We start from the raw sequence: 63,920 nt of genomic DNA, 5'->3' as shown, positions 1-63,920 counted from the left end.
GGCCAAGGACTCTAGAAAAATACAAAATTTTAATCTTTATATATGACATAGTCATGTCAAGACCCCAAATTCTAAAAAATCTTTTTCAATCTGTAGAGCAGAGTAAGTCTTAGCCAACACTGACCTGATGTTAAAAATATCTTCCTCTGTGCACTTTTCCCTTCAGCCTGAGGCTTTGTTGATCTGCTCACAACAGAAGCTGCTCAACTTTCCTCCGGGAGCAACCACTTAAAAGCCAGCCCACCCAGCTTGCAAACCTGAGGTATACTCTGTACTCCTAGGTCACAGAATTGCATTCTTCCCTGCTCTGTAACCCAAGAATCCTGCAGCCTCTGAAGCCCAAGTCCAGGCATCTGCAAGGAGGAGCTGAGGTGCAAAAGAGACCATCTGCAGAGTTGTAGTGAGCCCCTGGGGTTTGTTGATCTCCCACAAGGCTTTTTCCAACCATCTAGCCATTTTGTAATGTGTGTCTTTAAGGCACCAAGTGAGCTTAAGAATTGGCTCTGCTTCTAACATAAGGACTTCCTTTTACACACCAGTTGTATGCTGGTAATCGCTGGATGCCAGTCTGCCCCTCCCACACCTTACAGTCCCAAGCAGTGCTCTCACAGGTCCCCGGGTCCCATTAGTGTAAGAAAGTAGCTCCAAGAAGTCTTTATCTAGCCTTCATGGCAGGAAGTAGGTAATTCTCTGGGAAATAGATTTGCAGCCCTGAGAAGAGAAGAGTTGTTCCTCCCTGGGGACATACACCATCATCCTGGCGATTTCATCCAGTGCCTCTTCAGTGTACTGCAGCTCCTGGCTCAGGAAAGCATCACGTACACACAGCCTCACATGACGGTACTCCAGCGGCAGGAAGGGGACAAAGTAGTCAATCAGGTTGTCCTTCACAAGACAGCTGTGGCCAAAGCCACTGTCTGAAATCAAGAGCAAAGTTACATGGAGTCTGACCTGGTGCTGAACCCAGCTGGAGTTTTAAGGTGTCCCCAGGCCTAAGGCCTGGGCAAGGTTAGATCTTGATCTCATATGCCAACAACTCCATGAGGGCTATCTGCAGCATGTGTCTCTACAGCTATGTGTCCTTTAGGTAAGGAGAGCCAGGGTTAACTATGGAAATAGCCACAGGTAGAGCAGGGCGATTGGGAGCCTGACTGCCAGGTTCACAGTTTGGTTCGATGACGGAAAGCAGAAGCTAGAGCAGTCAGACCTCCGGCTGGAGGCTGAACCATCGAGGTTCTCACAGTCTCTGCGGGCTTCGGAGACCACTGCCTGCGCTTCCAGGGCCAGTGCGAACAATTCTCTTTCAAAGCAAACACAAACCCAACATAAAAATACAAATACGGCTCTCACCAGAGGCTTATTTTCTGTGTGGCTGGAAATGTTACTTACCTGTGGACTCCACAAGCTCAGCGTGGAGGTGAGGTTCCAAGTGTTCCATTGTAATTTCTTCCCGGGACCATCCAGCCTTAAGCAAATTCAGAACCACCTCACTGACGATGTTGCCCCTAAGGTTACTGAAAGAGATAAGAGCTTGTTAACAGATTTCTCTATTTTTATATTTAGTTTCTGAATGGGCTGCTTGACCACTGAAGCCCATGCATCGGTGCCTGGAAGGATGCAGCTTGAGGATCTTGGGCCTTCTCTCTCCCAGGAGATCTTGTTAACCCAAAGGTCTGTGCAGAAAAGACACTGTCCTGCTTTGCCACCCAACCTCCTTCTCTTGCTCCCTTTGGAAAACACTTACTGAGACTGTGCTAGGTGCAAGGAGCATGGAGATGGTAAGACATGGTCTCTCCCTTGACTTCTGTGTTGTCAGAGGGACAGGCATGTGTGTGATTCCAGGCAGTGGCAAGTGCTAACGTTGGAGTGAGTAAGGTCTAGGGAGAAGGCTTCAGAGGAGGATGAGGCTTCTGAACAGACACAGACGGAGTAGTCACCATCAGACATGAGGGGTGTGTGCCAGGCACGGATGCACCAGAGGCTTGCAGGGCTCAGCAGCTTAGGGGCTACAGGAGCACAGGCGAGGCCGGGTGAGGAGGCCTTTGTCTGCCATGTACATGGATTCTAGCTTATGGGCCATGGGGAACCATGGGAGGGTTCTGAGCTTGGAAGTATGGGGTGACCTGATCAGCTTTATGTCCTAAGAAGATCATTCCAGGGCTACAGAGGTTGAAGAGGCACAGGATGGCTGCAGAAAGCTAGTCACAGAGCTTTTTGCCAACAGTCCGTGTTTAGTGGTGGTGTGGTAATGGAGAAAGGATGGAAAGGAGGATTTAAGAATTAGTTTTGGAGGTACAGTTGAGAGGACCCTGTAATTGATGAGTGTGAGACTTGAGGGAAAGGAGGTCAAAGAGAACAGGTGTTTGCTTGCCTTGGGCTGCTTGCTGTCCCCTTAACACAGGTGGAAGGTAGGAGAAGGGCAGAGATGAAAGCTTGGTTTTATGCTTGCCTGTGCTCTGTCTAGAGATTGTAGTATCATTAGGCAACTGGAATTATGGTTCCGAAGCACAGGAAAGATGACTGGGTTAGAGATAAAGAGAGAAGAGGAAATCATAGAGCCACCAACAGAGGAGCAGGGAGGGAGGTGGTAGAGACCTGCAGCTGGGAGCTCTTCCTCCTCTGGCCCTCGCCAGCCCGTGCAAACTTCTCCCCTACCTCCTGGCACTCATCTCCCTTCCTGGGCTCTGGCCTCACGGCTCGGCCAGCTCCTTCAGAAACTGAGGCCTTGCCCACCTCCACATTCCTGTACTCCCTCCCCTGCTTCGTCCTCAGATCCAGCAGAATGAGGGAGGGAGGGGGAAAGAGGGGAAAGGTGGTGGCACGTTAGGGCTGGGGATCCAGTATCTCCCTTTCTTTCGCTCACCAAGCTCTGAAAGTCCCCCCGACACTCACAGATACACTAACTCACGTCTTTGCTCGTTTAGCATGTGCCTGCATCCTGTGTGCTGGAGGCCCCCAGTACAGGGGAAGAGCTGAGTGGGTTCTCTCCCTGCCTCCCTCCACAGTCTAGAGGCCAAGCAGGTAAGGCAAGAACGCAAGGTTGTCTATCCAAGTGGTCCCATGGCTCCTTCCTGGAGGGGAAGGAGCCAGTGTGTCCCTCACAGCCAGAATCTACCAGTGGCCATGAGCCCCCAGCTGGAGAAGCCCTGCAAGGACAAGAGCAGTCCTCACCCCTTGCCAAGGGCAGCTGCTCAGCCAGATTCCCTTTGACACGTGCACTTAGGAAAGCTGCTTACAAAACACTTCTGCTTCCTGCGGCTGCCACCCGACTCCGCACTGCTGCAGGAAGGCCTGCCAAGCCACACAGGAGTGGCCAAAACTGCATCAGCCGAGGCAAGACCTGACTGCCATCTTTTTTGCGGGTCCACATTGAAACAAGATCTGCCTTCCACAGCTCACCCCTTCACACACTCCAAGCTTGGATGAAAATCAGCAACCCTTCCCCAACCACATACTTCCCTATCCTCACAGTGTGCGCTCTGCAGCCTGGGGAACCCTCCAGCAAGCAAGTGCTGGCTGAATGGGGGAAGAAATTGACTTCCACTGAGTCTGCAAGAAGCTGTTGTGAAGCGTTCAAGTTGGACCAACAGGGGCCCCAGCCTGACTGCTGACCGATGTAGGGCTCTCCCAGGTGAAGCCTCCATTAAAAGATGGAGTTGGACAAGTTCAATTCCTGCAAAACCATTTAAACAAAAGCACAGAAAAAGCAGTGTGGTGAAGTGACTGGGTCTGCCGTGGTAGTGCTGCCAATCTCACTATGGTACTCAGAATGTGTTTCACTCAACACGTTATGCCCTGAATTTCAAGCCATTGACTTCCTCTCATGATCAGAGAAGCAGCAGACCATCTATGGCTGGAGGAAGAACCGGCTGTGTTGGACTTAGTGGGAGACCGTGCCTTCCTTGGGAATTTCCAACGATAGCTGGCACTTGATTTCAACTAATGGGCTGACTGGCAAACTGAATGTCCTTCGAAGGGGGTCTCTCAGTGTGTGAGCGGTCCCTCCCTGGGCAGTCTAGGGGAGCCTCCCAATCCTACAGAGAGCCACGCCCTAAGGGTGGAGGGCGAGAGGAGGGACACTGCTCTGGCTCCAGGCTGGCCTGTGAGTTAGTTAGCCAGCCTGTGCTCGGGGGCTCAGAGTCCCCCAGAAGTGCCTTGGGGGTAGAATCAGGCAGGAGCAGGGAGACCTTAGGCTTCCCACCCTGCTTCCACCCAAGCAGCTAGGCTTCCATTTTCTCTACCAGAGTTTGTGTTGGTTTGTCCTGAGGAAGAGCATCTGCAGCCTGGGAGAGCGTGGAAACCCTCCCCCGCCCACTAATACGCTCCCCTCATCCAGCCCTCCTAACTGCTGTTCCTCAGACCTCATCTCACCTGAGAAAAAGAAAGATGGTTCTTGGGGACTTGGCCCTGTGGCCCTCAGGGGCCCGGCGTTCCAAGTATGGCCTGAGGACCTCCAGTAGCCCCGGGTGCAGCTTCTCGGCCTCGTCGAAGATGAACAGGGTCTGGGGGCAGAGCTGCTGCGTCTCCTGCATCTGGCCCAGCAGCTGCTCCTGCAGGGGTTACAAGGAGCTGTTGGGAACTGGTGGACACAGTTCCACCCCTAGCCTGAGGGCGTGGCTTCTGCAGCAGATTGCTAGTGGCTGAGTTTCACCCCATCCCGCCAGAACTGCCAAATCCAAACCTCTGGGGACAGAGCTAGGCCCTTACATCTAACAAGTTTCACAGGTGATTTCTCATGCACTCTGAGGTTTGAAAGCCAAACGAGGTAGAGCTAGCCTGGGTGGAGGGAGAAGGCCTCTGGCCTTGGGAAAAGGTCTGAGCTACAGCCTGCTCTCTCCTCTCCAGGACTAGGTCCCATCTCGGAACTAACTGCCAACTCATCCGCCCCAGAGGGTAGGAGTCGGGCTTTAATCTAGGGGTGATGGGCAGAGGAGAGGCTCATGTGCCCAGAGGCAGCCACAGCCCCCTGGCCTGAACTCCCAGGAACAAAGTGCCCATTGGCACCGAGGCTGGGCTGAGATCTCAGGGGAGCAAGCCTGTTGAGGGCCTGTCTGGGGCCCAGCCAACCCACAACTTATGGGCTCCCACAGGGGGCTGTGCTGAGTCCCCCAGAAAAGACACTGAACTGTCTGTCAATTAAAAAGATGGTTATTTGCAGTGTTCATCAGAACTGGGCAATAATATATTACTTGGGGCCAACTCTCACCCCAGAGCCCACACTCCCTGTCCAGGGACTCTGACTTCAGCTCCCAGTCACCCAAGTGCGTGAGTGTGAGAGTGTGTATGTGTCACTTTTCACAGTAGAGATGCTTAGATTCACAGCAGTTTTGCCACCGTCAGAGCCAGACAGTTCTTCCTGCGAAGGCCCAGCTGACCGGCATCCTGACTTTAAGACAGCTGGGCTTCAGGACAGTTCCCCCCGCCCCTGCCCTCTAAGGCCATACTGAAACTGCCAGGAGACTCTGTCCTCAAAGGCTTGTATAATCTTCCCAAGTTAACACACTCCAAATACTAGACTGGAAAGCCAAAGAGGTGTGGTCATCTCTGTCATGCTGTAATGGGGGTTTGGTCATCTTCTGGAGAATTTTAAATACCGTGTGTCTGCATTGGAAGAAACCCAAAATAGGGGAACAGCAAAGGAAATTTCTGTCCATCTGCTTGCTGGTATATAATGAGCAGATATAGGAAGACATGGAAAATCACTTATGACATGAAGTACCTATTTTTTTTTAAAAAGCAGGATGTGCAACTTTCTGTCCATTATAATAATTACAGTGACATAAACAGCATGGGGGAAAGTTTGACAACAAAGGAAGTATACTAAAAATGCTGGTATTAGGTTTGTTCCAGGTGGGAACCTGAAAAGTATGTATAGGATGAAATACAGTTAATGTAAAACTTAGGCTTATAAAACAGCAGCAGGAGTCTGGAGAATCCCCAGATGTTGTAAATCTAGCAGCCAGCTCCAACCAGCACTCCTTCCCCTGCCCCTGTAGGAACAAGTTTACCCCTCCCTCTCTCTCCTGATGAGGACGACGCCAGAGCTGCAGGATGGATATCACTGGGGCAGGGGTCCTAGGAGCTGGTGGTTTGAAAAAGAATTAATCACAAGCGGCTGTTCTGGCCACTTACTCACTCCCCCCGAGAAACCCTCTATAAAACCCAAGGCTCTCCCCTTTTCTCTCGTAGACGCTTTTTCGCCTCTACCCATCTGTACCCAGATGCTCAAAATAAACAGTATTTTGCTATACATGAGGCGTCGTATGTGTCTTTCTCTGGGCTCCAGACCTAGCAGTTATTAGCTAACAAGACTGTGTCTGTGTGGGGAGATTATAATAAAGTTTTTGCTTTTCTCTGTTCCACGTTTCCTGCGATGTTTTGCTACTTCTCTAACAGGAAAATCACGCGGCTGCTCTGTTTGAGCCCAGCACCTGGCCTCATGTGTGGCTGTTAGGGAGGCAGAGCTGGGGATGGTGTCTGGAACATCAGCCTTTCCTCTGGATGCTCAGGGCCTCCTCTGTGAGGGGTGCATGGAGTGTGTCTCCGTCTGTGACAGTGTCTGTCGCAACAGCCGCTTGCCCCCGCCCCCAGCACAGAGGCCTCCCCCGAGTCCTGGTGGGGAGAGCTGCCCCGCACTGCCTGGCCTCACCTTGTACAGGTCCACATACTTGGAGTGAGGAAAGTGGAATGTGGCGATGAACATCTTGACACAGTCACTCTTCAGCCCATCCCGATACAGGTTCTCCGCCAGCATCCGTGCCACGAAGTTCTTGCCTGTGCCAGACCAGCCATGGAATGACAGAGCCAGGGCCTTGTCTGGCCGGGACAGCTCTAAGTAGTCCCTCACTGTTCTTAGGACCAGCTTCTGGACCAAATGCTGACCATGCAGTCGCACATTCAGGTCTGACTCCAAGCCTAGGGGCAGGAAAGAGGAAGTCACAGTGAGACTGTGACACACAGGTACATTCCCTGCCAACAGCCCAGAAACCAAAACTCTGAGTATCTCAGAGGTGGGATCAGTTATTCATCCTGTTTGGCCTTAGACCATGAAGCCAGAGGGCAGAACTTATAGCAGAACGAATTCAAGGACTATTTTCTGAAGAGTTTGAGAAATCAAGATTGGACTCGGAAAATTGGAATCACCCTTTCCAAAGACCCTGAAGCTATCCCAGAACAGCTGGCACAGACCTGTCTGGAGGAGGAACCCCACTCCCCCGCACCCTAGGTCGCTCCCACCCATTTCAGGGCTCTCTAAAAGCTTCATAGAGAAGCCTCAGTTCGTTCTTTCTAATTCCATTCAGCAAACACTTGAGAGCAGCTACTGTGTGCAAAACCCTCTGCTAGGCCTTATTTCCTGTCACCCATGAGGCTGCAGGATTTGGAGATTGGGGACGGGGGTGCGTGGTCCTTTATCAGAACAGCTTCAGTACTTGGGGCTAAAGATCACCCTCTGAGAGGCAACATGCAAATCAACTGCAATATGCTGAAGCAGCTGCAGGAACATGCAGCGGCAGAAGGCACAGCGAACTAGCATGCGGTTTTCAATCCCCAGGTGGTTAGTATGAGTTAGTTTATAACCAGGACCAGTCTCCGACTTCTCTCAGGGAATGGAGCCACGGAGGCATCCCCACTGACCCCAGATAAACCAGGAAGCCCATGTTGCATCACAAACACGTTTGTTGGCTAAAGTTTAGAAAGGGACACTTTTAATCACAACCTCTACAATATCTGATCAGTTCTCTCACTAGATGCTTCCAACTACCTTCTGAGAGGTTGCTGTTTCTGTTTAGAAAGAAAGGTGCTCTGGGCCTGATGATCCTAAAGGGTTGTAGATGTTGGATTAGGAATTAATCCCTGCAGAACTCTTAGCACAGGGCCTATTATATGGCAGGGACTCAACAGATTTGAGCTATTCTTTCCTCCTTGGGACGCACTCTCAGGGGTGGCAAGAGGACATGGTGAGGGGGTAGGTGGCAAATGAGCAGTGGAAGACCTCAGTGTAGATGAGGGACAGACAGTGACAATTAGGAGCCTGTCCTACATCTCTTAGCTGGGTGTAACACGGTCAAATGAGCAGTGGAAGACCTCAGTGTAGAGGAGGGACAGACAGTGACAATTAGGAGCCTGTCCTACATCTCTTAGCTGGGTGTAACACGGTCAAATGAGCAGTGGAAGACCTCAGTGTAGAGGAGGGACAGACAGTGACAATTAGGAGCCTGTCCTGCATCTCTTAGCTGGGTGTAACACGGTCATGACATTCCCATTGGATCCCCAAGATCCATGAAACAAGTTCAGTCTGCTGAGCCATTCAACTAGAGGCTAAAGGGGCTTCTCGACCCTGGTTCGAATATCTTGGTGCTCCTTCAAACACCAGGATGGGGGTGCTTTGGCTTCTGTTCCTAGGGGGAAGAATGCAGAATTAATGGCACCATTAATTTAATGTTGGTGTCACATTGTTCCCTTTGTTAGAGGGTGTTATTTCTGGAAAACCTAAAAGTTCCAAGTCTTGCCCAAAGAAGATTCTCAAATAATTGCAGAACAGACTTCAATCTTTTTGTGGCAGTTGCTGCTTGGTGTGAGGTTGGGCAGAATGATGAAAGGTCCCTCGCACTCTAGCCATTTCCCCCGAATGGCCTGCCGTCCCCACAGATTCCCCAGCCCCTTTTGACCTTGTGGGGTCCAACCTGTGAAGTTGTTGGAGATCCTGCAATCCCGGCTGTGGCAGCAGCCACGAAAGTTGCAGTACCATGTGGTCAGGACATCCAGGTACTGCTGGCCCAACAGGGGAAGGCTCCAGCCTGAAAAAGGAGGGGCTGTGAGACAGAGACCAGACCATCTGCTCCACAACAGTGATGTGACAACCCTGCTGCACAGTTTGTTAGGGACAGAGCCAGACCAGAACTCAAGTCCCAACTCCCAGCCCACGCTCCGCCCACGGCATGTCGTCAAGCACTGCCTCCATAAGCGACAGAGGAGAAGGCACTTGAGGGTGGGGGACAGTCACCAGGTGTGTCCACAGCGGAATTTCCTTCAAGACATCAAGGAGGTGGGAAAGAGCAGCATCCTAGAATAACGCCACAGTATGTCTGCAAGGAGTCGGGAAGCGGTGGGGGGGAGGGCAGCCGGGCCTATTGCTGACCCGCCCCGGCTGCCCCTGCCCAGCCGCGCGCTGGGGGCTGGAAAGGCTAGCTGCTGAGGTGGCCCCGGGTAGGAGCGCAGGCCTGACAGCCCCGCGCCGCTGGAGGGCCGGGCGGTCGCCCGCGGGGACGGGGTCTTACCCGGGGGCCCCGCGGCTCCCTCCCAGTCGTCCTCGCAGTCGTCCGGCCACACCTGGCAGCTGAGGAGCGCCCAGTACCGTTTGGAGAGGGCCCCGGCCGCCCGCAGCCGCTCCCGCAGGCCCTGGAAGCCGGGCCAGGCCCAGGCCGAGCCCGGTTCGTCGGTCCCTTCCCACGACTTCCCCGCGCCGCGGTGCCCAGGCGCGCCCGGGAGCGGCAGCAGCAGTAGGAGGAAACAGAGCCCGAGTGGGCGCCGCCGCCGGGCAAGCATGGCCGCCGCGCCCTCCTGCGCCGCGGAGGCGAGCGTTGCCGTGGCGACCGGCCGCCGGCCGAGCTCGCCAGGCACGTGACCGGGGCGGGGCTCGGCACTGTGGTGGAGTCTGGGAGCGCGTCCGGAGGCGGGCTCAGGTCCCGTCCACGCCGCTGGCCTCCGCGAAGCTGTCTCTTCTGAGTCTGGGGCGTGACTGTAGCTTCAAAGATGAAGCCAGGTCTTGAAATGGCCACTGTCGCTGTTACTCCGCTGTTACTTTCGGGCAGCTCTGGTGGCCCCTCTGAGGCTACCAAATAAGGACACCCTTTGTGGCACCTCACGCGTCTGCAAGTCAGCTTCCTGCCAACGTGTCCGACGACGCTGCGGAAGCCCGCGCTGCCGAGCCGGAGGGGCAGCCCCACGTGGGCGGGAGAGCAGCCGGCGGAGGCCAGCGCGGCGGGACACCTCGTGTGGCCGGTTGGTCCGGCTCTTCTGCTGAGGGAAATAAAACAGCAGCCAGTAACCAGCGGGTGCCATAGCTGGGAGTCCGCCAAAAGCAAGAGGAAGCTGATGGGCTCCAGTCTGGAAGTATTTGGAAATCCCCCAGTCATGAGTAAGTCATAAGGTCTCATGTCAATGTAATTATAGCTCATTAAAAAAAAAAAAGGCTAAATACTGTGTGACTTTCTTGGTTAGGTTTGTAACTTTCAAGTGCTTGTGACTGTAAGCAGCCCATGAGATGCCACTGGCAAGACTTGAGGGCCTCTTCGGACTCCCTTCTCTGTAACATAGAGCGTGGACAAGGCTGTTAAATTTCAGAAGAGCTTAAATGCATGTTTCCAAATCGTCTGGGCTACTGAAGCCAATGGTCAAAGAGCCATCTTGTCCTAGGAGGAAACTGCTGTCTAGAGAGATCAGAAAACTTCACTAATGTCCTCTTTAGTGGCTTCAAGGCTGGGCTTTTGAAGGAGCTCAGGAAATTCTACCCCAAAATATGACTCCTTGGTATAAAGAGTATTTTCAGTTGCAGGCCCCTAGAGATCAACAAAGCATTGGAGGGGGCTTTCCCTCTATCAGCATAAGCTGGATTGACTTACCCATCCAAAGATCAAAGGGGGCAATTGACTTCCCTTCTTCTCCCTGTTATTTCAATGTATTGCAGAAGGCACCCAGACTTGGCCCAAATCCTTTAAAACATAACACCTGTCTCTCAGGTTAATTTATAGGTCAATCAGTTTTCCCTATCCTTTCATCCTCCCTAGCAACCCTTTATACCCCTAAACAAAATTACCTACACTCATTTTCCTCCCTCCACTCTAAAAGGCATGTATAACAATATCTGAACTGCACTGGGATACTGAGGAATCTGATTTTCTCCCCATGCACGTGGTAAATGAAGCCTTCTCATTGATCTGTCTTAATTGTGAGTTGATGCTTCAGCGAACTTCAGAGGAAAGAGCAAGTTTCCCCTCCCCCCTACGCTTTCCAGACCGTGAGGAGAATGCTAGCACCCTGTCTCAGAGACCACAGGCAAACTGATGCACGTGCTCATCCCAGTCAATGCCAGGTCTGCGCCATCTTCAGCAGCTCAACAACTGCCCTGCCTTTCACTCAAACAGCTACAGAAACCAGATAAGCACCTTTCTTAAAACACCATGACAGTTAAGTTGAAAAGTAATGTGATGTTTGTATATTGTGTCTTGGCCACTCAAAGTGATGTAAAATGGAATCCAAACTTTTCGTAGAGCAGCGGCCATGGCCCCAGTACAGTGTTATATGCAGCCAAGCTCCTGTAATCCTCCAGAGGACAGTAAACAATGAATAAACCATTGTGCTTATTTGAAAACTGAGAACTCACTCAACAAATGTCTGAGCATGAATGGCAGTCTAGTACAGTGATTAGCTGAATGGGCCCTGCCGTGTTCTATCTGTAACCGGGGGTGTTACTTAACTGACCTATGCCTGTTTCCCTACCTATAAAGTAGTGTGAACTAAAATAAAATTTTAAGGCTCACCCCCTCAACAGCTGACTGAATTGCTTGCCAGGAGGAGGGAGGTCAGACATGCCTCATCATGCCCCCCTCCTTTGGGACATCCCCATTAGCAGGCCTAAGGGTATTCAAGACACACCTGCAGCTCCTCAATTTACACAACAAATCTAAGTCTGGTGGCTTATCTCCGACAAACAGCTCCTTATGTTAAAACATTCCAAGCCTTTAGACAAAGCTTCATGTCTTTAACAAATTACAAGTCAAAAAATCTTTAAACCCACCTATAACCTGCAAGCCCTCCCCCACTTCGAGATGGCCCACCTTTTCCAGCCAAGCCAATGTATCCCTCCCACGTATTGATTTATGAGTTTACCTGTAACCCCTGTCTGCCTGAAATGTATAAAACCAAACTATAACCCACCAGTTAGTCCACTTGCTCAAGGCCTCTTGGGTGTAGCTCTGGGTCATGATCCTCAAATTTGGCTCAGAATAAATCTCTTTAACATTATTCTACAGAGTTTGGTTTCTTTTCTGTTGACAAGATTGGGGCTCAGGGAAGACTCAGGACCTCCCAAGGAGCAGCCCTGAACTCGCCGCCAGGTACTGGCATGGCCCTTTTAGGCCCTCCGACTCCGAGCTTCTCCTCTGGCAGAACTGGTAAGTCCTCCTGAGCTCCAGACCTCCCGTTTTGGGTTGATGGTCTTGGTTTACTCTGAGCTAGTTCTTTTCTAGGAATTGTTGTTTGGCATCCTAACTTAGATTTGGAGGTGCATTCTAAAGGGTCTTCTCCATTGTCTTTCTATCCTACAATTAATCTTAGTTGGCTTTTCTGTGCATTTTTGAAAGAGGAAACTCTACTGTCTTGTTTGTAGATAAATGAGAAACTGAGTTCCTCAGCTCCGAAGAGAAGGGACATCTTACTCCTCCCAGCCTCGGCAGCCCTGGGTGACCGAGGTCCTGAGTGGGAGTTGCCTGGGACGATTCCCCGAGGCTCGAGTGGCCCTATAGGGAACCCCCCAACAAATTAATTAAAAGAAGGCTCCTCCAGGAAACGCATATAAGAGCTGATCACTCGGCGGTTTGAGCTCTCTCGGAGGTACTAGACCTCCAAGAGAGAAACTGAGACACGAAGAGGGTGGGACCGACTCAGTGGTGAGACACTGAGGAGTCCCACCCACAATCAGTACACTCTGATTGACGACACCAAACCCTGTATTACAGTTCAGTAGCTTCTTTTAAAGAAAAATGAGAAATCTTTTAAAATTGAGGAAAGACAAGGAGAATGACCCCCGTTGGGCACCCCAGTTGGTTTGTGGCACCTCTACTTGCAAGTATTTTTGTAAATGAAAAGATTCAAAGGCATGCCAGGTTTTCTAGGGCTCCAGGGCTGTAGGGTTTTTCTAGGGTTATAGCTAATTCTTGTGCACAAATTTTTACAAAAGGGCAAATTACATCAAACAAAATTCAGAGCTCAAATGGTTGACCTACCACTGTAGAGTTAAAATGTCTCAAGCTATTTCTCTCTCTCTCTTCTGGCTACTCTAAAACCTGCTAACTTTTTCTGTTGATGTTAAAATAACTCATTGTTTATGGTATTTACCATTGAAAGGCTACCTGGAGATCCTGATGCCAGTTCTAGCTAAAACGCAAACATTAAAAACTCATTTTAAACTGAAGAAAAAAAAAGGGTGAAGTTTTGTTTTTTTTTTTTTTTTTTTTTATCAAACTGCCATGGAAACTGCTTTACCCAAAACTTTGATCCACGGCCTAATTAGGTTACCTGTTAGGGCAACTAAAGTTTGCCATGTGAACAAGTTCAGTTTTGTCAGAAGAAATTTGGATCCAGCTGTCTTTTACAGACTGGTGAGTTTGTGTTACCATCTCATGGCTAGAGTTCTAGGGTAAAATCTGTCAGAACTTTGTGTGTGTGTGTGAGAGAGAGAGTGTTAATGTTTAGGTATCTTTTATGTATGTCCGTGTATTACATGTTTGTGCTCACATGGTTCCGGACTGGCTTAATAAGAGAGCACTCATAAATTAAACCCAAATGGTTCACATGAATTTAGTAATCTTTGGTAAATAAACTGGGTTATTATTTTAAAAAAATGTTATTAGTAAAGTAATAGTAAAAATGTTTTCAAATTGTCAGCATACATTTGTTTTTACCTGGGTTTTACTGGACATTTTATGTTCTTGAGGTGTCAAGATTTGACATAAAGGTCACAAAAATATAAACTCAGCCAAAGACGAAATAGTGTGTGATTTTTGATAAGGTAATTTTAATATTTGGTCTAATGGTAATCACGAAATCTGAGTTACCAACAAAAAATACCTATGTGTTTAACTTTAAGGTAAAAATGGAAATGTGCCTAAGTGTCAGCAAATTAGAATAAATAAAACACCAAGTAGAACACAATAACCAAACTTAGGGTCAAAGATTTATGAAAATATTTTGGTTTTGGTCTTTTAACCCTAACTGCAGATATAGTTTACTTCCACCGATTCAATGTCTGTAGAGAGGTACACAGAAAGTGTTTCTAACTCACTGTCATCTGATATTAACAGTACTGTTAGGGATTCAAAGTTGTCCTAGAAGTTGTAGTTAAGAACTTAAATCAGAAGCTTCAGTTTTCCCTTGGTCTTATCCATTTCTGTCTGACTCTTTACAAGCTAGCCAGTTATGTGTACATTATGTTGCTATAACAAAGTTTGTGCCTAGGGAAAAAAATTCTAAATTATTAATTTTTGTGTAGTAATTTAAGATAAAAAGTGAATAATGGTTAAAGTCCAAAGAGAATCTCCTTATAAATGTTGCATGTACTCAAGTTTACATCCAAGAAAAAAAATTATTTTGAGACTATTTGATTGTTTTTAATACAGCTTAATCTTGATCCTCATGTAAAAAGCATGTTACCACTGTGTATCATTGTTTGAGGTGCTAAGGTTTGGCACCGAAAGTTTTTTCCTCAGTCTACAGTCCGGTTGATGAGATTCAGAAAACTAACTTAAAATGAAGGCTTCAGGAGCAAAAATTTTCTGACCTTGCCTTGTCTGCCTACTTCTTGTACCAATCTTCCCTGAAACTGGCCATAAAAACAAGAATCCCTCTACCTAAAGCATGTCGTAAAGGCGAGAACCCCTTTTTCTGAAAGCTAGCCATAAAACCTAAAATTATTCTATGTAAAATGGCCATAAAGTAATTATCTGACCTACTTCATTTTTACTTTGTTTTACTGTAAAACCCTATTCCAGAAAGGGCCTTGCCCTGCACCCAGGAGGAATGCACACTCAGAGAGGCCAAGCAGAATCTAAATATAAAAGCCATGTAGGATTCTGCCACTCAGCCTGTTAGAATTAGCTCACACCCTTTTTGTCCACTCATATTTCTACATGGCTGTCCATGCTTTAAACATGAAAAAAAAAAAATGGACAATTTCCCCTGCATCTTTCAGTGTTCATTCTGAAGGTGTCCGTGTATAAGTTTTAATTCTTTCTCCTATTAATCCTATTAATTTTCATGTCAGTAAATTTTCAGCAAGTTTTTATAGGCCTTTCCTCCCAAACTTTTGCGGGTCAGAGACACTTTGATCCCTATGATGTCAATAGATTTTGTTTTGGGATGTGATGTTTTGGAAGGATCTAATTAACTAATATCTATAAACAGGGTATTCCAAAATGTGTACTATGTTTGTAAAATTTAGAAGTGAGGTTATATTTGTTTAAAATAACAAGTCTTATTGAAATATTTATTTTTTTCTTGGTAAGATTTATGAGTTTAAAATTAAAAAACCAGTGACTAAAACTGTATTTTGATCTCTGTTCTGTGTTACATATCTAATTTACAGGGTATAAAAATGTTCCAGGGTATAAATAAGTTACAGAAAAGTAACTTAAACTCATAGCTGGAATCTAAGTGAACTGCTAAGATAAATATGATAAATTAGTTAGATATAAATACAAATGAAAATTTTCATATAATTTAAAATCTTAAACTTGTTATGTTAAGTTAAAAGATAATCAAAATGTCTGAGTCATTTATAAGGTGAAACACTAGAACATTAGTTCTTAAGCATAAGTTTAAGCTTATACCTTGATATCTTATTTTTATATTTAGGAATGCTAATAAAGTTGGTGACTAACAGTTCAAAGTTACTTTAACTTCCTAGGTTTTTCTAAGAGTTGACATTATGAAACTTCTAGTTGAAAGGGAAACAATCATATACAAAATTTTTTTAATAATGTTATCAGTATTAGTTTTGTTAAAAGATAATTTTATCTAATTTATTGGTTTTTGAAACTACTTAAATTCAATATGTAAATGATCATTAAAAATTAAGTGGATGTAAAAGTTAAAGGTTATAAAAGGTTTATAAAAGTCTTAACTTACACTCAAATTGGTTACAATTAGATGGATTTGTTTATAAGATTTTATTAAAATTAACTTTATCATTAATACACTAATACAGTGAAATTTGGTTTTCTCTTTTGAACTAGATTTTCATATGATATTAATAGGAATAACAAAAGATTTTTTTATTCACCTTTTAATAAACTGCAAAATGGAAGGGAAGGAAAGAAAGAGGCAGATTCAGCCTCCTTATTAACTTGTACTTCAGTCTGTCTATTAGGTCTTATACTTGTTTGAGAAACTGAGTCTCCTCAAAGAGTAGGATTTTTAGTCAGGCACGGTGGCTCACACCTGTAATCCTAGCACTCTGGGAGGCCGAGGCAGGTGGATCATTTGAGCTCAGGAGTTCGAGACCAGCCTGAGCAAGAGCAAGACCCCCTCTCTACTAAAAATAATAGAAAGAAATTAGCTGGACAAATAAAAATATGTAGAAAAAAATTAGCTGGGCATGGTAGCACATGCCTGTAGTCCTAGCTACTCGGGAGGCTGAGGCAGGAGGATCGCTTGAGCCCAGGAGTTTGAGGTTGCTGTGAGCTAGGCTGACGCCACGGCACTCTAGCCTGGGCAACAGGCTAGAGACTCTGTCTCAAAAAGAAAAAAAAAAAAGAAAAATAGGATTTTTATGTTTTAAAAAATATTTGAATTATCAGTTTGGCTATAATTTTATAGTAACCTGCAATCTTATGTCTTATGATGAACAATTCATGACTTACTGCTCTTTAAGCTTTCAATAAAATTTAAAGTTAGTAAAAATAAGAATTCTAGGCCAGGCGCGGTGGCTCATGCCTGTAATCCTAGCACTCTGGGAGGCCGAGGCTGGCAGATTGCTTAAAGTCAGGAGTTCGAGACCAGCCTGAGCAAGAGCGAGACCCCGTCTCTACCAAAAATAGAAACAAATTATCTGGACAACTAAAAATATATACAGAAAAAATTAGCCGGGCATGGTGGCGCGTGCCTGTAGTCCCAGCTACTCAGGAGGCTGAGGCAGGAGGATTGCTTGAGCCCAGGAGTTTGATGTTGCTCAAATAAAAAAAAATAATATAAAAAATAAGAATTCTAGTCAATGCGTGTAATTCTATATATAAGGTGTACCAAAGAATAAGATAATGTCTTTAAAAAGAAAAATTATAAAAGGAACAGAATGTGTTCTTATTAAAATATACATATCTTCGTCTAATTCAAGGGTTAAAGATTAAATCAAAATAAATTTAGAAAAAAAATAAAATCAAAATTCCACTTGTGAGTAAGAAAAAGATGTAAAAAGGCAAGGAATATAGAAATATATTTTTGGTAAGAAAGGTTAAACAGAAAGAAAAATGTAAAGAAAGAATCTTGCATGGAATTTTTTATCCTAAAATGACTGGTTATTTAGGAAAAGGGAATGTTAGGACAAAACAGAAGTTTTAAGGCATGTTTGTAGATAGTGTATGGTACGTGTAAGTTGGGATAAAGTCTGAAAAGGAATTTATTAAGGAATTTTGTATGTGGTCCAGTTGGCTATAATTAAAAATATATATATATATATATATGCACACACACATATCTATATATTGGCTAAAACAGATTTCTGTAGATAATTTACTCTTAATGAAATGACATGATGTACTCATTTTGATTCTATAACACATTTCCTTTTTAATTTAAAAAATATCACTACTGAAGGTTTTTAATTTTGGTAACTGACCTAAAAGAAGCAAAGATTTTATACTTTATCAGATAATCTCTGTACTCTCTTTATTAGGTTTTGACTAAGTAGAAAAACTAAACTTTGAAAGGGTTAAGGTTTACACCCATGTAACTTTATCACCTTTAGAATCTTTTGATGACTATCTCTCTTGGTTAAATAAATGACCCTTATTCTATAGTGGTTTGTGATTGTATTTGAACAAATGTTTTAAGCCTTTGATATGTGACAAACTTTCCAAAACTTAAATTCTAAATCCAGACTTTGACCTTAAACTAGCTTTTTATACGTTAGGGCCACTGAAAGTCTAAGGCAGACATTAGATTTATTCAGTATGTCAAAACCATCCAGGGAACATTGTCAAATATGAAATGGCATTTAACTTTCTTTGGGCTATACTTGTATAAGTATGTTATTAATATAGTTCTAGTATTGTAAAATATTGACATGTCTTGGTGTTATCAGTAATAATTATGGTTATTATATAAATTACTGTATGTCACAAAATAACCAATTTGGTTTGTCAATTATCTCTGACCATGGCTAGTCCAAGTTTTATCATCTTTAGAAAATTATTTTACTTTGGGCCGGGCGTGGTGGCTCACGCCTGTAATCCTAGCACTCTGGGAGGCCGAGGTGGGCGGATCGTTTGAGCTCAGGAGTTCGAGACCAGCCTGAGCAAGAGCGAGACCCCATCTCTACTAAGAATAGAAAGAAATTATATGGACAGCTAAAAATATATATAGAAAAAATTAGCCGGGCATGGTGGTGCATGCCTGTAGTCCCAGCTACTCGGGAGGCTGAGACAGGAGGATCACTTAAGCTCAGGAGTTTGAGGTTGCTGTGAGCTAGGCTGACGCCATGGCACTCACTCTAGCCTGGGCAACAGAGTGAGACTCTGTCTCAAAAAAAAAAAAAAAAGAAAATTATTTTACTTTGATTCATCTCAGAAAGTGGTCCTTTCTGGCTAAGTCCAAAGTTGGCTTCTTCAAGTAAAGTCACAGAAAGGACTGACAAATCCACTTGAATACTGGTTTCTGATAACTTTGGAGATTATATACCATTGGACTAAAACAAAATAAACTTCTAGGACTTGAATTTTAATCAGAAAACTGACATGACCATCAGTATAGCTAACTCAACCTCATGCGACCGAACTAAATTTTCACAAAAAGACTCTTTATTTAAAACATTACTAATTCTTTTGTTGTGTTTTTCAGAGTCCTGACAAATTTTAAGTAAATAACAAGTTTCCCTGATCTCTGGGACCTAGAACCATGGAATCTGCCAAAGCTCTGTCCAAATATCCTCCCTCTAGGCCCCAGGACTATCGTGGAAGAGGGGGTGTGTGAGATTGTAAAGGATGGAATTAGTTTAGACCCTCCAGATCAACGAGGGGCACACAGCAGCGTAAAGGAATACTAACTGAGATGGCTTTGTCTTTTCAGGACACATGCTGCAGATATCCATCCCAATCATGAAATTTTTTTCCTGCTTCCTATAGACTTAGAACTTCCTAAGTATAATTTTTCTCAGTTATGGATTTATACAAAAGGAAATATAATGAGTAACTTATCAGCCACCTTAGTGTAAATTACTGAAGACACTAAAATATTTTGACACAGTAAGTCTCTAAATTCCTTTAGCTTAAATATTAATGACATTTATATTTGCTAGAAGTCTACCACTAAACCCAAAAATATAGTAGCTCAACACTTACAGGGAAATTAGTTTTGTAGCCTTGCCTTTGACATTTTGGATTTTACTCTTATGTCACCTAGAAGGTTTTAAAGTGTTGATGAGTGCCTGTCTGCCTCCAGTCCTGTTTGGCCTAAAGTATTTAATTAACTGCAAGCCCCCTCTGGGCTCTTCAGTCCTCTTGGCCACAAGGGACTGGATGGACCCAGGGCAGGTAGCCACACCACCCTGGCAATGGATGGGACAAAATAAGAGCTTGGCCATAGATGCTCCCTCTGACATATCTTGGCCAAAAGTGGGGAATTGTGAACTAAAATAAAATTTTAAGGCTCACCCCTACCAACAGCTGGCTGAATGGACCCCCCTCGTGGCCAAAGGAATATCTTAAAACTAAATTGCCTGCCAGAAGGAGGGAGGTCAGACATGCCTTATGATGCCCCCCTCCCTTTTGGGGGACATCGATTGTAAGCCATTAACAGGCCTAAGGGTATTACGGGTCCTCAATTTACACCACAAATATATGTCCAGTGGCTTGTCTCTGATAAACAGCTCCTTATGTTAAAACATTCCAAGCCTTTAGACAAAACTTCATGTCTTTAACCAATTACAAGTCAAAGAATCTTTAAACCCACCTATAACCTGTAAGTCCCCTCCCCCCCGCCCTTGAGCTGGCCCACCTTTTGGGGCCAAACCAATGTATGCCTCCCACATACTGATTCATGACTTTACCTGTAACCCCTGTCTCCCTGAAATGTATAAAACCAAACTTTAACCCAGCCACAGTGAGTCCACTTGCTCAAGGCTTCTTAGCTCCGGGTCATGGTCCTCAAATTTGGCTCAGAGTAAATCTCTTTAAAATTATTTTACAGTTTTTTTTTTTTTTTTTCTGTTGACAGTAGCAATAATAAAATAGTCCACCTCATGGGGATGCTGTGAAGATTAAATGAGATAATTCAATAAGTGCAACAATACACATTCACTTTTTTTTATTATTTTTCTGAGACAGAGCCTTGCTCTGTTGCCCTGGCTAGAGTGCAGTGACATCATCTTAGTTCATTGCAACCTCAAACTCCTGGGCTCATGAGATCCTCCTGCCCCAGCCTCTTTGTAGCTGAGATTATAGGCGTGTGCCACCAAGCCCGGCTAATTTTTCTATTTTTGTAGAGACAGGGTCTTGCTCTCACTGAGCTTGAACTCCTTGGCTCAAGCAGTCCATCCTCCCCAGCCTCCCAGAGTGCTAGGATTACACGGGTGAGCCACTGCACTTGCCCTTCCCACCCCGGTTCGCTTTTATTTTTGTATATGCCCAGCCCTGGAGGAGGCTCTGAGTGGTCTACACAGGAGGTTTGGATGGCTTTAGTTAATACTGGTGAAGTTTATAGGTGAATTTATGGTGATAAAATTACCAATAGTAACAATAGTTTATTAAAACAATCCAAGTTTTAAGACTTGGTGGAAAGAATTATCGCTTTACTTGTTCCCTTCATGTAGGACTAACTGCTAATTTCCGAGATGTTCTAATTTGGATTCAGCATTTCATGGTAAATCAAGTAGGTAGCTGGGAAGTTCTTAGACAACCAGCTTGATTTCAGAACTTTTCCTAAAAAAAAAAAATAAGTAAACATTTTTTTCACCAGTCAGTCCCACATAGAAGCATTGAATCCGAACACCAGCTTCTAGACGAGTCTTTTGAATATTTCAATAAATTGCTGGCGTTTCAGTCTCAGGGCTTGGAGGCTGCTAGCTGCAAAGTTCTAGGAGCAAGAGCTCATGGATAGCGGGGACATCTAGAGGCTGTTGGGAAACTACAGGCAGCTATGATTCCTTAGGAAACAGTTTCATTACGGTGTTACTCAAGTGTGGTCCAAGGACTCTGGGACTGGCGACGCCCAGGAGCTTGTTAGAAATACAGAGTATCAGGCCCCAGACCTACTGAATCAAAGCCTGCACTTTAAGAAGGCCTCTGTGAGGGACAATAGGCACATAACACCTTTATAGAGGTCATCTGAATGGGCCCTAGCTTTACAGTAGACATCTTCCCAACCCTGCTGAAGGCAAGCAATGTTTGAGTAAATAAATAAACCAGGCATGTAAAAACAAAAACTGTGCAAACAAAATAAATGTTTCACAGCTCAGCTATGTGCCAGTGGTTCCCTTTAACACCTATGCCATAGAGCATGTGAAGCATCACAGTGGACTGAGAATGTCCTCTCAAGAGACAGGGGACACCAAGGTTTCCTGATGAAGGCCATCAGAAAGCCCTGAAGGGACAGTTCTGGTGACCAGGTACTGAAAAAGAGGGCAGGCCCAGGAGGCGCTGCAGCTTCTAAGCATACAGCTCTCCCTTTCCAGAGTCAGGGTTCTCTACATACCACTTGTCGAGCCTGGGTCAAGGTCTTCTTCAGAGTAGGTCCTGTCTACCCTCCCTCCCAGTGATCCTTCCCTGCTCCTGAGTCCCACTTAGTGATGTAATTAATGTACCTCATTCCTGAGGCATTTGGGCCTCACAAGCGGTTCTGTCTCCCAGGACTACTATAGGCTCTTTAAGGGAAGAGACAGTCACTGTCATCTCAGTGGCATCCACAGCCTGCAGCACAATGCCCAAACATCTGCAGAAAAAGCAAACATCTCACAAATTGTGATTTGACACCATTCTTCCCTGGGATTTATGCTGGACTTACCTTACAAAACTCCACCTGTGGAAAACTAGTGATGATGACCATTCTTGTCTATTTTACAAAATGAAGGCTGCTAAAAATCAGTTTTATAGGCAAACACACTGGGCGAAACTACCCAGTAACTGACTCCCCTCCCCTTCCCACCCTCGCCACTCCAAGCTGCCTTTTTCGAGCTCAAATACCAGTGTGCTGAGAAGCAGAGGAGCCCTGCGATGTGGCCTGGAGCAGCGTCTGTACGTGCGAGTTGGTGAGCTGCACCAGCCAGCCTCCAGCCTCCCCCATGTGTGCAAGCACAAATATGCTGTAAATAAAACAAAAATCTCAAGAACTCTGCTCAGTTGTCTGGTTGAGGTTTATGATGCTGGATTTCCATTGCAAAAGTTAAAAACCTGGGTGTCCTAAGAATTATAATCAGGGCAACTGGCTTTCTCCTCCTGCCTTTATGGTACTGTGCTGACAAGTTCTTCAGGATTCATAATTCTTTATCTCTGAGAAAGCTGCAAGAATGGAGTTAACCATTAAATACAGAAAAAGCACCTAAGAATGATCCTATGGAAAATTTTGGTACAATTACAACCTGGTATGAGGGAAGTCAAAGGTCACGTCCATCAGATACTGTGAAATAATCCCTGCTGAAATTTAAGTGGGTGCAAAAGATGTAATCTGTCCCTTAACAAAACAGGTGGGAAATTGGTACAGGGAACGCTGGAAATATCCTGAAAGGGGGAAAAAAAGATTAAAAGGAAAAGATGATACAGCAACATTTATTAAAATCTTTATTAATTTTTCAGAATTGAAACCCATAGAACACATTAGAAATTTAGATGCACATCTGTCTTGTTTGGTGTCTTACCAAGCACAGCCTTTATTTGTGCAACAGTTCTGAGACAAAATCCTTGGCAGATCAAAACAGAGGGTTCCTACATCTCCTGTTTCAACAAATAAATTAGTTTCCCAGTAAGTTATTCCCAGTTTCCCCCAACATTTCATATTTGTGAGGAACACCTCAGTTCCTAAAAACCTGTGGCAATATAGTACCCATCCCCTATTTTTTCACCACCCAGAATTGAAGTGAGAAAAACTGGCCTTCCCCTGTAAAATGAGTTTCATGAAGTCAGGTGTACCTGGCTCACGGGTGTGCCCAGCCAGTGCTGGCAGACAGAGTGGCTCAGTAGGTGTCTGCAGAACGAATCATCTTTATGTCGCTTAGGTCCACTCCTAGAGACTGAGAACCTTTTACTAGCTTCAAGTCCCTCAGCAATGTAAGTCAGCGTTCCCCTGTGTCAAAATAAATATATTTTTCTTGCTAGAATACGCATATGGCTACATACATACATATACCTTTACTCATGTTTCCTGAAGCTCAGCTCACAGGATGACTCATAAGACAGCTCACTGCTGCGTGCCGCCTTCCCATCGACACGTGCTCAGCTACCGCACAAGAACATGCAGGTGACCGAGAAGGAAGGCTGAAGGAATATGGTGGATGGGAAGGGCTAGCCGAGGCATTTTTTTAAGAAAGGAAAAGATGAATTTCTTTGGGAGACAATGCTGACTTCAGGTGACAATGAAATTGCCATGTGAAGGATTCATCTTTCCCAAAATAGTATGCAATAGGTGGACCTGAATTCTTCCCTTTCCTTCTTAAATTTCACTTGATATATTAATCCTGAGTGTAAACAGGGAGAAATGTCTTAGTAATACATTATTGGACAATACTCTGAGCAAATCAGATCCTATTAATTTGTTTTGCACAGAAAATTATTTGTACCCCTTCCCTTCCCAAACCCAAAATACAGCCTCATATTAAAGAACAGTTTTAGAAATTTCTACATTCAAACTTTGGAATGAACATTTTTAGAAGTGGGAGGAAGGCAGGAAACGGCAATCAGTTCTGATTTTCCTAGTTTTATAATATAAAAATGTAACCACATCTACCTTTGGATGTTTGGTTGGGACACCTAACTTAGAGCTACCAAAACCCCTCTAATAACTTGATTGTAACAGCCTTAGATTCTAATGAACTATAAAGAGAACAGTGTTATAATACTTTTTAAAAAAGATATCCACCTCTTTTTTCAAACAGAATTTAGTGTTTCTGAATTTTCAGGCTGTAAGCATATGGTTGGTTTTCTCCAAGACTTGCCTAGGCATACTTTTCCTTACATTCTCAGTGCCACACCATGCCACTCTGTTAGCTTAATTCTAACTCTAACTGCTGTGAATCAAAATATCTCTTACGATCATGAGTTTGAAAATAATAGGGAAGAGAATAAAATGACACATTTTCTACAATCACTTTGAAGAAAGGATGAGACAATATTCAAAGCAGCTTTCCTTCCTGTTTTTTTCCTTAGCAGAATCTTCTGCCTTCAACATTATGAATGAAGTTCCCAGTTTGAGAACAATTTTTATTCATTTCAGTGTGGCACACTAAAGACACCATGTGTTTGAAAGAACATGAAGCCATAATTTAGCTCAAATAAGATTTACTAAGGAATGCAGAGCTGATACCCTTCCTCCTGTCTCCTGCCAGCTGCTCTCAGAAGCTTGTGGGTAAGTGCTCACCAAAATCTTAAGGCTCTTCCTGGTAACGTCCTTAATTTCAAGGCTCAGAAGGCTTAAAATCTTTGTTTCCAGTCTTCTGTGTGGCCCAAATCAAAAGATACGTCCAGCCACCAGCAGGGTGTACATTCTCATCTAGGACTGAGCTGCCTTTCCTCACAAGAAAGGCACAAACAGGGTGGCCAGTGTCATCTTGAGAATAGCAATTTGCAATGACCAAATACCTTAAAGGCAGAGGTGGAAATTCATTTCAAGGCAGAAATGAGGATGGCAGAGATCACAGGTGACCTGACTGTTATTCAAGATATTATTTCAGTTTGCTTTGTTAATTTAGAAAGGATTTGCCTGCTTTAAGCAAAAAGAAAAAATATTAGTCTCCATAAGAAACTCATGTTTGGGTTATAAATGTATTTTCTCTAGAAACAGAGACAACTTTTTGGTTAATTTGGACACAACTGTGAGAATGCAGATTTTACTTAGGTACAAAGTCATGTTTGCTTTTTGCATACCTTAAGAACCTAAATACAGGGGAACCTGTTTTTCACTAATTCAACCATCTCCCTGATTCAACCATATCCCCTTCAGCAGAGTATGCTATTTTGGCTTGATGGAACACAAAGTTTTATTGACTTTCTGATTTGACCAGTCCTGGTTAAAAAAAAAAAAAAAAAAGATACAAGAGATTGCAAAGTGTTTCCACAAAATCCATAGGTCTGAAGAAAGGACTGCAAGGTTCAGGTCAAAACACACACTCTAGAACCAATCCCAGCATTCACCTATCCAAATGTCACACCTCTGTTTGTCCTTTGGCATGGGAATTAGGACCAAGTGACTACGATACCCACTGCTGAGGAGGTCAGGTGACTCAGCGGGAACATGTCGGTGCTCTGAAACTTGCAGTCTTTGCTTTAGCTTCTGCTACAGAAAACACCAAAGACATCCAAGGCCACCCTGTTCCCCATCACCAGAACTTGCTGCTGGCCATTTACAATCCATCTCATACCATTTGGATTGATTGTGCTGTTTCTCTATCTTTGTAAAAAGATGTTTCACTTGTTTTGTGTTGAGAATTACAAGTGGGAGAGAGGCATCCTATCTTCCACCAGCACCGTGTCCATCCCAAACTGGTCAGTGCACTGCTTCACGGTGGCCAGGACACTCAGGAGCCGCTGGTCCACGGCATCCAGGTGAGGCTCAGAGAGCACGGGGGAGATGGGGTCATGGGCCATGGCAGATTTTAAGGCGGACCTTAGCACACCATTCTTTAGGTAGTTCAGTCTGTTCCAGGTGGAAACCCGAATGCTGGAAGAAGAAGTTTTAGGACAAGTTACATAAAACCTCTCACTATCAAATGGAGTTTAAAGCCTACTTGGCAGACAAAAGTAAAATATTTTAACTAAAAAAACCATTTGTTTTAGAATTACCTCTACAATATGAGTGTGCCACATTGCCACGTTTTGATATTTTTTCCTGGGTAATTAGTCAGAGATATGTACAAAGATTTACACATGTTCAGTGCAGTGCTATTTATACAGGAAATATGTGAGGCAATCTGAATGTCCAACAATTGGGAAATAATTAATTATGGCTTAGCCATGCAAGGGATATACCATGCAGCCATTCAGAACAGTTTTGAAAACAGTGGCATGGGAAAATGCCCATGCTATAATGCTGAGGGAGAAGGTTGGAGGAAAAATACCTGTTTACTCCAAATCTGTGGGAAAACAAAACATACATACACGACTAGAATGAAGTATGCTACAATGTTAACAGGAGGTATCCTTAGATGTCAATGGGTAATTTTAACTTCCTTTTTTATGTGTTTCTGAATTTTAAAAAATACCTACCACTAATATTAAAAATAGGAAAAAATTATTTTAAGATACTATTTTCCTTAATTATTTCACCAACTGCTATGGTTTGAATGTTTGTCCCCTTTAAAACTCATGTTGAAATTTAATTGCCATTCTAACAGTATTAAGAAGTGGGACCTTTAAGAGGCCATTAGGCCATGAGGGCTCTGCAAGAAGGCCCTTGCCAGGTGTCGGCACCTTGATATTGGACTTCCCAGGCTCCAGAACTGTGAGTCAATTAATTTCAGATTATAAATTACCCAGTCTGTGGTATTCAGTTACAGCAGTGCAAAATGGACAAAGACACCAACTAAAGAGGATCTTTGGTTTATCTCAGAAGAAAAGTTCTTACTCTCTGTGGGTAAAGTGGAAATTACTAGGTATGCAGAAATGTCTGACAGTAAGAAATGTCTGCAACTATTTAAAAGGTAAGGAACAATCTTTGCATAAAGCACGGAAGGGATGAACAAGCACAGATGCAGTAGTTTTTTAAGATTCTGAAATATACTACAAATGCCCAGAGCATTAGAGCTTCCCCTGTGTGACTAAGTTATCACTTACTGCCTCTCAGCTCCAAATTCACTCTTCAATATATGCTCTGCTATAACGGACAAAATTCTTTTAAGCATCTCTCCTCTTAAGCTTTCTTGGTAGAGGGTGCTGGAGGGACAGCTGGAGGGACATTGCAGGAGGAAGGGGGTTTCTGGATGCTTCTGTGGATCAGTATGTGTGGAGGTCATCCGATGGAGCTCTGCCCCAGCCACCTTCCCAGCAGGTGCGGGCCCTTGGTGACCCTGAAGCCTTAGTCTGGCCTGGTGGTAACGTTCCTGAGGCCCTCAACATGGAAACCAGAGCCTCGAAGGACATCTGCCCATGCTGGCACCCCAATTCCCTCTGCCCACAATTGTACCTCACCTGCAGCACCCAGGGTTCCTACCGGGTTCCATCTGCCCCTCTGCACCATGACGCTAGCTGCGCACTGCCGGTGCCCCACCTGCAGTCTGGAGGGTTGCTCTGGCTTGCTCAGCACCTGCAAACCAGCACCCTTCTCTGCTGTCCGGTGGGGGAACTGCGCCTTCTCTACTGAGGTCCAAACTTCAGCCTTGGGGAGAGGATCCCTTTTCCAAGTTTGTCCTTCTTGGGTACTCTCCCTCAGCCCTAGTTTTTTTAATAGTCACTCTTATATCAGAATTTAATAACTCTTTATATTAAATACCCCTGTTTAACACACAATATCTTTCCTATATCCTTACTAGACCAGACTGATAAAATTATTACCACAAAAATATCTCCTTCAAAGACAAATGCACATATTTTGATTATATGTATCACTGCTTTCCAACATTAATGAAGACAATTAAGGGTTGCCTGGGTAAACTGTTACTTTCTGCAGAATTTTGTTGCTATTAAAAAAAGAAAGAAAAGAAAAGAAAAACAGATAGCAGTCTTATGTGATAAGACTCTTTCTGGGAGTTGACTAGTAATAAGTAATGCTCCTGGACTTGCTCTTCTGTGTAGCCATGCAAGGTGGGTCCCAGCTGATCCTTGATGTGCGTGCTTTAAAATTATACCAGGAATCATGATCTGAAAAGGAGCTTTTTGGAGCCCAGTCTTTGTCTCATTTTCTTGACTGCTTTTTCAATTTCTTTGTTCTCTAATGTAGAGTTTTTTAAAAAATCAATTATTAAATACTTATGGAAAAAGTTACTTTTGATCCAGAGAATTTCAAAGTGAGTTTTGCAAACCCCAGGTGGTGTGTGGTAGGTGAGTGAGAGAACTTGAAACCACAATCTAAGCCAGGTGCAGCAACTAGGGATACAGATTTTACTAGAGGATTTTTTTTTTTTGGCAAGGGGCTGGGGTGTGTGTAGGGGATGATTATATTCTGATATTAAACCAAGCATAGATATGTATTACTGAATAGACTACAATTTCTATTCACACAAAATGTGAAATGAGGCCGGGCGCAGTGGCTCACGCCTGTAATCCTAGCACTCTGGGAGGCCGAGGTGGGCGGATCGTTTGAGCTCAGGAGTTCGACACCAGCCTGAGCAAGAGCGAGACCCCATCTCTACTAAAAATAGAAAGAAATGATATGGACAGCTAAAAATATATATAAAAAATATTAGCCGGGCATGGTGGTGCATGCCTGTAGTCCCAGCTACTCGGGAGGCTGAGACAGGAGGATCGCTTGAGCTCAGGAGTTTGAGGTTGCTGTGAGCTAGGCTGATGCCACGGCACTCACTCTAGCCTGGGCAACAGAGTGAGACTCTGTCTCAAAAAAAAAAAAAAAAAAATGTGAAATGAATTCTGAGCTTTGGATTACCTGCCTCCGCCTTCCCCCGGTCCCCCACCACCTCAGGGTCTCCAGGGGTTCTGGGTTGGAAAAGTATGATACGCACTCTTCAGGTACGGAAAGCTTTAAGGCCAAGAAAGCTGATGCGCTGTTACCTGAGCCTGGAAAGGAAGAAGGCAACACAGGCACGTGCACTTGCTGTGCATGACTTACATGCAACACTGATAGAGAGGGGCAAGAATGCTTCTTTCTTCCAGCGAAGGGTTCCCAAAGCTGAAAATTAAATTAAAACTTAGTGAATTAGGTGGAAGCACCAGTTCCCTTCTTAGTATTAAAGTATCAACAAGTTCCATAAGAAGCCCAAATGTGATCCTAGATAATTTCGTGCTCCAGCAGCTCAAATCACTTAAATTGAAAACAAGCAGGGCATGACCAGTTAGACATAGGATCCCTAACAGCCTGTACTGAAGTATTTAACAACAAATACTCATTTATCATAACCCCTTTTCCTGCCAAGATACTGCAAGGTGCTAGAGCATGACTACAGCAAACACGGTATGGAGTTGACCAACCAAAAGGAGCACTTGAAGACCCCTTAGCCTGAAAAGATTTTAAGGCATGGGGAGAGAAATTAAGGCTATTCATATTAGGTTCCCACAAACAAGCAGATGGCCATTACTTGTCAAAAAAAAATTTATACTTGTTCTACTCCAAAATTACCAATATCCTATTCCCTTACAAATAAGTATGTGGACAAATTCAAATTGGAAAAACTGCTCACAGAGGCTGAAGAAACATTGATTCAAAGCAGATGCACAAATGATTTTACCAGTAATTCAGAGTCAGAAAAGGAGAACTGATTCTAGAAAAACCCTCAATCTTTTACTCTTTGCCCAGAAGCTCACCTGAATAGCTGGACAGTCTGGTAGCTGTTAGTATGGTATAGGTACTCCAGTAATATAAAGTAAAGGCAAATGCTATGGTCTAAATGTGTCCCTCCTAAATTCATATGTTGACACCTAATCTCCAATGCAATAGTATTAAGAGATGGGGCCTTTGGGAGATAAATCATGAGAGCAGAGCCCTCATGAATGGGATTAGTGCCCTTATAAAAAAAGCCAGAGGAAGCCTGTTTGCCTCTTCTGCCATGTGAGGACACATAGAAGGCACTGTCTATGAGGAATGGGCCCTAACCAGACACTAAATCTGCTGGCACCTGGATCTTGGACTTTCTAGCCTCTAGAACTATAAGCAATAAATTTCTGTTGTTTATAAATTATCCAGTCTAAGGTATTGTGTCATAGCAGCTCAGCAGACTACAACAGCTACTTTGATATGCATCTCATATCATGTGTATCATGGTACACTTGCTCATTTTTTAAAAAATGATTATTTTTACAAGAATGGATAAAGATTTTCAGGAACATATAATATTAATAGCAGAATGGCCACTACCTGCTTTGCAGTGATGGGTTGGAAGGAGAGGCAGCATTTGCTGACCTTTCACTTTCTGTGGCTGTCACCATCTTTCACGGGGCATGAGGGGCCTAGTGCTCAGTATAAGATGGCAGCCTTGGCCAGGTGCAGTGGCTTACACCTGTAATCCCAGAACTCTGGGAGGCCAAGGTGGGAAGATCACTTGAGGCCAGGAGTTGGAGACCAGCCTGAGCAAACAGCTAGACCCTACCTCTACTAAAAATAGAAAAATTAGCTGGGTGTCATGGTACATGCCTGTAGTCCCAGCTATGGGGGAGGCTGAGGCAAGAGGATCGCTAGAGCCCAGGAGTTTGAGGTTGCAGTGAGCTATGATAACACCTAAGCTATTTGGAGAACACACTCTATTATCATTTTGCACTCTGCATTCCCTATGGTGGCCAGTTTAGTGCCACATGTTTAGTTACATTTGATAAGTGTTCACTAAACAGAATGCTTCCTTGGAGCCCAGAATTGCCCAGGCACTAGGTCACTACTGCTAACACTGGTTGCTGGAAATAAGCTAAGACATGGCTCCTTGGCAAAGAGTGCTTGTACAGCATTTGTTAATGAGGCCACCACCTTTTTTTTTTTTTTTTGAGACAGGGTCTCACTCTGTCACCCTGGGTAGAGTGCAGTGGCGTAATCATAGCTCACAGCAACCTCAAACTCCTGTGTTCAAGCGATCCTCCTGCCCCAGCCTCCTGAGTAGCTGGTACTACAGGTGTGTCCCACAACGCCCAGCTAATTTTTCTATTTTTTAGTAGAGATGGGGTCTCACTCTTGATCAGGCTGGTCTTGAACTCTTGAGCTCAAGCAATCCTCCCATCTGGGATCCCAGTGTGTTAGGATTACAGGAATGAGCCCTGGCCCTCCATGATTTACTAAATGTGTATTTCTCAAAATTCTAAACATCATAGCCAAGAATGAATAATTTAGGTAGTAACAAACTAAAGGCCTTGGTTTACAGTTATCTCTGAAGAGGCTTACAGAGTCTTCAACTCCTTGAAAGAACCACTTTTCCATTTTTTAAAGTCCTGAGATCCCTAAGGGTGGAAGGAAGGATGGGTGCCAACAGCAAAGGCCCCAAATGGAAAAAAGAACACCTTCTATCAATTCTGTGTTGGATGTTTTCCAGATTACCCAAGAAAATTTCCTTCTTTTATAAACAGAAACCTTTTATACACAGTGAGCTAGTGTGCTCACTGACAAGGACAGTCCTGCTGGTCCTACCTTTTGGCATTATCAAGAAGAATGAGCATACTAGCGCCTTCATCATCTTGAAAGCTCTCATAGTGATGGCGGTCAGCATTGCCGATCAGGTAGTCAAAGACAGCTGTGTCAATAATGTCCAAGAGGCGTGGGCCGGAGTCATAAGGGGATGTTTTCTTCACAGCATCACAGTAGCTCTCATCATACTCCCACCTGGAGGTAAGCAGCATCGCCAGGGTTATTGAGTGCCAACACTGTACCTGGCACTGTTAAAACAAAGAGAAGATAGAGTTCCTACCTAGCAGGTTTGCCCTGACCCCATGGTTCTTTTTATTCTTGGACAGAACTACTGGCTCCTATACAAGGTTGGCACCTGGCCAGGCACAGGGGAGAATTAACTAGTGGCTCACAGGAGCATTTACCTGGCCAATTTGCCTTCTCGGTAAGTCCTGCCCCACGGGTGTCGGTGTTTCTGCAGAGGCCACACATCTGGAAGCCAAAGCGTGACAGACCCCTCCATTGTGTCTCCATCAGCACAAGCTGGCTCTGTTTCTCGGCAGTAGTAACACTTCCCATAGAAACAAGTATTGTTTCCTAAAGGACAGAAAGGAGCCAGATATACTTAAGGAAAAAAATGACAACTCCAAATTCTCCTCTAAACAATGTAGAAGAGAGCAGATAAGTAAACAGGTACTGTGAAAACAAAGATCCTGAAATTACTGTATTTCAAACATTTATGTTCTGTATAGGTAATAAAAGCACACAGTATAAAAAAATTCAAAAGGCACAAAAGGATATATACTAAAAAGTAAGTCTCCCTCTCCTGCATCCCTTCCACTAGGTCTCTCTCTCAGGAGTCAACTACCATCACAAGTATCTTTCTGAACTCACTTTAATTAAAGGAAAATAATCTCCTCTTCTTCATCAGGGCTGAGACTTTGGCCAAAGTACTCAGGAAGGGTGGGAAGGGGCATGTACTGGGCCAACTGTGGCCAGAGTTTGGTTATATACGTGGGTAGGGGAATGGGGGGAGGTGAGCAAATAAGTAGATAGAGGACATAACAGGAACCAGGCCTCTCACAGATGGAGAAGTGAGTTAAACATATAGAAAGGGAGAAGGCCAGAATAAATCTTGTGGTGCTGAATTAGAATTAGAGATACTGGTTTGAACTCGTGGTTTCAATACAGATACACAGATACAGTATATACATACATACACTTCTTACCTCAGTCTGTCAAGAGAACCTGGAAACAATGACACCCAGATAGAAATCAGCATACCTAGCATCTATGTATTAGTTTCTAAATACCATTTTAATACTACATTAAAAGGAACCAGGGCTTCTTGAAGAAACAGCTGACTCCAGGGCTGGGGCAGGCAAAGTATTAGACGAGCCTGGACCACAGTGTTATGCCAATTGTAAGGAAGTGCTCAGAGAATGATGGGACAATTCCAAAATGACATAGGAGCTAGTCTGTAGGAGTTTCCACTGGCCAAATCTGGGACAGTTCAAGCATCAACGTAAATAATACTAGTAACAAATTATAACTCTGAGCAAATTAAGTCTGTGAGTTCATAGTGATATAAATAAATAAATGTATATGTAGGGGAAGTTCTACCCTTCAATGGAATGACAACTAATAAGTCTAGATGCAACGATAGAATTAAAAAATCACCATTTAGAAACTGTCATAATTGATTCAGACAAAAATTATCAATAAATCCTAAAACTGGTCAGTGAAAATGTGATAAGGAATGGAATATTTACATAGGCCTAGAGTATCTCCTTACAAAGTACTTAGTAATTACTTATTAGTAAATGCAAAATACTTACTAACTTTACACTGAAGAAACCTTACATCTTAATCAAGTGATAAAAGTCAACGTCACCAGCAATGGGACACATCAATAAATGTGTATCATGTACCTGTTGATATGATGCATAAAAAGCAGCACAATATCACTTCTCTGGTATTCCTGCCAAAATTTCTAAATGAAGAAGAAACATCAGACAAACCCAAATTAAGAGATATTTTATAAAGTAACTGCCCTGCACTCTTTAACAATGTCAACGTCATATAACACAAGGAGAGTGAAGAATTATTAAAAGACTGATAGAGGCTAAAAAGAAAAAAAAAACCACGGAATACAACATGTGATCTGATCCTAGATTGAATCCTGGGTTGACACAGGGTATTACAGAGACAAGTGTCAAAATCCGAATAGGGTATATGGATTGGATGGTGACATTGGGTCAATGTTAATCCCTTGATTTTGATGGTTGAATGTAATTGTGTAGGAGAGTGTCCTGGTAGTTGAGAAATACTCACTGAAGTTTTAAGGAAGCATTCAATGGAATAATGGGACATTCATGTCTGCAATCTATTCTCAGATGGTTCAAAAGTATTAAGAAGTGAGGATTCTGGGGAACTCTGGACTATTTCTGCAACTTTTATGTAAATCTAAAATTATTTCAAAATAGAAAGTTTAGAAAATAAAAAACGTAAAAGGCAAGTAATGTTTACTGCCCTTGCCCCCATGAACTACAGCCATAAAGAAACTAATTTCCTATAAAATTACCTATAAAAACCTCACCTACTCCTTTAATGGCTGTTTATGTTCTCATGTATGGTATGTGTGTTCTCGAGGAGACAAAATAACATTCAAAGTTACTAGCATTTCCAACCTCTGGCATAGTCACAGTCAAAGTTACTAGCATTTCCAACCTCTGGCACAGTAAAATAGAAACTAATCAACTATACTTATACCCACAAAGCTGATTTTATCATTCTGTTTTACCTTAAAAATTTTTCTAGATAAAAAAGATTTGAATGCAGGATATACAACCTTTATAATGTTTATAATTTTAGAAATATAAAATTATAAATTTAACTTGATCGCATCAGAAATATCAGCAGATCTTTTAGAGTGTAACTAGATAAAATTTTAAAGCTCTTAATGAAAAATAAACAAGAACTGTTAAAAAACTCTCAAAGTAAGAGCCAAGAGAGGGACTGTTTTGAAGAGATATCAAAATATATACTAAGGCCCCAACAATTAAAACAATATAGACCAAGTCACGAATAGAGATAATGTCCAATGGAAAGAATACAAAGTCCAGAAATTGAAGCACATACAAATGAAAATTTATTACAGTGGAAAAAAGATGAACTCCTTAATAAGTGCTATTGGGACAATTGATAGCCATCTGGAAAAAAATAAATAGCTGGAGCCATATTTCATTCCACATACCATGATAAATTCCAACTATATCAAAAATTTAAATGTGGAAAAAAAACTATGAAAGTGCTAAAAGGAAATAAGGCAGAATTCTTCCATAACCTCAGAGTGAGTAAGGCTAAATATGATTCAAAATCAGAAAAACAAAAATTTCTATAAGGCAAAAAAATCATAAGCAAAGTAAAAATAAATGAAAAAATTGGGAAGAATATTTACATCTCATATCACAAAGGAGTAGGTATGAGCTCCTATAAATTGATAAGGCCAATGACACAGCAAAAAAGGAGCAAAGGCTATGAAAAGACAGTTAACAGAAAATACAAATGGCTCTTAAATAAAAAGATGCTACATATGAAACAGACAAAAAACAAAAGTTTGATAATACCTTGTTGGAGAACCTGCAGGGAAGAGGCACTCTCATCTATTAATCCTGAGAATATAAACTGGTTAAACATGTATGTAGAATAATGTGGTCATACCTGTCAAAATTTACAATGTACGTGCCCTTTGACCTAGCACTTCCATTTTCAGAAATATTTGCTCATGTGTGAAGTAATTACATACAAGGTAATTCTGGGAAACACTGGTTGTAAAAACAAAATACTGGGACATTTAAGTTCAATAAGGGACTGGTTAGATGAATTATGGTAGATCCATAGAATGGAACACTTTGTAGCTGATAAAACAATAAAAGAATGAAAAAGCTCTTTATATGTGCTATAGAAAGATTTCTAAGATATATTATGTAAAAAGAATAAGATATAGAAGTATGTATAGTGCGCCACATGTATAAAATAGGGTTAAAAATATATATTCATATTTCAAACAAAAAAGACATAAATTAGTAATAGAGGTTACCACTGGGAGGAAGGGAAAGGAAATGGATGGATGGGAGGAAAACTTTTCACTGAATTTCACTGAATTTTGAATTGTGTGAATGTATTACTAATTCAAAAAATGTAAAAAAACAAAACACTGCTTGGTATAGGAAACCTGTTACCTTGGGGATAAAATCCAAACTTTTTGAGTTTGGCAAATAAGACTCTTCATAACTTGAAGGGAGTACGGTGTATGGGTTAAGAGAGTGGGGTCAGGTTACTAGGGTTAAAATGTAGACTACTTTCGTCAGGAGACTGCAAGACTGTGGGCATGTAATTTCATCTCTCCACGCTTCCTCTGTAAAGTGAAGACAGTTACAACACCTCCACATGGGGCTGTGAAAAGTCAACGAGACAGTCTATGGCAATGCTCAGCACAGTGCCTGACACGTTGTCAGAGACCAATCAATGCCAGCTATTTATCATCACTAATAAGGCTCCATCTACCTTTCCAGACTTCAGTATCCCTGCTTTATTGCCATGAGCCTGGAGCTCTGAATCTTTGACTATTTCCTGGATATGTGAAACTTCAAAAACGGGTTTTCTGATCACTATCTCCATGTCTTCCTTGGGTAAACTGTCGATTGTGATAAAAATCTACGTCTCCAGCCCAGACTTCTCTCCTAAACTGTAGACTTTAGCTCCTAAATAACTATTTGACATTTACTTCTGGATGTTCCTGTCAAGGAAACAAAATATCCAAAATTCATTCTCTTCCTCTGCTTTATGTCCCCCAAGGCTCCTTTCCCTACATTCCTAAAACAGTTAACAGCTTTATTAGTCATTTAGAGTTATCTAATCCAGAAACCTGGGAGTCATTCTTAATTTTTCCCCCTCTCTCTCAATTTTCCCTCCCAGCCCAAATGTTCAACAAATTCTTTCCATTCCAATTTTCAATATCTCTTAAATCTTTCTATTCCCTGTCCCTGCTTCCTACCTTTCTTTCTTTTTTTAGAGATAGAGTCTTGCTCTGTAACCCAGGCTAGAGTCCACTGGCACAATCATAGTTCACTGCAGTCTCAAACTCCTGGGCTCAAGTGATCCTCCTGTCTCAGCCTCCTGAGTAGCGGGGACTATAGGCGTGTACCACCACACCTGGCTAATTTTTCATTCTTCATACAAACAGGGTCTTGCTATGTTACCCAGGCTGGTCTTGAACTCCTGGCCTCAAGTGATCCCTCTCCTGCCTTGGCCCCGCAAAGTGCTGGGATTACAGGCATGAGCCACCATGCCTGGCCCCATATCTCTGCTTTGGTTTTGCCTCTTATTACATATGAATGTGATATGCTCTCAGCTCCTGATTCTCCCCTTCCTGATTCATCTTCTACAATGCTATCACAATTAGTTTTATAAATTCAAATCTGATTTTTCCATGTTCAAACTCTTTTAATGGCCTCCAAGTGCCTAGAGAGAAAATCTCCATTCCTCAGCATGATACACAGGCCCTTCAGTGACACTGTCCTGACCAAGTGCCTTGCTCACTTGCCAACCCCACACACACCCTTTCCTTCTGCTAGACTATACAGTCTCCAGAGCCTGTCATGCTCTTCTCTCGCTTCTTGTCACCCTTGTCTGTGCTCTGTCCTCCACCTGGAAGAGGGTTAACTGATATAAGCCGGGTGGGAACAAAATTACATCTTTATTTTCACTAACCTCTATCTTCAAATTAGCATTTCCTCCAATTATGATGACAGGGAACAAAACATGATATTAGTATTACTCATGACTTTGTCATTAAAAGAAATCACAAATTTTTCATATTATATTAGCATTGTTGCAGATATCTCAAAATACCTTTTATATTCATAGTTTGAAATTATCATAGTGACTAGATCTCTGATCTCATTTATCTGTTAATAAAGCGCATGTTACTGAATTACAAATTTGCTTTTTGTAATTTTTTATATCACAATTATACTTCAATATTATTGGTTTCATGTATAAGTCTATGTCTCCAACTCCTGACCTCAAGTAATCCTCCTCCCTTGGCCTCACAGAGTGCTAGGATTACAGGTGTGAGCCACTGCACCCAGCGTAGGTATTTTAATTTATTTAAACATCTTTTTGAGAAAGGATCCAGATGCATCTTCAGACTGCCAAAGGAGTCTATAGTACAAAAAAAGTTAAGAGTCCAAACCTACAATGTTCTTTCCCACTGTTTCTACCTGGGGACTGCTATTATCCCTTTAACACTTGGTTAAAATATCACCTTCACCAATTAACTATTACCCTGGCCCTAACTTCTAGGCTACCTCCCCAGCCCCCAACAGTCCACAGGCCCTTTGTACATGTCTGGGTCCCCTGTTAGACAAAGGTCCTTGAAGGCAGAAAGGTCATTCCGTTCTGTATATTTAGCACTTGGCTCAGAGCCTGTCACACAGAAGTGAAATAAAGTTTTGTTGAATAAATGAATATATATATATATAATATATATATTATATATTATATATATTATATATATATATATAAAAAATATATATATATATATATAAAAGCATATAAGCAGATGAAAGATTTTAGACTCTTAAAACCTGGGTTTGAATCCTAGCTAACAATTAGTAGCTTTGTGACTTTGGGAAAGTCATTTAACCCTTCTAAACCTCCTTTCTCTGGAATGAAATGTGGGTAACATCTCCCCTACTTACTGCACTCTACTGCTAAGAGGATCAAATAAAGTAACAGCGTGAAAGTGCTTTGTCAAGTTGCAAGGGCTACACAGAATTTAGCCATTATTATACTGACTTATTTAGTAATAGCAATACATAAAAAAAAATTGTGTCGAGAGTGAAAAAGCCACACACTGAGAGAAAATATTTGCAAAAGACACACCTGATAAAGGACTGATATCCAAAATATACAAAGAACTCTTAAAACTCAACAAGAAAATAATAACCTAATCTAAAAATGGGCCAAAGACCTGAACTGATAACTCATCAAAAAAAGATACACAGATGGCAAATGAGCACATGAAAATATGCTCTACTTCATATGACATCAGGGAAATGCAAATTAATACAGTGAGCCACCACTATACACCTATTAAAATGACCAAAATCCAGAATATGATACCATCAAATACTGCCGAGGGTGAGGAGAGGAACTCTCATTCATTGCTGGTGGGAATACAGAACAGTACAGCCATTTTGGAAGACAGTTTGCCAGTTTCTTATAAAACTAAAAATACTCCTACCATACAATCCAGCAATCACACTCCTCAGTATGTAGCCCAAAGAGCTGAAAACCTATGTCTATACAAAAACCTGCACTTATATGTTTACTGCAGCTTTATTCACACCAACACTTGGCAGCAACCAAGATGCTCTTTAATAGGTGAATGGATAAATAAACTATGGTACATCCAATGGAATATTATTCAACAATAAAAAGAAATGATCTATCAAGCCATGAAAAGACATGTAGAAACCTTAAATGTATATTACTAAGTTAAAGAAGCCAATCGGAAAAGGCAGTGTACTGTGATTCCATCTATATGACATTCTGAAAAAGGCAAAATGTGGAGACAGTAAAAAGACCAGTGATTGACAGGGGATTAGGGAAAGGAATAGAGAGGGATGAATTGGTAGAGCACAGAGGATTTTTAGGCCAGTGAAAATACTGTGTGTGATGCTCTAATAATGTATACATGCCATTATATATATTTGTCCAAACCCACAGAATGTGCAACACCAACAACGAATCCTAGCATAAACTATGGATCCTAAGTGATTATGATGTGTCAATGTATGTTCATCAGTTATAACAACTGTACCACTTTGATGTGTGATGTTTATGGTGGGGGAGGCTATGCATGTGTGGCAGCAGCAGGTATTTGGGAAATCTCTATACCTTCCTATCAATTTTGTTGTGAATCTAAAACTGCTCTAAAAAAATAAAGTCTGAAAAACACAACAAGAAGGCTGTGCTAAGGTCAATCCATTATTAAAAAATCTCACCTCTAGCCAAATCCTTCCACCTGCCCTATGCTGGGAGGTATCAGAAGCTCGTCATTCCCCAGATACTCCAATCCTGTATCACTTTCAGGTCCTTATGCCCTTGTTCCCATTATTACTTCCTGTTATTCTGCCCCATGCCCTTTCCTCTTTGCTGCCTGGGTAATTCATACTGATTCTTCAATACCCAGTCCAAGTATTAATAACCTCCTTCACAAATCCTTTTCTGGCCTCTCCCTTCCCCACACTTCATACTATGTACAAGAGTTAACCTGTGAGTCTCTGAAGAGCTGGGACCCTGGCTTATTCCTGACCTCCCCCTCTCTCTATCCCAGCACCCACCAAGAATTCATGTTTGCTGAGCATAAAATTGAACAACCAAAGGTGATTAGAAAATATCTGAAACAAATCAGTGATACTGTATGCTTTTGGTTATCTGTAAGAAAAGCATAGCCCAACCCTTAGAAGTTTAAATTCTGAACAATCAATCTGTCACAAGTCCTTTAAATATTCAGTTTTACCTCATTTTAAATGTAAACACATTCACTCTACCAAAAAGCAAGGTGAAGTTCATCTTGCAATGTCTGTTTCAATAGTCATATCATAATGCAGAGCACCATGTCACTGAAAACAGTCACCATGAAGAGGCTGAAACAAGAGACCACAGCACCTCTGAATTCTTCCCATTCTCATCATTCCCACAAGGAAAACAGAAGTGAGAATTTCATCTCGGATCTCTCACTGCAGAGTGAGACTAGAGGCACCGTAGCCAGTTCCATGCACAATGAGTTATAGGCTAACCCCTACATAGTAGGAGGCAGTGGTGATCTTCCAGGCACAAATACAACCCTACATGGATATTTCTGACCCTCTTACAGAGTTGCTTTAAGATTTCCTCAATTCTAAGGAGACAGGAGAAAGTTCCCAAGAAAGCACATGTATATGAAAAAACCACCAAGCCAATGATATACAAACAATAACCAATTTGGGCCTAATTATGAGTTTGAGAGTTAGACGTAAGACCAAGCAGAAGGAAATAAAGTTATTCCCTGTTTTCGCTATCAGTAAACGACCTCACTTTCTACTTCACAGACACAACAGAGTGAGCATTGGGGAAAACTTGCAATTTCCTGCCATCTACCTCTAAATCCATTTTCATGAGTAACCTGAGAACAGGTTATCTGATCTGCTTTTACATTTCCTTGAGTTCTTCAATTCCTAAAAGTTATGAACCAGCTTGCTCAATGATACCCCATTTAACTTATTAACTATTCCCCTATCTAAATGTCTTCTGTAATCTTCTTACCTACAGTTAGGAAGGTGCTCAACAGCTGCTCTGTGGCAACAGGCTTGATCTCCGTTCGCAGATTAACAAATCTGCCAACCACCAAGGGGGCTCGGCGGAAACCCAGAATCCTGGTTTGGAAAGTTGAAGAATAGAAGAGAAAAATCTTTGGGGATGCATTTTAAATAACCGTCTCAAACATTATGGTTAAACATGGTAAATGTGTAAAAACAGGTTTTGTAGCTAGGTAGGTAAATCTCATTTTTTAAAGGAACATATATTTAGGAATTTAATGTCAAGATGCATGTAATTTAATATACACTCCAGCAAAAAGGATAAGGCAAATCTGGCAAAATGGAACAACTGTTAAATCTAGGAGTCGGCATATGGGTTCATTATACTATGTTCTCTACTTTCGTTAGAAATTTTTCATAAGAAAAATTAAAAATAAATTTTAAAGCATTAGGAAAAAAACTGGGCCTAAACTCATACAGGGCCTCAAAGCATTGGATAAAATAGCACACTGACAAAAAACTATGCATATTAATCTAAAAGGAGAAACCCACAGGACAACTAATATATAGTCATATATGAAGATCTAATAATCAAAAAGTACTACATTTCACGCCTGTAATCCTAGCACTCTAGGAGGCCGAGGCGGCCGGATTGTTTGAGCTCAGGAGTTCGAGACCAGCCTGAGCAAGAGCGAGACCCCGTCTCTACTAAAAATAGAAAGAAATTATATGGACAGCTAAAAATATATATAGAAAAATTAGCCGGGCATGGTGGCACATGCCTGTAGTCCCAGCTACTCGGGGGCTGAGGCAGGAGGATTGCTTGAGCCCAGGAGTTTGAGGTTGCTGTGAGCTAGGCTGACGCCATGGCACTCTAGCCTGGGCAACAGAGCAAGACTCTGTCTCAAAAAAAAAAAAAAAGTACTACATTATAGGTAAAAACAATCATTTTTAAAAAATGAAATTTCCTGGCTAAAAAATACACACTTACTGAAGCAAAGGTGAAGGGGCAGAATTTGGAACACAGAAAATTTATAATGAAGAAAATAAAGATCAGCCATAACTCCACAACCCAGAAGTAACTACAGATACAGACATTTTGGCATATAAGCATGTTTTCCTTTACATGTATATATAAACACATACACTTATGTAAAAACATACAATTGAGAGTATACTGTATGCGCTTCTGTATGCTTTTTACTCATCATTGTGTACCGAACTTTTCCCCATATCATTCAAAAGCCTTTAAAAATGGTTATGTAATAAATAATTCACTGGTTAGAGCTGCTGATTCTGTCCTAAACCCAATCTTAGAAAAAGCCACAAAAGCAAGATCAACCGATTTGTCAAAATAACACAAAAATCAAGAGAACCCCCTGAGGCAAGGGAAGGTTGTTAAATCTGAATATAATGGAGAAACAGCAACCCAAAGCAAAAAAGTATCTGGAGCCAGGAATGAAAATAAGGTTAGGAAGTATTTTTTCTCCCCATTGACCATTGGCAGGTCAAAGAACAGCAGCTGGGTTAGCACTGAGTGGCAATATCACAGCGGCACTTGGGCCTGGCTAGGGCAGCAACTTAACAAAAGAGGTCAGGGGATTGGTCAGAGAATATCTTTCAGATTTTGAGGTAAGGAAGGATTTTTAAATATAAGACCTCCAAAGCACAAGTCATGAACTGAAACATTATATTTAATTAACATCAAAAGTAACAATTTCTATACAAAGAATACTTCACTCTTAAGTTAAAAAATAACTAACAGCAGTGTCCTGCTGTGAAAAGACAAACTTTGCCAGTAAATATAGAACAAAATAACAATGAGATACCCTTTACAGATATATTAACAAAAATTAGTATGTTGGGTAATACAAAATATTGGTATGGAAATGAGGATCTTCATGCCCTGCTGGTATCCAACAAATAGGAAATAGAAAAGGGTTGGGGATGGAGAAACCAGGCAAACAAACAAGGTCTTGGAAAGCCTGATGCTCGTGCACCATTAAGTGAAGAGTAAGACTTATCCAACTCTGCCACTAGGTCTTAAAAGAGGCAATGAAAATTCATGGTATTGTAAACATTTATTTAACCTTTTCCGTATGAATAGATGTTTAGGTTGTAAGACCAGTTATTCATTACTGAAAATGCTATAGCTAACATAGTTGTATATGTATCTTTGAATTTCTGATTATTTCCTTAGGGCTGTGGTCCCCAAACCCAGGGGCCATGGACCTGTACTGTCCAAGGCCTGCCAGGAACCAGCGGCGGGTGAGTAGGCTAGCGAAGCCCCACCTGCACTCACAGCCACTCCCCATCACTCACATCATCGCGGAGCCCTACTGGCGTGAACCCCACTGCAACTGTGCATGCAAGGGACCCCAGGCTGCAGCTCCCCATGAGATTCCAACACCTGATGATCTGAGGCAGAGCTGAGGCAGCGATGCCCCCCACCGCCCGGTCCACCTTTCACAAAACCGATCCCTAGTGTCAAAAAGGTTGGGGACCACTGCACTAGGGTACTTCCTAGAAATATCTTAGGAATGTGCCTAAAAAGGTAGTTATTTGTTCAAAGGATATGAACATTAATTAAGGTTTCTGAGACATAATGCCAGATTTCTTAACAGAAAGATTGAACCAATGAACAATGCCATAAGTAGCATATGAATCTCAATGTCTTTCTGCCGATAAAGTATTATCTTTTTCTTAATCTTTGCCATTTTCATCAGGTAAAAATTATGCCATTGTTTCATCTGAATTCTAAAAAATTTCTGGTGAGAATGAACTCCCTCCCAATATTTGTTAGCAATCGAGAATTCCTATTCAGTTAACTGCTTGTGTTCTCAACCCATTTTCTATCAGAGTTTTAGCATACATATAGATTTGTATAAACACTTATATTAAGGGTATTAATACTTAGATTACATTAGATTCAAGTATTTTCTCCAAGTTTGCTTTTAAATTTTTATGTTGTTTCTTGACATGTAAGTTAATTCTTTTTTATTTAGTTAAGTCTACTGAACTTTTTCTTTGTGATTTTTTATATTATTGCTTTTATGCCTACAAAATCCAAATTCATCTATATATTTTTTTCTGGTTTCCTTACAGATTCATCTTTTAAACAAATATTGTGAATAATTTCTCTGAAACTGTCAATATGCCCTGACAAAAGAGCTGGCCAGAAGAGCACTTGGGATACTAGCTAAGTTCAACTACAAGATTCCTGACTAGCAACCTGTTGAAAAAAAATATTAACTTTCCTAGGTAACTTATAAACTTAGAATTCACAACTACTTTTATTTTGGAATTATTCTGGTTTTGAAGCTGTGCATATTTTGCATAAAGGACAATAAAACTCATTATATAATTCATGCTATATGCTGCCAGCATATGGGGATCAGTCAGTATTACAAACAAAACAAAACAACAGGACTGCCAGGCCCAGTTAATGGCCAATTCGACTCAGGGATTTGAGTTCAAACTTTATTTACCAAGAATATATTCACTCATGATAATGAGAGCATGCCAGGAATAAAATGACTTAAAAAATCCTAGAGTTAAAATATTTACTTTGGTATTCCTGGTGCCATCCAAATTATGAGGGACTCACACAAATTTAACAGAACTCGTTAATCAGCTACAATAGGTTACAAGTCAGTTATTAGTACTGCATCTTTCAGAAAGAGCCCACAAGTCCTCTTCAAGAGAAATTTTTAGAAGGAAACAAAATTAACATAACCTGTTGGGATTATACATACCTGTCCAAATGAAAGGCTGCTACCTCTGCATTGTGTCTATCATAACCGGCATACGGTTCCCCTTCCACCACATAGTCTCGGCTGTATCTGCAAAGTGAACAGGAAGCACAGATGTAGACAAGAATGACATCAGTACCAGAGACGACAGCACAAGAAGCAGAACACGAACTTAGCAAGCCCGATTCTGCTCTATAGACACCTTCTCTGTCGACCCTGAGAACTGTGGGTTAGCTAGATGGGGTGAAGATGACGTGGGTAAGGAAACTAGAATTCTGTATCTGCCCCAGAAATCATTCTAAGAATGAAACACGGAAGATGTTATTTTTACCCCTCAAAGGGCTTTCAATGTAGTACAAGTACTACAAGGACAAGTATAAGGTAGTTTTCTGGAAGGCAAGGACTGTCTTTCTTATCACCAGCACAGTGTTATTAAGTAAATAGTTGGAGCTTAGTAAATGTCTACTAAAATGTTTATTCAACTGAAGAAATGAAAGAAAACATGTAGTTAAAACTTTTGTTTACTAGAATGGCTATGGTATGGCTTATAAGAGAAAGTTTACATTTCTTGGGGAAAATCAACCTGAAATGCCTCAGTTTTTGTTAATGAGAAGGCAAAGGTGTTTTTGAAAAAAGTTGTTTGAATCATTCGATTCTTTCTTTTTAAGTTTATGGTAATGTAGTAGAGGAAATCCTGGACTGGTAGTGAGAGGCAGGTGTGGCTCTGTCATTACGTGACCGAGTGACCTTCAGCAAAACCCTTCTCTTCTCCGAGTCTCAGATTCTTTACCTACAATATTAGGGGCTGGACTAGGAGGTAATTTCTAAGGTTCCTTTCACCTCAAACTGCTTTCTGATGATTTTATATCATATGCATGACAAAATTAAGGATAATGAAAACCGGCATATTTCTTTCTACTAATCATTTAAAAAGATATTATACAATTTAAACCTGTTAATAGGGGAGAAAAAATACTTAATTTACCTATGATGTTTACTGGTCACCTGCATTTCCTGAATCAAAAGGAAACCTATTGGGTTTTACAAGGGAACTGTGAAATAGAAACAAATTGAGACTGAAGCAAAGAAGAGCAGTTCTACTAAGGACAGTTGGATCTCCAATGCTGAAACAGCTATGGGGAAGTAGAAAACAGTAGTATAAAAGGCAGTGACCTCCAACTTAAGTGATCTTAGAATGTAAAGTTAAATCATCTCTACAAAACATATCTTCAAGGCAAAGTGATGAAGCATGTATGTTAGAAGACAGCCATGCATCACCACCTGGTTAGACACCAGTTTCTCCTTAGCATGGTCAATATACCCAATCCTTTGTTCCTAGAGCAAAGGATTATTTAGGCTACCTAGGTTTATATTGGCTACTTCTAAATTAAAAGTCAATTTTTAAATACCACTGAGGCACAAGCTGACACAACTCAAACACTTTTCTCTCTACTACAGGTGTAGGCTGTCCATAAAGCTGGGGGAAAGTCCTTGAATACTTTTTAGTACTTCAGGGGAGCCACAGGAAGACAGATGGTGATATGCACTATATCCCTTTCAGTGAAACATTAGGGAGCTTTCCAATACATCTAAAGCCTACTTGGCTTTAAATGTAAAACCCTAGAGGGAATCCAGGAACTTTCGGGATGGGCTGGAGAAGAAGAGAGGGAAGGAAAAGGGAAGGGAATAATAATCAAAACAAAAGGGCTGCACTGGAATCAGAAGGTCTGAATCCCTAGGTCATGTTCTGGCTATGTGAAACACGGAAAGTCAGAATTCTGGATCTCATTTTCCTAACCTGTAAAATGAATAGTTGGACTAGCTGATCTCCAGGGTCCCTTTCAGCACTTCTTAAGATCACTCACTCACTTCCACCTGATCATAGGCCCCTGGCTTCTTTTTCCTTTTTTACCATAACTGTAGTTTTTTTTTTACTTGTGAAAATCAATTTACTTCCAGAACGGATAAAGCTACATTGAAAAAAATCACTTTTATAATGTAAGGCAAAATGTATAAATGAAAGTGTCACTGTATTCCTATATATGTCATCTACCTATACTGTACATATCTTCTAAGAGTAGAACACGGATAACCAGGCTCCAGAAATGCTGAAACCACAAATGGCTATTAAAGAAAGGTGCATGTCTTGACTTAGCAGTAAGGACTTAGATCCTCCTCTCAGCAGAGAGTGATCCATCTTAAGTCACTGACAGAGCAGCAAAATTCATATAGTAACTGCCAATAAATCACTCCTGTCCTTCTGGTGAAGGACATCAGAGGCTGACCAAGGACATTAATTTGCACTTACATCAGGACTAAATAGCCCCTGAGGCCCTGGGGGTCAAAATAGCATTTTGCTGGGTGTTAAGGGACTAGAGTCAATTTCTACAAGCACTTCAACCTGCACTCACTCTCCCCAGCCTGCGATAGTGCCCAGTGTAAGGCAGCATATGTCAGTGTGTGCAGTGACTGAGAGAGTTGACACCTATGGCAAGGACCAAAAATCCTCGCTGTGTGGGGGAGGAAAGTGCCCTAGAGCAGAGAGTGGACATGGACAGTTGAAGAGATGGCTGGGGAGTTTGACAGGAACAAAGAGCAAAGGGAGGATAAGGCTGAGTAGAAAGTGGAGGACCAGACTGTGAGGGGCTTGACCATTAGGCTGTGGAGGCTGGGTTGTCTGGTGGGCAAAAGGAAGCCCCTGGATATCTTAAAGCTGGGGAGCACAGTGATAATGTGGGTCTTCTGAGTGAAGACTGAAGTGGTTTTCAGGATGGTCTAGAAGAGGAAGGTAATAGGAAGGTAGTAGTGGTAGTAAGAGAGATGAGATGAAGCAAGCAGGGACTAAGGTTTATGCATTATCTGTTGCTACCTCCCCCACCCATCAGTGTGGCTTCTCCCCCTCTACTTATACCTTGTTTGAACACTCCAGGCCTATCTGCAAAGCACTTGGTCCAACACTGTGCACTATCAGGAGTATTTGTCTTCTAACATTTTCTGCTGTCCCATCTCCCCCTCAATTTTCCAGTGCACAAGTGGTGGGTGTGGAGAGGATCTCCTCTTCTTTAAACACTGAATGTGTGTAACTCTTCTCTTTCTATACAAATTTAATTTTTGTTTTTAGTTTGCCTTTCTCCATCACTCTGCTTCTACTATAATTTCTCACACTACAAACTATGAAGTCAAGGATCATACTTCAAAACTAAATTAGTGATTTTTTTTTTTTTTTTTTAAGAGACAAGGTTTCACTCTGTCAGCCAGGCTGGAGTACAGTGGTGCAATCATAGCTCACTGTTGCCTCAAACTCCTGAGATCAAGCGATCCTCCTGCCTCAGCCTCCCATGTAGCTGGGACTACAGGCATGCACCACGACACCCAGCTTAAATTAGTAATTTTTGATGATGAATATTCCACATCATCACACTGGAGGAAGGCAAACAAACTTAGAGAACTACATGCACGTGACAGAACACAAGCTGCTTACAACTCTGACTGATCTGGGTTCAAATGCCAGCCCCATTGATTAATGTGAGGTGACCTTGTCAAGTTAGTTACTTGACAGGTAACTGCCCACAAAGGTTAACCTTGATTATAAGGGTTAAAGGCATTAACAGATACAAAAGTATATAGTATAATGTCTGGCAAATGCTGTGCATTCAATGGAAATTAGATCTCAAGGCCCACATGACCATACTTTTTCCATATTACCAGCTAATCAGACTTTTCTATTCTCCAAAAGTCTACCATATATTTTAACTTTCCTAATTTCCACATCATGCATACATCATCATCAATACTTCCCAGTTCCAGACAAACACAGATCCTTTCCATTTCTGGGATCCACTCAATCTCTGGCTGCCTTTTATCTACTGATAGTTGGGCAATAAAGGGAGCTGAATTTTGTACATCTTTTCCTCATATTTCTTCTCCCACTCCAGAAAGAAATCCAAAGGTATGTTATAATTCTCTCAAAAGCTCCAATGAGAAATGAAAAAAATGTTTAGTACACAAAAAATTTTAGACATTACAAACTTTGTGAATATTCACTGGTAACTAACTCCTGGCAAAAGAATATAAATCACCATCATGTTAACCTCTTTGAAATCCATATACTCAAAGAAAATTTTTTTTTAAATTATACCATAGAATTGCCATACAAATTATTTCTGCAGGAAGTCCAAAGGGATCACTATCAATATTATACATATCATTTAGTTACTGAGGTAACTAAGAAATGGCCCAGCTCTTTGCTTAAAGCAGATGAAAGAAACCATAAGACCTACTAAAATGATACATGAAGCAACAGGAACTCTCACTCACTGCTGGTGGGGATGCAAAATGGTAAAGTCAATTTGGAAGACAATTTGGCAGTTTCTTACAAAACTAAACATACTCTTACTATGCAATCCAGCAATTATTCTTCTGATATCAATTGAAACGAGTTGAAAATTTATGTATATACAAAAACCTGCACATGGGTGTTTATAGCAGCTTTATTCCCAAGTGCCAAAACTTAGAAGCAACCAAGATGTCCTTCAGTAAGTGAGTGCATAAACAAACCATGGTACATCCAGACAATGGAACATTATTCAGGGATAAAAAGAAATGAACTATCAAGCCACAAAAAGACACGGAGAGGCCAGGCGTGGTGGCTCACACCTGTAATCTTAGCACTCTGGTGCGGAGAATTGCTTGAGCTCAGCAGTTTGAGACTAGCCAGAGCAAGACTGTGTCGCTACTACAAATGGAAAAATTAGCTGGCCACAGTGGTGTGCACTTGTAGTCCCAGCTACTTAGGAGGCTGAACAGAAGGATCACTTGAGCCCAGGACTTTGAGGTTGCTGTGAGCTAAGATGACACCACTGCACTGTAGGTGGGGCAACAGAGCAAGACTTTGTCTAAAAAAAAAAAAAAAAAGTAAGTTCAATCTTATACTGAACTAAAACATGTTCCTATAAATTTCCCCTGCTCAAACAATCACAGTAACTTTAGTGCTAGAAAAGACTTCAGAGATCTTCTAGTCTACTCCTCTCATTTTACTGAAGAGACTACCACGAGAAGGAGATGAACACTCACATAAATCCCAAGTTACATGAATCAACTAACTAGCACATACAACTTCTGAGATGAAGACTTACCGCTTAGGTTTGAAGACAACTTTCTGTCCTCCTTCAAGAATCAGTAAGGCTTTCAGCTGTGTCCCTTTATAACCTACATCAGCTTTAATGATTTTCTTGGTGGCCATGGCGTGCATGATTGCCCCCAGCTCTGGTGTCTCTTCAGGGTACACTTCCCGGGGAACCACCCACTGGGCTGCAATCTCCCAGGGAGACTGTAAGGTGTGGTCCAGCTTGGGCGCCAGCTCCACCCGTAAGCCAGTCATCATTCGGTGAAAAGCCCTCTGGTCCTCCCGGTTAGCAGCTGATGTATCTAAGTTGTCAATCAGGAAAACTTTGGTGAAGATAAAGATGACAAGGAGAATTGCTAATAGCACAACTCGCTGCTTTAGCTTCATGTTGACCTCTTTTCCTTCTCCCCGACCCACTCTTTCGCTCACTTATCAAGGAGAGCAAGGTGGTGATGGTTAGCAAGGAGATTCCATGATTATACACACTGGTCCATATCTTCACTGAAGTGCCTTCCACGATTCCTGCAAGCCCAAGGATAAAGCAAAATTCGATCAGAAATTCTGTTCTACCACTAAATCTTCTGCATGCCTCTAATATATTAGTTACCCTTTTAGGCTTGCTAATCGTAAGCTTGAGAAGGTCCAAGAAGTTAAAATTAACTAGTCTGGGGAAGGACTTAATAAGTAAGAACTGGGTATGCTGAAAATTTTAAATATTTCTGTTTTGGTTGGGATGCCAAGCCATGTGGCTGGCTATACATGCCTAATAACCAAAACAATGAGAAAAAAACACAACAAAAACAAACCATTAAGATATGTACAATTCCTTAACTTTCATTTTTACCTTTCAAAATTCCTAAAGGATTTTTGAATATCCTAAACCACAAGTATTTGGTAACTTTCCAGTTCTTACCTTATCCAAATATAAATTTTATGACACCTTGTAAGACAGGAACTCCTAAAAATGCCAAATGGTACATAAGAGAGTAATAACTCTTTCTCTGAATCCAAATACTCAGCAATCCTGGACATGTCCTGTCTGCTGCTCACATATTTCCACTTAATCAGTTCCCTAATAATTATTTTTCAAAATTAAAAATCCCTTTGAACTATGGATAATCAAATCTGGATAAATTAAGTAAAGGAAAAACATATCATCTAACTATTAGTAGAATATGACTAGAAAACTAATGAAACCTGGTACTATAGCAACACTACTAAGTTTGGAATGGTCAGGCACATAACAAGGATATTAATACAACAGACATAAAGAAGTGCTGCTTCCAGGGTGGGGATGACCACACTCTGGGCAATTCTCAAGTTAAAAGATTCCAAATACAAGATTTTTGCGAGGGTGTTAAGAACACACAATTCGATCTCATTTGTGTGCTGAGAGGTTGCTTTCTACTCTGTAAGGCCATTTAAAAACATGCACAGGCTTGCTCTGCTATATGCCTACAGACAGCGCAGCATTGAGGTAAGACAAGAGGATAATAGAGTGTTGCTTCACTCTCCAATTCATTTAACAACTCAAACCATTCATCCAAAAAATAAAACCAATACAAAAGATAGGGCCAATGATTCAGGCTGAGACACTCCCATCCAAACTTGATACTGCTCCCCTAATAACAGCTGGAAACATATTCAAAAGCAGTCTACTAGAGCAACAGAGTATTCAAAGGGCAACACCTTGTGGTGAGCCAGTTGACTGAAGTTTATTCTCTGTGATTAACCACTCCTTTCTAGTTCATTTTCGTGAAGGAAGCAGAAAGTGAGAGTTAAATTCAAATTCTAATTATCCCCAGCCACCTGTTTTGTTTCATCATCTCCCAGGGAGTAGATAACACTATTAATTGAAACAAAGGCAATTCAAGTGCATCTAAAATGTAATTGTGATGGTATCAAGTTTGGTGTGGAACTCAGTAAAACCGGTTCCCATTGATTACTGATTAACAGCAGTGCTAGGAGAGCAGATTTCAGAGATTTTTGCTAGTTCTAACAAGACCTAAACCACACAACTTTTTCAATTATTTGTTCAACAGTACACATCTCAGGATGCAGTGATAAAAGGCGACATGGAAATCTAGCTGTATCAGCAATCGCTTCCTCAGTACCTCCAGATGCAACTAGCTACAGATGCACTACAATTCTAGCACAAAGGGGTCTCTTAACAGGCTTTCACTTTCTACAAAACAGTCTTCAGGACTAAGGTCTGGTTAACCCACAAACTTCTAATGGTGTTGCTCATTCATTTAGAATAAAGAAAATCCTCCCTCATGCTTTATAAACATATCATATCCAAACATTCAGCATAAAATTTAGGGCTGTGGTTTTTTTGCTTTTGTTTTTAACCATCAATGCAATAGAACGTTCTAGCAGCTCCAAAATTCAGTTAAGACAAACAGTCCAATTTCTTTGCAATCCATGTTTGTGTTTTAAAGTTTCAAAATCTCATTATCTTTTGAATAGGCCTCAGAAGAACACATTCATCAATTCAGGTCTGCAAACAATTCACCCACTCAGCTAGGACAGAGATTCACATTAAAGGAATTGAAGGGTTCAACTGTTATATTATTTCACTATTTACCTCTGTAAATTCTAAGTAAAGGCAAGTTAAAAAGAGAGGCTGGACAAGTTTTCACATTTGCGATTAGTCACCACATCCTGGTGGAACAAGTGCAACATGCCTTACATTTCCACAGCCACCAACTTACTTCAGTGCTCATCACCTTCTGTTGGACCACAGAAAGAACTGATATCTGGGCTTCCAGGTTCTCCAAGCCCTCCTGGATAATACAGCCAAAATCATTTTTCTAATTACTCAACCACCTTTGATTCTACAGATTCCTTGGCAAGGCATTAAAGCTCTACTCTAAATGGCTTCAAGCTAGGCATCACTCTTGCTTTTCCTCTTCCAATCTTCAACCAAAATGGACCAACTGAACTTGTTCTGGTCCTCCCCTTGTTGTTCCTGTCATTCCCCACACAGGAACTCCTTCAAAATTCCTTTCTCTTATCCTTTCTTCCCATCTCCTCCTGTTTAAGTCTAATCCTTCTTTCAAGGCCCATCTCCATGGCCGTTTTTGGTCCCTCCTCACACTTTACAGATAACTTCTCCCTCCTTTCCACTAGTACTTAACTACATTCTGCATTGTATAATATCTTCTTGTATATAGTTCTTATTTCCCTTTCAGAATCTTCGCTCCTTAGAACAATCCCCTTCACTCCTTTAGTTTGAGAGAGGAGAGAGTACCCAAGACAGGGCTTCCATGTCATATTATCTTCCTTTCTTATTTGAGACAAGCAGCATACTATACTTTGCAAACTGGATTTTTACAAAGATTCCCCCATTTCAGATATTAAGGAATAAAGGCAAGTTTGCAGCGTATATTCCAACTATTCATGAAAACCTCACTAGCATTCCCAGACTCCCAGAGTATACCTGCACTATTTTATGCCCTCAGCTCCTCCTACAAATGCTTCAAACAGGGTAACAATGTCCAGTTATATTATGGTCATTTATTTTAATGTTTCTGTTATGCAGAACAGAACCTACCTCAAAGGACAAATAAATTCAAGACAGCAACATAACTCAAAAAATGGTGACTATAAAAAAGACAATGCACGGTATATTTGTAAATAGTTTTCACACTAACAGCTGGCATAAACTGCCAGACTGGAGTTCTGGAAAGTAGACCTTTAAGGAATTTTCCTACTTTGAATCCTGGTTTCACTCTGCTCCATCAGCTACATGGGGCTTGCTATGGAGACTCATTTACATTCAATCTTCACACACACACCGCACCCTACTTATTTGATATTTTGTGAGGACAAACCTATGACAATAAAGTTGTTCCCAGAGAAAAAAAGTGAAGTATTAGTGTAAAGTCCTCTGTTCAAGAATCTGGCTGCTGTCTGAGGAACACCAGTGTATGTGACTGCTGAAGATCATGACAACAGGCGGCCTCAACATTGACTACCTTACTGGGGGTCCTACAAGCCACGAGTGAGGCTCCAAGCTCATTAACTACAGTGTGCCCTTGAATCTCCCTCTGAGTGACAACTTCACACTAGTACTTCTGAGGTCATTGGAAAGAAATTCCAAACTTGCTCACAGCAACTAAAAGTGAGAGTTTCAGTAAAAGTAAACAAAATTTTCACTTTTTGTGTTTCTAATTCAATGGTCAAATCAGGTTCTTAGTATATAAGTGGAATATAACAGGCCTTGTGAACGTAAAGACCACAAGGAAAATTTTTGATATGAATATTTCATGTAGAGGACTACTAACAGGAAATTTAAGGCAAAGGAAGTAGAATTTATTAAATAACTAGTATAAAATTATACCTATGCACTCAATCTCCCTGTCCTTGATCCTGAGTAGGCATTACAAGGACCTTTTTACAAAATTCTTCTTTGGGAATTGTTGGTTTCAGCAAAACTCAGAAGGTTTGGTGAGTGTAAGCAGAGGGAAGATTTGAATTTAATTAAGTTTTTTGTTGAATATACAAAGATAGACAACAACAATTCCTCCCATCAAGAGGTGGAGTCTGTTTTTCCTCTCCTGAATCTGGGCTGGCTTTGTTACTTGCTTTGACCAACAGAACACTGCAGAAAGACCTTCAGAGACCTGGCAGCTTCCATTTTCACTCTTTTGGGATCTAGCCACCACGTAAAGAAGCTTGGGCCAGACTACCAAATGACAAGTGATCTATATGGAGAGAGAGGCCCAGCCAGCACCTAGCTATTCTGGGAACCCCAGCTGAAGCACCAGGCAGGAGTGATGCTATCAGGGGCATTCCAGTCCTAAATGAGGGACCAGCTGAATACAGCCACATGTGTGACCCCAGCCTACACCACTTGGGCAGTAACATGTGAGACCAGCTGACCTACAAAATTATAAGAAGTAATAAATCATTGCCTTAAGCCACTATGTTTTTGGGTACTTAGTAAAACCCAACATTTTCACATCTATTCTACCCCTATTAACTCTTTGGGGTATATTAAAAATATCAGGAAAAGACAGAAAAATAAGTCATGTGACTAAAAGCAATTCTCTCAGGGAGGAGGGAAACAATAAATTAAAATTAAGTGTAAATAAAGATTGGATTTATAAATTGTTAGGTCATATTTATAAATTATTAAAAATCCACTTGCATATTTATAGCCCTTCTTAGACCATATGCTATGTAGAGCAATTAAGGCTAACCTCACACATTCACACAACTACACATACCCAGTTTATAAAGCCTAACCATTATACTTCAGCCAAAGCATAAACAATAGCAAAAATCACATGCTTTTTTTTTTTTTTTAGAGGCAGAGTCTTACTCTGTCACCCAGGCTGGAGTGCAGCAGTGTGATCATAGCTTACTGTGACCTCGACTCCTGGACTCAAGCGATCCTGAGTAGCTAGGACTATAAGCACCTGCCACCACACCTAATTTTTTAAAAATTTTTTGTGGAAATGAGGTCTCACTATGTTGCCCAGGCTGGTCCTGAACTTCTGGCCTCAATCTATCCTCCCGCCTTAGCCTCCCAAAGTGCTGGGATCACAGATGTGAGCCAACTCATCTAGCCAAAAATCACATTCTTTAGTACAAAAAAAAAATTAGACACACACACACTTTCACCTGGGCTAAGTCTGATATACTGCCCTTTTGTTTTTTAACTGGTAGTGACTTTAGAGCACTGTGTACATTATTATTAGCTGTTATGAGTTTATGTCCCCTGTCCTGTAGGAAAAAATGCAGTCTCTCCTGATGGTTAGTGGCAGTGATTATAAGTAAAATCAAGAGCATTCTGAAATCCTTCCACTTACTATTGTGTGCTTCCATCCAGGAAGTCAAAACCTCCAATACTAAGTAGCATCAAGTGTTTATTACCTGAGTAAATGCCCAGTACCCCCCAGAAAACCAGCCCATTCCTGCTTTGGCCCCTGCTGCCTGCCACAATACCACATCATTCTTCCTTTCATCTTCAAATGGGGGTCTCTGGCTAAAAATAAAAACTAATACCAAATAACATCATTAATCAGTATGTGTAGATATTTTTTCTTTGCTAATTCTCCACTTAAGAAATAGCTTCTTAATTCATCTTCTTATTCTAAATATAAGATCTCTGTAGCAGAGGGGTTAAGAGTGTGTGCTGCATTCTGGATTCAGAATGCCTGGGCCCAAATTCCTGCTTTATTACTGAGAGTGGGATTTGGGAAAGAGATTTAACCTCTAACCTCTCTGGGCTTCAGTTTCCGCATATGAAAAATGGAACATGAACACTATTACCTAACTCACAGGATTATTAAAAATGAATGAGATTACCACATGTATTGTGCTAAAATTAGCACACAGAAGATGCACAGTAACACTTGTTAGTCATACTACCGTATCAAAAACCCAATGATGGCCGGGCGCGGTGGCTCACGCCTGTAATCCTAGCACTCTGGGAGGCCGAGGCGGGTGGATTGCTCAAGGTCAGGAGTTCGAGACCAGCCTGAGCGAGACCCCGTCTCTACTAAAAATAGAAAGACATTATATGGACAACTAAAAATCTATATAGAAAAAATTAGCCGGGCATAGTGGCGCATGCCTGTAGTCCCAGCTACTTGGGAGGCTGAGGCAGTAGGATCGCTTAAGCCGAGGAGTCTGAGGTTGCTGTGAGCTAAGCTGACGCCACGGCACTCACTCTAGCCTGGGCAACAAAGTGAGACTCTGTCTCAACAAAAAAAAAAAAAAAAAAAAACAAAACCCCAATGATGACCTCCTGAGAGGAGAAAGAATGACAAAGAAAATAGGCCTCACTGAAGTCAATATCCCATAATGTTGTCTTCTCAGTTACATAATCAGGGGCTAAATACAGAAATTACATTACTAAGAGTTTAGTAGTTATTAGTAGTCTTGAATCCCTGAGCCAAATCCTTTTCTAAATTTGAGATGTAAGACTGTAAGCAAATACGTATCTTCAGAGTGAGTGCCATGTGAAGCAGAAGACTGAGGGGCTGTCACAAATTTGACCAACCTGTTTCTCTTCTCCACAAAGTTCAACATTTGTGTTGACCCACATTCAAAGTAACTGAAACAGATGGGAAGCATGAACTTATCATTTCACCAAAAGGCTAAAACAGAATGCCTTTCACAACAGTCTTCAGTTTGCAATACTAGTTCTGTGTTTTAAAGATGGCAATTTTCCATGTCCTAAATCCCTTAAAATAAGCCTTAAGAGTGATTTAAAATTACAGGTATAGAAAACCTAATTCCCAAATAGTACAAATTGGTCCAAGTGTTAGATTTTCCTTACTGTTTTCGTCTCCATGTAAACATTTATTCACATCTGTAAATTCAGAATCCATTATGTGAAATCCTCTAACAAGTTCCCCGTGAAGGAGGCCGACTAAAACCATCACTAGGCATTAATGAAGTATTAAGGTTCTTTTCTTCCTGGGTGTGAAAGTAAAAATAAGATAGGCAATAAAGAGTGTCCCCTGTTTGAAAAAAATTCAATTCCTGCAACCTGTCCCATTTAAACCTTAACTTAGGGCAACTCTCTTCCTTGAAAAATGAAAAGAAAAAAATTTTAGCTCAAACTGCTAGTGAAATTGGTTCTAAAAAACCAGCACGGTAGTGTTCATTGATCTTGACACTATGTAGAAATGAGTAAGAATCTGCATCTTGCTTTAAATGAGCCAGGTATAATGAAGTGGCCCTAGTTCTAGGTATTTCACTGCTCGCTTGTCAGTACATAACCAGCATTTAAGGCTACATTATAGAGTGTAATTCCTGTATAATGTGGAAATACAGAGTTTTAAATAATAGAACGTTTTCCTTCACCTTTTTATATGATTTCCATCTTTTACAGTTCAATTCACTAGAGTTCTTGGAAAGGTATTTACGGTTTATACAACAATGGCACCTCACATTTTTAACCTTATGTTCTAGGGCAGCAGTCCCCAACCTTTTTGGCACCAGGGATTGTCTCACAGAAGACCATTTTTCACCCGGGTGGCGGGGGGAGCTCTGCAGCCCAGTCCCTAACTGGCTGCCATCAACAGGCACCACAGTTTAGGGTATGTCAAGCTGACAGCCTACAGGGAGATACGAGCAGAAACAGCAGAACCTCAAACAGGCTTGTGCTGAAATAGGTGGCTCCAGGCATGATCCCTTTGTTATAACATGAACACACACATATTTTTGGGCATTCCTGTCTCTTCTACTATATTGTGAGTTCCTTGAAGACAGTGGATATGTTTTACTCTTTTGTTGTACTTCCAAGTAACCTAGCACAGTACTGGCATTTCAGAAGGAGTCAATGTTTGTTGAATAAAGTGAGTGAAGAGCATGGTTATAACAATTTGTACTAAACTGGCAATTCTCTGGTTTAAAGATTGTCTCTTTTACAGACATGGAGAAATAAGTCCTATAATTAATTCAGGTATACAGTATGGTAAAAGATGCATAAATATCTAATATGTATGCCAATTTTATACGCTCAATTTAAAATTGCCGCCTTCTGTATATCCTGCTTCCACCTTTCAAGACCATTGCTATTGCCAACCTGGTTCGTGGTATTGGCTGAGATTGAGTAAAGACAAACTGGAAATGCTAACAGGAAGAATGGAGGTGGTCCAAGACACTGCCCAAGAATGACACAAGACAGAGCTGGAAGCAGATCTTCAAGTATTATTGGCAATGCTTTCTGAAACAAGAACCAACACTAGTACATACTTCCATATTATTTTCTTTGTTCCACAGAAAGAACTACAAAAACATAAATGCACCTATACAGAGTGCTTTCATGATCTAAACCAAGGATAAGAAACAAGAAATAAAAAAGATCTTTGGGCAGCCAGAACAGTGCTTACAAAGTTTATACACTAATATTCAGAGAAGAGCTGGCAGGACATAACTAAGCCCATTTATTAATAGTTGTTTTACATTCACTTTCAGGAAGCAGAGTGATCTGGGTTCCCACTCCACAGATCAGAAGCTGCAAATTTCAAAGAGGGCAGCAGGGACACTAACAGTAGCACAAGTGCAGCTTCCCACCACTGAAAGAAGAGAGACTGACTACTAAATCTGACTGAAGCAGATTCAATAATTCAAATAGCAGAGGGTGCAAACAACCTACATTTTTCAATCACCTCAAAGTCTCACTCCATTACTGTCAGTAATGAATGCTAGTAATCATAACCTTGAGATAATTTAAAAAAGGTTAAACTATATTGTTTAAAAAGAAACAAAATATATAATACAATGTAAATTTTTCCACAAAAAGTATAGCTAAAATAAGAATCCTCACATATAATACCTTGTTTTCCAACATTAGATAAATGAGACGTTGCTACATACCTAAAAAGCAGAAAGTCAACCTGTAAGAGCACGGAATGATAATGATAGACTTCACTGCCTCACCCGATATTTGCTTCTGTCCTCTTTACACATTCATAATTTCATATTCCTTGGCCTCCTTTTATAATATACCCAAATTAGAACCCTCTCCTCTAAAGGAGCTGCTACCTTGCCAGAAAGTGCACACCTCAAACACACCAAAGCTCAATGTCTCTTTTCTGCATCAGCCTCCATTTCTTATCTCATACTGGGATGGCAGATGCACCCGCAAGATTCTTTATGTCCAGAGATAGGCATTTCTTCTTTGTTATTGGTAAGACCAAGTCGGAGGTGAGATCTTTGCATTATGTTCTCTTTTAGGCAGCTGTAGCAGTCATGTTGACATTGTAAGTTGGTCAGAAGCTGGTTTCAATAGCAAAGTAAAGCCTTTTGTTCTGCACCCCAGACCCATGTTAACGAATTCATTAGTCCTTGGGGATTACAGAAGCAGCTAAAGGATGGAAAAGAGGGAGAGATATAGGTGTGGAAAGAGGAGCTGCTGGAGAAGCACTTCAGGGAGGCATAACACCCCTCTCCTATCCACAATATAAAGGACAGGAAGGACAGTCAGGGTCAATGCTATTGGCATGGCTATTACTAGAAGCCCTAAGTTTCTCTATTGATGCAAAAACATTGGCTACCAATCCACCTGCTCAGTTAGCCTACCCAGAACAGGCTGCAGAAGCTGCCCCTGACCAGAGCCTGCACAGGCTGCTCCCAGGCTACAGGTGGCTAGAATACCATACAATCACAGAATCAAAATCACTACAGAACTCCAGCAAATAACTCACCTCAACAGCTTATTTTCAACAAGAATATGAAATACATTTTCTTGGCTTTTTTTCTCTTTTGACAAAAATAGGAACTAAACAATTCAGTATATACACTAGAATATTTCCCCTTCCCTTATACTGTTTTCCATTTGTTCATTCAACTGACAAATATTTCCTGCCCATCTACTATGTACTAAGTACTGTTAGGTGCAGAGTGAAAAGTACCCCAATTATCATAATTATTACAACAAACTGCAGGGCATCATTGTAACTGTGCTCCCCACCCCAATTCACAAAACCACCTGGCACTTAGTCCCAGAATGACCTGACATTCAACAGACTGTCTCCTTTTTATGGTTTGCAACTGCGACCACAGAATACAAAAAACAGCCTCCTGCTTCTGTTATGAGATTGTAGCAATCACCAAGAGACAACCACTGTAGTTAGCTATTTTAAAGAGTTATTAATTCAAGAGCTGAAGTATCTGGCTTTAGGATTTACATCATTGAAATGATAGTTACACAAAGTGTAGGAAGGTGAAGTGTGCCCTGAATGTAAAGAAACCAAAGAAAAGTTAGGTTCAGAGGAGAGGAAAAGCAGAAACTTTAAGGCTATGTGAAAGAGTTGGAATCTACAAATGAAAATTAAAAGAATGCACTAAAAGTCAAGGAATTATCAACTTAACATAAAATAAATGTATGATATAAAGGATTATGAAAAGTAAAGATGATAGAAACAGTGAGTTGTTTGTTCCCTAATCCAAAGTACCCAAAAAGAAAAGCAGGACATGTTTTCAAGTTTTCATTCATTCACCAAAATATAGCTACTTTTCTACTACTCCTAGAGAAACAAATACAGCAAATTAATGTCATAGTTTCACCAGCCAGAGGAAGAAAGCTGTGAACTCCAAGATTTCCTTATCATCTTTTACCTCCTTCCATATTTATCACTGTACTTTGTTGTGAGTGAGGCTGAGAGTCTGAATTACTTTTGTGTGCCCTTTCCCCTCCTTTGATAAGCAATTTCAAATGTGAAAGGCCCTCCTGTTGCCTGATTCCATTGTATAGTTCTAGGGGCCAAAGTCCAGCACCCTCACAAACTTTAGAAAAGTTATAATTTAATACAAAACATTAATTTAATTTTAAATCTACCTTATATTGGTTATGAGTCTGGGCAAATAATTTAGCAGCTTTAACACCTGTACCTCAGTTTCTTAAAGACACATGTCCTGATAAAAAATCATCTATGTGGAAATGCTCTAAGCTTAGCTCAAAGGTTCTGCATAAACTAAAGGAATGTTTGTCATACATAAGCACACAGGTCTCTAACTCAATTTTTAGAAATCAATCCCAGTGAAATTTAGGCTAGAATTTAGGACACAAGGAGGATAGGCATGGTCAATACATGGCAATCTTAACTTTACCAGATTACAGATTTATAAAGTCCAAGAATTTAAAAGCTAAAAGACCCCACATTCCTACTTCCCTTCCAAGGTGAGAAATTAAATCTCCACAGGGAAACTGGCTGGGTGAGGATACTGATACTTGGCTCTAGACCCAAGCTGCAGCATCAAGCATCTCTCATTTTCCCAGATTATGCACTCCTTACCCATCGCAATGGTGACATGGCCTCTAAAAGGGTTAATAATTCCATAATGATGAACCATGCCCTATCCCTCCACTTTCCCTCCAATCCATTCTTCTACTCCTTCTCTTCCTATCCATAGGACTAGCACGTAACAGAAGCCTGATTGGAATGAATCTCTTATCAGACCCCAGAATCGAGGACGCAGCTTGACAACTGTTCACATTCATCACTAATGGCAACGTTTCGGTTAGCTCTTAATCACCGGGCCATCACACCCGGAAATGAAATCTCAAGCGCAACCCACTTTGGACTACCATATTTCCTTAAGTTGTGCCCCACGGCAAGCGCCTGGCGCACGACCCCGAAGAGACCGCGGGCCCCTGGGCATGGCTGCCACCGCCTCCCGCCTTCGGCCTGCAGGTCACTCGCGCTTCCCGGCCACCAGGCGGGCGCGGTAGGGACGCGGCGCGCGCGCTCTTCCCTTGGCCCCCGCAACCGGCGCTCGGCGGGACATAGGGTGGCACCCGGGCGAGTCGCCTCTGGGGACCGCACACGGGGACCAGAGATAGTCACTAGAAGGACCCCGGGTGGCCCCAGGTAAGGCCCGCGCCTCAGGTGGGCCGGGGAGGCGGCAGCTGAGGCTACCGCACGCAGGGACACGCGGCCCGGGCCGGTCTTCGAAGCAGCCACGGGCCCTCGCCCAGGACCCGTTCGCGGACCGCTCAGGTCACCGGTGCCCAGCCCCTTAGGGAGGCGCCCCGCCCCGGCGCGCGCCACGCACCGCGCCCCGCCCGCATGCCGGTCCGCATTTTCCCGCCCGCCGCGCCGGGGGCGGGGGTCGCGCGCCCTCCCCCGCCCCCGCGCCGCTCACCTGTCGGGCCCTAGGCTCGCTCCATGGCCGCCCGCACGGTGCGGTGCGGCGCGGCCCCGGCCGCCCCCGCCACCTCCGGGGAGGGGCAGCCCCACGCCGCGCTCACCGCCCCCAGCCGCCGCCGCCACTGCGGCTCCCGCCCATCCCCGGCCCGGCCATTCCCTGGCCACCTCTCCCCGCGCAGAGCCGGCAGTCCCACACCCACCCCCGCCTCCGCGCCCCCGGCTGTTGGTACCGTCCTAGCGTAACGCCTTCCCCGTGACCAATCCGACGGCTCGCTCGGCGAGGCCCCGCCCCCCGCCCTCCGGTAGGCGGTGCTACTGGCCCCACTCCGGACGGCCCCTGGCCCTTTCCGTCCCGGGCCCGCCCTGCTTAACTCTATCGGTTTCGGCTCTTGTCTCTACCCTTGGCTGCCGCGCCGCCACGCCCGCCCCGCTTACATAAACCGGCCTCTCACTTCTGTCTTGCCTTTGCTTTTTCCTTCCTGCTTCCAGTCCCTGCAACCGGAATGGAGAGTTGCGGTCCCCTAGGTCAAGTTGTGTTTGTGAGAAGTATTTTCCCTCCTCCTTTTGCCCTTTTAATTTGCCTTGACTTCTTCTTGGCGGTTCTGTCTAAATGTATCTTGCCCAAAAGAGGCCAACCTTCCTCCGCTGAGCGCAAATGGCTCTCCTTCAGACCCAGAGCAGAGCTCCCTGCTGTACACTTTTAATAGCATTTAACAAAATGGTGATTCGTTCACTGTAATATTAGTGAGTTGTTTTACATCCGTCTCTTGCAATGGACCGTAAGCCCCATGAGGGCAGGTCCGTCGCATCTGGGTCTCCAATGCCAGGCTCCAGTGCGCCCAATAGGCTCCTGATAAATGGTTTGAATGAAAGATGCTCCCTCCTATGTTGTTTGTTTTCCACTGACTTTATACAGAGCATCCGCTGTATCCATTCATTTATTCACCGTAAACTAAGCTTGGTCATAGTGTGCCTGACCCTGAAATACAAAGCATGTTGCTCCCTGAGATAAGATGTGTAATGGGGGAAAGATTGAGCTGACACTTTTTTCAGGCTATACAGTTCCTTTTAGCAGCAAACTGTAGTGGAAAGAACTCTTCTTTACTGGCTGTATGATACTGGCTGTGCCACTTAACATCTCTGATCGGTTTCCTTCTCTGGAAAATAGTACCTGCTTCACAGGATTGTTGTGAGGATTAAATTAGGAAATGTATGGGAAAAGTATTTGAAAATTATTGTATAAGGTTATTATTCATGTGTGTTTATTGAGCACTTACTATCAGGAGATCCTGGAGAAATAGTTGGGCTTGATACCCCCAGAATAGTATAGTTAGGGAGGCAGCAACAATCCCTGCAGAGTATGCAGCCAAATGCAGAAAGTGTTAATCACCATTTACTGAATGTAGTTGAAAAGGTGTGAGGTTCATTTTCTGACCAGGGAATACATAATTCTTGGGAAAATGAGCTGGATGATAATGAGAATCTACCTTATTTCTCTACACAGGAACGTCGGTCTGCCTGCAGTCAGCTAATCTCCCTGAACCTTGTTCACGACATCAGGAGATCATAAAGCAAAAGGGTAAATCAACAGTTCCTCTAAGACACTTTACTCAGAAGGATTCTCCTTTCTTGCCTGTGACTCTGACAAGGACAGCGAGGGCGAACACTCCAACTG

The 63,920-nt window shown here is 42.1% G+C and overlaps 2 protein-coding genes across 3 annotated transcripts; both read right to left on the bottom strand.

Annotated features, from left to right (window-relative positions):
* Positions 1–29: 29 nt before the first annotated feature.
* On the bottom strand, positions 30–9,912 carry LOC138390730 (torsin-3A-like). Its single transcript, XM_069480265.1, has 6 exons — positions 9,279–9,912; positions 8,685–8,798; positions 6,650–6,915; positions 4,372–4,550; positions 1,390–1,514; positions 30–917 (listed from the first exon to the last, which is right to left on the bottom strand). The coding sequence occupies exons 1-6, from the start codon at positions 9,544–9,546 to the stop codon at positions 667–669; spliced, it is 1,203 nt and encodes a 400-aa protein (XP_069336366.1). The 5' UTR covers positions 9,547–9,912; the 3' UTR covers positions 30–666.
* A 12,880-nt stretch (positions 9,913–22,792) lies between these two features.
* Positions 22,793–62,423, bottom strand: FAM20B (FAM20B glycosaminoglycan xylosylkinase). 2 transcript variants are annotated; one of them, XM_069480262.1, is made up of 8 exons: positions 62,241–62,423; positions 49,639–50,150; positions 44,507–44,593; positions 40,759–40,868; positions 31,806–31,977; positions 31,405–31,596; positions 28,912–28,971; positions 22,793–25,851 (listed from the first exon to the last, which is right to left on the bottom strand). In XM_069480262.1, exons 2-8 carry the CDS (start codon positions 50,013–50,015, stop codon positions 25,620–25,622), a joined length of 1,230 nt encoding a protein of 409 aa, XP_069336363.1. In that variant the 5' UTR covers positions 50,016–50,150; positions 62,241–62,423; the 3' UTR covers positions 22,793–25,619. The 2 variants fall into 2 exon arrangements, with proteins under 2 accessions (XP_069336363.1, XP_069336365.1); XM_069480264.1 differs by lacking the exon at positions 62,241–62,423 and adding an exon at positions 61,674–61,957.
* Positions 62,424–63,920: the final 1,497 nt, after the last annotated feature.

Source organism: Eulemur rufifrons, chromosome 8, assembly GCF_041146395.1.
Source record: "Eulemur rufifrons isolate Redbay chromosome 8, OSU_ERuf_1, whole genome shotgun sequence".
In the NCBI taxonomy this organism is placed as follows: Eukaryota; Metazoa; Chordata; class Mammalia; order Primates; family Lemuridae; genus Eulemur; species Eulemur rufifrons.
The sequence above is the reverse complement of the archived record's forward strand: the minus strand, read 5'-3'. Positions and strand labels throughout refer to the sequence as shown.

Excerpts from the sequence above, each read along its gene's own strand:
- LOC138390730 (XM_069480265.1), bottom strand. The coding sequence starts at position 9,546 with ATGCTTGCCCGGCGGCGGCGCCCACTCGGGCTCTGTTTCCTCCTACTG. Across the intron at positions 6,916-8,684 it reads GATCTCCAACAACTTCACAG|GCTTGGAGTCAGACCTGAAT; the intron begins GTTGGACCCCAC and ends TCCTGCCCCTAG. Across the intron at positions 4,551-6,649 it reads AGTATGTGGACCTGTACAAG|GAGCAGCTGCTGGGCCAGAT; the intron begins GTGAGGCCAGGC and ends TAACCCCTGCAG.
- FAM20B (XM_069480262.1), bottom strand. The coding sequence starts at position 50,015 with ATGAAGCTAAAGCAGCGAGTTGTGCTATTAGCAATTCTCCTTGTCATC. Across the intron at positions 31,978-40,758 it reads GAGCACCTTCCTAACTGTAG|GAAACAATACTTGTTTCTAT; the intron begins GTAAGAAGATTA and ends TCTGTCCTTTAG. Across the intron at positions 31,597-31,805 it reads CGAGAAGGCAAATTGGCCAG|GTGGGAGTATGATGAGAGCT; the intron begins GTAAATGCTCCT and ends GCTTACCTCCAG.